At 44.1% G+C, this 72,089-nt stretch overlaps 1 protein-coding gene across 1 annotated transcript; it reads left to right on the top strand.

Annotated features, from left to right (window-relative positions):
* The first annotated feature begins 20,394 nt into the window (after positions 1 to 20,394).
* SDC1 (syndecan 1) lies at positions 20,395 to 55,247 on the top strand. The gene is made up of 5 exons (XM_077291479.1): positions 20,395 to 20,521; positions 49,172 to 49,250; positions 49,955 to 51,051; positions 51,926 to 52,058; positions 52,270 to 55,247. Exons 1-5 carry the CDS (start codon positions 20,468 to 20,470, stop codon positions 52,434 to 52,436), a joined length of 1,530 nt encoding a protein of 509 aa, XP_077147594.1. The 5' UTR covers positions 20,395 to 20,467; the 3' UTR covers positions 52,437 to 55,247.
* The last annotated feature ends 16,842 nt before the right edge of the window (positions 55,248 to 72,089 follow it).

Genomic DNA, 72,089 nt, shown 5'->3' with positions numbered 1-72,089 from the left:
CATGAGTTATGAAGAAGATCCACTAGTATATATTGATGCCATTGGAGTGCCAAGGGGGGTGCCTGACCAGTTTAAAGCCCAGAACCAGATTTATGCCGGCTTTGCTTCTATAGTACCACAGATGCAAATTAATAAAAATGTTGAATGGATCAATAATATATATATTACGGTGAACAAAGGTTCGTCAATCATAGCTGTGATGCCTTTCAGGATATAGTTGAGGACTTGGGCCCTAACGCTTGTATGACCCGTGCTGCAACCCGACCTAAGAGAATTACACTGAATCCTGTCCAGACAAGATCACATGTAGTGACATAAGAAGCTGACACAGGATTGTGGTTGGTGGATAGTGGGGACATTAACTTTTAGGAGTAGGCTGACAGTAATCCTTTTGGGAAGGAGCTGTAGACCAGCATGTCATGTCACTCCCCACCACCAGAGAACCAACCACATCAGGTAGGGTAAGACAGATACAGGAGTATTATCCCTGGAGTCCCTCAGACTAGCTAGCTATGCAAAAACAATTGGCTGACCCTGAGAACCAAACTTTCCCATTTTTCAGATAAAGACAATATGATGGACGTATAAGTGCACCTAGGCAGGCCTAGGTAGTTAGTGAGCACAAAAGCAGGTGACGTGCTAGGACGCAAATTAAGATTTTCTACAAATGTGACAAAGGAGAGAGTGTAGAGCTATACTTTGGACGGTTACAGCTGAAATGGGAAGACATGGAGTACAGTCCCATAAACCCACTTGATGTTAGAGTATTGGTGAATACATTCATTGACGGTATGACCAAAGACTTACGAGACGAAATATAGACAGCCAGACCTGAATGGCGAAATGTAGATCCAAAAGACCTGAAGGTTGCTAAAAGAAGTTGAACAAATTAGGACAATAAGACGACATGTCATGTATGCTGGAGTGGACACATCTTTCTTCTCCAGTTGGTTAGGTGGGATCAAGGGATTCCTTCAATAAGTTTGTTTGATACTAATTGCCCTCCTTATAATTGAATCGATAATTCTCTGTTGTGTTATTCCCTTGTATAAAAGGTTATTGCCAAAGCAACTCCGACTGGCACCTTCCTCAATCAAGAAATAGATCCACCAGAGTACGATGGTACTGATCCAGGGGAGATCCCGAAGTATATTCCTCTCAAGAGAGTAGACAAAACCCCCCATTCTCAGATGATGCTAAGAGATTTAGTTTAGGGACAGTGGGAGAACTCCATGTGAGGTTAGTGAAGGGTTCAGCTGCCTGGAGGCCTCTCGCTAGGGGAGAGTTTCTGAGGTGTCTGGATGAAGAAATCCACCTCCCCTTTTCCCATCACATGGACAGTCTCGAAGGATCTTTCTTTAAGGGAAAAACTTAGTGTTTAGGGGGGATTGTCAAGGTGAAAATATATTTTCTTATATACCTTTTGTACTTTTATATATCTTATACTGTGAAACAATAAGTTTTTCCTATCTACTAGCTAATGCAAATGTAATTGTATTAAAGATGGCTGCCAGTGTTTATTTTTCACTTCGGTTTAGAATCTGAAAGATTGAGTTTCATTTCTTCTGAAATCGAAACTTGGAAATAGAAAGAAGAGGAGGAATCCACCGGGAGACGTCCGAACGAATCAGAAGGACTGAGCACTAGACGTATACTGCTTAAACCCCGCCTATTGCATTCCTTTTTTAGTACCGTGTATTTGGAAAATAAAGTTCAGTTGCTTTGACCGTGGCTGACACATATAGTCACATGAGCATGCACTGAGATTGAACCAGCTACCTGTCTGACTCATTCTTACCCGGTACCACATGCTTATAGTTTAATTTGGAATGACTGGTGAATGAGGGTATATTGTCGTTACGACCCCGACAGGACAATGCCAGACCTCATGTGGCTGGAGTGTGTCAGCAGTTCCTGCAAGATGAAGTCATTGAAGCAATGGACTGACTGGCTCGCCCATTCCCCAGACCTGAATCTGATTGAACACATCTGGGACATCATGTCTCGCACCATCCACCAACGTCACGTTGCACCACAGACTGTCCAGGAGTTGGCGGATGCTTTAGTCCAGGTCTGGGAGGAGATCCCTCAGGAGACCATCCGCCGCCTCATCAGGAGCATGCCCAGGCATTGTAGGGAGATCATACAGGTATTGAGCATCATCTCCTTGTCTTGAGGCATTTCCACTGAAGTTGGATCAGCCTGTAACTTCATTTTCCACTTTGATTTTGAGCATCATTCCGACTCCAGAACTCCGTGAGATATTAGTTGTGATTTATGTTGATCATTTTTAGGTTGTAATGTTCTCAACACATTCCGCTATGTAATGACTAAAGATTTACAACTGGAATATTTCATTCAGTGATATCTAGGGTGTGAGATTTCAGTGTTCCCTTTATTTTTTTGAGCAATATATATATATATATATATATATATATATATATATTCATTTTTAACGTAAAAACAAAAGTTACCAAAGTACATACATTAGAGATCACGTCATTTGGAATGACCTGATCTGCAACCCTGTAAAAAACACTGCACGAATGGAAAAAAGCGATCGTGATCAAAGTCACATGTAAATAATTAAATTGATTAAAACAGTTCCTCCCAAAAAAATCATGGATTGCTATATTTTTTTGTTCATCCAGCCTCACAAAAGTCTGAATATAAAGTGATCAACAAAATAAAATATACCTCAAAATGGTAGCAGTAAGGCTAAGTTCACATTAATGTTCGGGGGCTTTGCGGAGGGCTGCGTACGTCCTTCGCTAAGCCCCGCTTTCTTCCGCATACTTCTGCATGCGTCCTACATACCTATCTTTAACATTGGGGACGCAGGACAAGTGGATGCGTTGTTTTGACGTACCCGCCGACCGCACAGGAGCGCAACAAGTTGCGTTTTGTGCGGACGGCGAGCGCGTCAAAACAATGCATCCGCATACATCTGCATGTCCTGCGTACCCAATGTTAAAGATAGGTACTCAGGAGGTATGCGGGGCTTAGAAGAGGACGTACGCACCCCTCCGCAAAGCCCCCGAACGCTAATGTGAACCCGGCCTAAATGCTTCAACTCATCCCACACATAAAAAAATGTATAACTCTTAAACCATGGAGAAGCAAAAAAAAAGAAGAATATTTTAGTGCAAAGTAGCAGAGCTATAAAAATATATAAATGTGGTATCACTGTAATGATACTGGGCAGAAGAATAACTGTAAGAATATAAGAATTAGTTAGAGGGTCTGAGTTTGGACAGCCATCCTCTGCTGACAGATCCCTCAGGCTAGATCTCAGGAGACTGATGCTTTCAGTGCCCTTTTGCCCAGACTCACATCAGCCAACGCGAAGGATGAACTCTGCAAAATTTCCAAAACGTATGTGCAGAGAACCAAGTTGCAGCCTTGTAGACCTGCAACACAGAAGCCCGATGGAGAACGGTCCAGAACCACAAATCTTGGCCTGGAGGAGCGAGTCTTGACCCCTCCTGACCCGAGGCATTCTGTCCTCAGCCGGAAACACAGAAAGGCAGAGTATATCAAGCAAAGATGCAAGCTATAAAGATAGAGAGACCTGGAGACCTCGACAAGATCCTTCCGGAAGGAGAAACAGCGTTGAGAACGTGTTCACACACTTGTCACGGATCCCAGGGAGGATAACTTTATCATCCCCACCACTCACACCAATATGTCATGAACCGGGGTTGTTTGGTTGCCAAGCTCTTTTCTGAAGGAGATTTATCTATATCCCACTTCCCAGTTCCGGTTTGGAACTTGCAGCTCTCTGGCACCCCCCTTTCCCTCAGGTCAGACAGGATACTGCACCTAGGATAATTAGTTGCCAGAAAGGCTGCCTTACATTGTACTGTCTAATGGGCACGCTGCAGCGAGGGTGATATAACTAATCCCACTTAGGCGGGAACAATAATTATCAACGCCATCGTTGCTACAAAGCTTCCCAAACACAGGACAAATCCGCTGCCTCCAGCTACGATTTCTTAAATAAAATCGGGTCCGGAGCCAACCCAAATTAGTAGTGTAATTCACTTCAGGGGCCGTGACAGTACGTTATAGAGCAAGGAGAAACAAAGCTAGTAATTTTATATATTTTACTCCAAAAAGGTAGGCAGTGTTTACAGAAGTATAAAAAGATATTATAAAAGTAGACAAGTATCGTATGTACAGTACAATTACAAATAAACAGGGATTAACAGAAGAAAACTCAACTTATGGTTCGTTCATATCATGGCTGACCATGTGCTGTGGGGGATGGGCACACATCTAGATGCATCGCAGATCCGTCTTGCAGCTAGACCCAGGACAAAAGACTAGTGAAGACTGATGTCTCCCTCACTTATCTCCTTGCCCAAAACCAAGGCACTTCACCTGTGGTGACCTCACTCAGAGGCTAAATTCTCCCCTTTCTTAGAGTTATGACAAGCCATTTCTATACATAACTCGCTGTATGAACCTCGTAGAAGAACGACACAATGATCAGGATGTTCACCACATCAGGGGGGTTCTTGTAAGTACAAACACGGCATACATATATGACCCGCTTACGGAGATATCCGTTCCTTGCATTTTGTTGGGCTTGGATCCTAGCGATTTCAGTGAGTTATAGATTTCTCAGTGGACATCCAGAATATATAACTTTTATTGCTCTATCCCTGATGGTTGCCATTATCCATAACTTTCCAAGAACAAAAGAGTCCCATGCAGTTGGAAAGTTGCCATACCAGTTATAGCTGGTATCAGGCGGGAGGTGGGATGAGGGGTTTAGGGAGAAGACTGGCTTTCGCAGCTCAGAGCCATAAAAATTCCTCTTGCTAGTGCACTGGTCTCACATTACCGCTATATAGCAGGAGTGAGGGAGGAAGAGTGGCTTAGAATTCCAGCCTTGTGCTGGCAGGCAGAGGAAACTGCAGCTGAGAGCCCTGTATGTGTAATTGGAAGTAATCGGAACTTCTTCCTATTTCCTTACAACACTCAAAAGGGTAACTATTGAAGGAAAGAATTTACAAAGAGATATGCCGTACCTGCACCCAACTGGTCCCTGTACAGACTAGGAAAGTTCCTAAATAGTGATGAGCCAATGTGCTCAGATGAGGTGTTATCCGAGCATGCTCGGGTGCTAACCAAATGTCTTCGGCGTGCTCAAAAAATATGTTCGAGCACCCACAGCTGCACGTCTTGCGGCTGTTGAATAACTGCATCACATGCAGGGATTTCCTAACAAACAGGCAACATATTTTTCAAGCACGCCAAAGTCACTCAGTACTGTCAGATAACAACATCTTATCCGAGTATGTTCGCTCATCACTATTACTAACCACACAACTTAAAAAAAAAACCTTCTCGGACCTGGCTTGCAAAAAGGCCGTGAAGGGGCTTCTCCTACCTACAGTGGAACTTTTGGGTGGAGGCTGCAACACAGATCCTACAAAGTGAAAGGAAAGCATGCAGGGAGACCCGAGAACCCAGGGTAAGAAACTAAACATGTTCACACAGGATAGACAGGTATAGATACAGAGAACCAAAAAATAAACGGTCTAAGTGAAAAACCTCCCAGACCCTCAAATATAAAAGAAAGTGAAAGCTGCTGGGAAGGAGGACTCACAGTTAGAACAAAGGAAAAACAACTGTGGTTTATCAAGCAAGATAATCCCTATTTGAGGAGCTGTAACTCCTAATACCATTTACATCATATATAGCCAGCAAAGAAAGACAGTGAGAGGTGATTATATAAAGCCCATCCCAAAATGTGATGGGACAGAAGCAAAAGAGAAAATGGAAAACACTTGAAGTGAAGCAAACCAAGAAAAGGAAAGCAAGGACAAAAGAGCCATCAGCATTTGGACAAAGACGAACCGGGAAACCGACCACACGTCAAAACTTCACCGGATCAAGTCCCAAAACCAAGCCATGATATAGAGTCTGGATATCTGAGGTTGTCACCAACAGGAAGTGATGCACTGTTCTGACCACATCTAACTTGTGTACGAGTTGGATGTGGGCCGAGGATACAATTTTCCATACAACCTTGTTTGTTAGCTGCCTTGCTGACTTCAATATAGTTCGAGAAGCATCTTATGGAAAGACACCATCTCCTCAGGAGAGAGACCTTTTATGGAAGTGGATGTTACAAATCAGCCTAAGCTGTCACACAGTGTCTACACAAACCATCAGAAGACATCAGCACAACTTGGGCTACAAGCCATATGTCCAGTTATAGGTGCTCAATTGATCTCACGCCAACCTTCTCGAAAGCTACAGTATCATGGTGCAGAGCAAGGCTGGAATGAATGAGTTTGGCTTTTGTCAGATGCAATGTTAGCAATAGATTAGTCTGGAGATCAAGTGAGTAGTGCCATGAAGAGGCCTTGAGGGAATGTCACACTAGTCCTACTCCTGGGATTATGGTATGGGGTGGCATAATATACAGAAACTGGACTCCTCTAGTCTTCATTCCAGGTACACTAACAGCACAGCGTTACATAGTTTTGGCTGTAGGACAAATGATGCGACCAAAGTGTCTGAGGAGCCATTTTTAATTAATAACCTCATTGATAGCAGCCGAGGCTGTAAGTTCTGGGATTTCTGTACGTGGCGCTCATACTGCATGCTGAATAAATCAACATGCTTTGAAAATTTTGTTCCCATTTTTATCATTTGCAAATCATCATGAATTATGTCTATCCATCCTGTGATTTCCATGATTCCTTCTTTGTGTTGCAATTTCAATTTTGAGGACTTGTATATATGGCTCCTGGTTATCTCTTTCTGTATCTGTAGTATGGGACATGACATGATTTTTATGTACACTGTTTTCCGGGCATTTCTTTCTGCCTTTGGAAGGATCCTGTTTCACATGCTGGTCAGCAGATAACACAGAGTCTGTAAATAATTACAGCATGTCATTACAAATTGTAATAGAGGGGGTCAGAACATAGAATTTATGGGGGTCAGATCACACTACAGCTATATTCTTAAGTGGAGAGAAACACTTACATACATGGCCTCCTCCCAAATGTTGAGAGTTCCGGAAGTGGAACCACCACCTATCAAACATTTAAGATATATGTTATACTTTTAATTTGACATAAATGTCTCAAAAGGTAATACCCCTTTCATTTTTGTAGTATCCCTTAGAAATTTAATATCACAATGTAGCCTTCAAACCCCCAAAAAGCAACCGCCTCATCATTCATAACAGAGTCCTTCACATTAGAGGTGTGTAACGTGAAGCTCCTGGGCCTTGGCCCTGACTATCTGTAATACTAGTGTCTTTTGTGGCAGAACAGACCTTGGGCCTCTCAAGCTGCAGTTTATTTAGTTTTGCTTAGTTTAGTAGAGTCAGTAAGGAAGACATATCATGATCGCCGATGCGATACACTCCCGAATTCAGCGTGAATTATTGTGACTTATAACCCGGGGCTCAGAGCGGAGTCTCATAGACAAATGATATAGGTGGTGACCCAAACTGATGAACTGCACACATCAGCTCCGATTGCTTCGGACTTGTCTCATCTTGTAATCTGTCACATTGCATGGTATAGAATGAGATGGGCGTCTTGTGAAAGTAGACATTTTTTTCCCTCCATGATTTGCATAACTTTTCTTCTGGGTTTTAAAGTTTCTAAATGTCTCATGTCTCCTTGTTCATTTCACCCTTGGGCGCTGAGTGTATCGGGATGATCAACGTACGTATTTTGCTTTTGGCGACATCGCGCAAGTTTCATATGAAGAGAAGTACACTCATCATATCATGTGTTAGAAAAAAAAAGTCCTTGGGAGACAGGGGGTCAACTGGAACAGGCACTAGTTGACTAACAGAATTTAGGATGAAATTCCACAAAGGTCTAAGCAACTCTACTCGTAGAGGCCAATAGCTGTACATTTCTTTGAAATGCACCCATTGGCTAATCTAGGTATGGGTGGTTTGGCATTGTGTACTCAACTACACTCTCTGCTACCACCCTTAAGCCCCCCACACACATTATATGGCTGTTGGACAAACAATACTTTAGGTTAATCATTCAGACAACAGACATCTTGGCCGGCTGTCCCATACACAGCACCTCTTGTTCAGCCAACTCCTTTGTTCTCTATGAGAAAGCCACTGACTGACATCTCTACCTGGTCAGTGGTCCAAAATAGATATATTCCTGACGATCTGTTGGCTGGTACCCCCATTCACAATAGAGTGTCAGGCTGAACCTGTCGATATCGGCATGTGTGGCCACAATTAGTCTAATATGTATGGAGGGCTTTACATCAAACCACCAAGTGTTATGCTGGCCATGCTCATTAGATAGCTGATGGTCAAGCGATGCTTCGGACGACAGTCACCTCATCTGTTTTTCCCATACGCAGGAGCACTAGTTTGGCCGACAAGTCACTGACACGCCGGCCGGTGGCTTATCTCCGGGAGAACAATGTGATCGGCAGTCGGAAATCAGACATGTCCCATCAACATCTCTACTCTCATATCAGTATTTTGCCCCTGTGCTGACCCCGCCTTTATCATGGGGGTCTACTGCATCCTGTAGTGCATTGTTATTGTGACCTGGTGTTGGTAATTACCTGGTGTAATTTTGTTTTTCATTTTATATACTTTTTCGGTGAGTTGACCTGTGTAACTAGCTCCAAAGGAAAGGGGGATATGTATGGATACCACACCCGGGGCACACTCAATATAGTCGCAGTTGACCAGATAACGAAAAAGAAGAGTTAAAAATCCATCATTGACAAGTGTCTCTATAAGTACATCATGTTTTAGGCTCACAGGCCCCTTTGTCAAGTAGCAGTGACACCTAAATGCACTAGTGATTTAGGATGTTTGTGAAAGAATCGTTTACGCAGATTTAGATTTGGGCAAATTTGTTAGAGTGGAATTAAATTCTTCTTGAACTTTACAACAAAAGTAGGATTTTTTAAATAATTTGCACCACATCAATTCAGCTAGCCTCCATTTTGCTCAACCATAGAGGGTCAGTAAAAGGTTAAAAAAAAAACAACTAATACTGACCTCACCGTTCACCTCTTCAGCCTCCACGATACACGTTCTCCCTCGTACAGTCCTCGGCTCCTCTTCTTACCGCTGCCATGCGCTGAAACCCTGGGCATCTTCATACTAGGCCAGGACTTCCGGCTGTGACTAGGTCTGGGATGTCCAGGCCTAGTTGTGGCTGAAGGACCTGGTCTAGTGTGCACTTTGTACAGTCTCGGTGCATATCTTGTAAAGATGCCCAAGGTTTCAGTGGGCAGTGGCAGTAAAAAGACGTGCCGAGGATCGTATGGGGGACAGTGAACAGCAGAGGGGAAGTATTATTTGTTGTTTTTTCTTCTTTTATACATGTTATTTGTAATATGTTCTGTAGACCCCAGATTCTTGGAGAATAAATTCATTGCAAATTGAATTTTATGGTAAAATCCAAGCGAGATGTCATTCTCCCCAAATTTAAAGTCCCTTATTTATTCTCCGGGGACACTCCCTTATACTCATCTTTTCACTCACCACTGTCACCTGTCTGGTCCTCTTCAGATCTTTCCAAGAGGGTTCTGCGCATGTGTAAGAAAATGGACAGACTGCCCATATTCAGCCTTGAAGACACGTATTGTTGCAGTGTATTTTAATATGGGTAATGTGAATTGTGATATGCGTTATTATTAGTGTTGGTGTCATATGTTACCCAACAGTAAGGAGAGTTAGGGCTAAGGTTTGGGACTAGTCCAGAGTGGGAGGTGATAAAGTGCAAGGACAGAGACAATTTCCTATCAGAAAGCTAGAAGGGCCTAGCTTTCAACTAGAGCCGACTTTTGGTCTGAATATTCAGCAGAGCCGCATGAGTTAGGTGTCTCCATTGTGAGTGGAGACCGATGCAGTGGATAGCATGATCCCGAGTAGAAAGAGGAAGAGAGAAGTGACCGAAGGACAAGAGTGATTTACAGAAAATGGGTCTAGGGACAGGACGCCTAGCAACAGAGCCGGCTTTATGGGCAGGCAGACCAGGCAGCTGCCTAGGGCCCCCACTCCTCCAGGGGCCCTCAGCCAATGGCGTGTCACTAATAGCGTCACACCATTCAGCCACTATTTGGCCAGCGAGCAAGAGGGGCCCGCTAGTATGCTGCAGTATTTTCCGTAAGGGGGGCTGCATTATACTCTATCAAGGACCATGGGAAGTGCATTATACTCTATGTACTTAATGGGACCTGCATTATACTGTATCGAGGACTATCTGTCTTTATCATTCTTCCTCAGCTGGTGTAAAGAAACTCGGGAACAAGCGTCGAACGACTTCAATATTGTCGATCACGCTTGTTTAACGGCTTGAACTCACAGCTTGGAAATACAACAAAAATGTTTCTGTGTGATGGTACAATATGTTAGCATTTGGGGCCCCACTTTAAACTTTTGCCCATGGCCCCACTTTGTCTAAAACCAGCCCAGCCTAGTAGTATGGCCATGAGTTTTAACTCTGTGAGGTAAGGGGCCATGATGTAACAGAGAACGTGAGATGAAAAAGTGCCCTAGGTGGGAGTTCCAAGGCATCAGCAAGCTGAGAGCCTAAGTACTGGTCATATTGGCACACTAGTTCCCTTAAGAGAGACGAGAACTCTCATTAACTGAACTGTAGTAGTCTGCTGGGTTGCGGTGAAGGCAGGTCAACCAGTGGTGATTGAGACCAAGCGAGTTAAGAGAAAGGAACTGAGACTCTGTGTGAAAAGTGCTCCGTATTGTGAAGGAAACATTCATCAATCTGTGTATCCACTATCTTTTGTACATAAACCCCACCAACTTGTCGCTCAGTAAAAAGTTTATTTTTGACTGGTGGTCTCTCTTATTGAACTCCTCCCCATCTAGTCTTGGCCAATCAAAGTCAACGGCATCATGTGGCCTGCAATGGCGCATCGTCACCATAGATGAAGGCCACACACCCAGTCAGGACTCCCTCTTTTATGTAACGTTCCTCGGTATAAGAGACAAGTATCTCACTACGGCTACCTCCCCGCACGTTACACTTACGCACCCAAGGTCACGATACACACTATAACATCATTATTATTATTATTATTTATTGTTATAGCGCCATTTATTCCATGGCGCTTTACATGTGAGGAGGGGTATACATAATAAAAACAAGTACAATAATCTTAAACAATACAAGTCACAACTGGTACAGGAGGAGAGAGGACCCTGCCCGCGAAGGCTCATAATCTACAAGGGATGGGTGAGAATACAGTAGGTGAGGATAGAGCTGGTCATGCAGCGGTTTGGTTGATCGGTGGTTACTGCAGGTTGTAGGCTTGTCGGAAGAGGTAGGTCTTCAGGTTCTTTTTGAAGATTTCGATGGTAGGCGAGAGTCTGATGTGTTGTGGTAGAGAGTTCCAGAGTAGGGGTGATACGCGAGAGAAATCTTGTATGCGATTGTGGGAAGAGGAGATAAGAGGGGAGTAGAGAAGGAGATCTTGTGAGGATTGGAGGTTGTGTGTAGGTAAAGGTACCTTCACACGAAACGACATCGCTAGCGATCCGTGACGTTGCAGCATCCTCGCTAGCGATATCGTTTCGTTTGACACGCAGCAGCGATCAGGATCCTGCTGTGATGTCGCTGGTCGCTGAATAAAGTCCAGAACTTTATTTGGTCGTCCGATCGCTGTGTATCGTTGTGTTTGAAAGCAAAAGCAACGATACCAGCGATGTTTTACACTGGTAACCAGGGTAAACATCGGGTTACCAAGCGCAGGGCCACGCTTAGTAACCCGATGTTTACCCTGGTTACCAGCGTAAAAGTAAAAAAAACAAACAGCACATACTTACATGCGTCCCCCAGCGTCTGCTTCCTGGCACTGACTGAGCGCCGGCCCTAAAAGTGAAAGTGAAAGCACAGCGGTGACGTCACCGCTGTGCTGTTAGGGCCGGAGCTCAGTCAGTGTCAGGAAGCAGACGCTGGGGGACGCATGTAAGTATGTACTGTTTGTTTTTTTTACTTTTACGCTGGTAACCAGGATAAACATCGGGTTACTAAGCGCGGCCCTGCGCTTAGCAACCCGATGTTTACCCTGGTTACCCGGGGACCTCAGCATCGTTGGTCGCTGGAGAGCTGACTGTGTGACAGCTCTCCAGCGATCAAACAGCGACGCTGCAGCGATCGGCATCGTTGTCGCTATCGCTGCAGCGTCGCTTTGTGTGAAGGTACCTTTAGTACCGGGAGACGAGGTCACAGATGTATGGAGGAGACAGGTTGTGGATGGCTTTGTATGTCATGGTTAGGGTTTTGTACTGGAGTCTCTGGGCAATGGGGAGCCAGTGAAGGGATTGACAGAGGGGAGAGGCCGGGGAATAGCGGGGGGGGACAGGTGGATTAGTCGGGCAGCAGAGTTTAGAATAGATTGGAGGGGTGCGAGAGTGTTCGAGGGGAGGCCACAGAGCAGGAGGTTGCAGTAGTCAAGGCGAGAGATGATGAGGGCATGGACTAGGGTTTTTGCAGATTCTTGGTTGAGGAATGAACGGATTCGTGAAATATTTTTGAGTTGAAGTCGGCAGGAAGTGGAAAGGGCTTGGATATGTGGTTTGAAGGAGAGATCAGTGTCAAGGATTACTGTGAGGCAGCGAGCTTGTGGGACTGGGGAGAGTGGGCAGCCATTTACTGTAATGGTTAGGTTCGTTGGGGGGGTCGCGTGAGATGGGGGAAAGATGATGAATTCTGTTTTGTCCATGTTAAGTTTCAGAAATCTAGCGGAGAAGAAGGATGAAATAGTGGACAGACATTGAGGGATTCTGGTTAGTAGGGAGGTGATATCTGGTCCAGAGATGTAGATCTGTGTATCATCAGCATAAAGGTGATACTGAAAGCCATGAGATTCTATGAGCTGTCCCAGGCCAAAGGTGTAAATGGAGAAGAGCAGGGGCCCAAGGACTGAACCTTGCGGGACTCCGACAGATAGGGGGCGAGGTGAGGAGGTGGTGTGTGAGTGGGAGACGCTGAATGTCCGGTCTGTTAGGTATGATGAGATCCAGGATAGGGCCAAGTCTGTGATGCCAAGGGATGAGAGGGTCTGTAATAATAGGGAATTGTCCACTGTGTCAAAGGCAGCCGACAGGTCGAGGAGGAGGAGAACAGAGTAGTGTCGCTTGCTCTTGGCGGTTAAGAGGTCGTTGGTGACCTTAGTTAGGGCAGTTTCAGTGGAGTGGTGTGACCGGAAGCCAGATTGTAAGCGGTCAAAGAGGGAGCAAGAAGAGAGATGGGAGGACAGTTCAAGGTAGATGTGTTGTTCCAGTAGTTTGGAGGCATAAGGGAGTAGTGATATAGGGCGATAGCTAGATACAGAGGATGGGTCAAGAGAGGGCTTTTTGAGGATAGGTGTGATGGAGGCATGTTTAAAGCTTGAGGGGAAAACACCAGTTGTTAGTGATAGGTTGAAGAGATGGGTTAGGGTTGGGATGAAGACTGTGGTGAGGTTTGGGATGAGGTGGGATGGGAGTGGGTCAAGTGCACAGGTGGTGAGATGCGATCTTGAGAGTAGAGTGGAGAGTTGATCTTCTGTAATGGTGGAGAAGTTGGTTTTGGAGGTGACATGACACTATAACCTTTTGGGTGCATGCGCAGAACTCTTTCAGGCCTCATGAAAACAGGGAATCGGCCTTATGTGATAGGCCCATGGATTTTAGCGCAATCGGCGGCAGTCTGAAGATGTGGCAGGGACTGGATGGGTGACGCAGTGGGAATAGAGAGGTGAATATAAGTGGGGGGTTTTTGTGTTTTGCTAAATTTGCATGACAAAATATTTGCATTTTAGAGAATGCAGATTTTTGAAAATTTAGAGTAGAATTCAATTCCAGTCAAATGTACACTCTTATCTCTGGTAACCATCCACTTTTTGAAAAAAAGATTTGTTCTTGATTACCCCTTATTGTAGAATAAGATTTGTTCTTGATTACCCCTTATTGTAGAATAATGTAGAATAATGTGAAGGTATTCTATTTGTCTTGTTGAAACGGTACATGAGAAAGCAAGACCCCGTCATTACTGTTCAAATGTTAAACAAAAGACACAGCATTGGAGTTGTCCCAGTTGAAGAACAAATTGTCAATAGATCTTTTGTAAAGGATAATTTCACTCAGCCAGCTGTTACTGTTGTAAATATTAATTTACAAAAATGACCTGTGCAGAGATTAGCATAGCTAGGGGTAAAACATGTCCCCATAGCGGTCCCTCAACTCTGTCTGCATATGAAACCCTCAAAAGAAAATTCATCATGAGTAAGTGTGAAATGGATGGCACTAAGTAGGAAGTCACCCTGATGGATGAGCTATGCATGTGTAGGCTGACCTTACCATGGTCAATCAGTGCACTCACAGTCTATGTGACAGAGCAAGCATAGCGTCACCTTAATGACGCATCACCCTCCAGTACTATACGTTGCAGCTCTGGCCCAGTCAATACGCATGCAGCATAGGAGATGTCATGGCTCATGTTTTTTTTCTTTTTTTAATATTAACGACAGGCATTGTGCATGTTTCTGGCCGCAGTCAGGACCCTACACATCCTCTTGTGTCTCCTCCTCATTCTGGTACGTCTGCTCATTGTTATCTCCTTCAGTGTTGCCTATAGCAACCAATCACAGCACAGCTGTCCTGTTATCAGAGATTTTTAAGAAATGAAAGCTGAGCTCTGATTGGTCATGATGGGCAACAATCACTTCCCCTCCAATTATGTATATATCCATCAATGAGTGGGTACAGGCGTATGGTGTCTATTCAGGAGGTGTGTTAAACAGCCAGCACCGGCCTCTAACAGCGGCAACCAGAGCTGGCCCAGATCACTGCTGTTTAACCCCATAAATGCCACTGTCAGTCTCCACCTGAGGCACTCAATAAGTGCAATTCTGTCCAGGTGGCAGTTTGGGACACCCCATGACGTGATGACGAGGTACTAATCAGTTACCATGGCAGCCTGGTTAAACGGATATTTCCATCTCCAAGAGACTATCAAAGTACAGTGGCATGTAAAAGTTTGGGCACCGCTGGTCAAGATTACTGTTATTGTGAACAGTTAAGCAAATTGAAGACTAAATTGAAGACTAAATGATCTCAAAAAGGCCTAAAGTTAAAGATAACACATTTCCTTTGCATTTTAGGTACATATATATGACTGATTAGACTGTTTGAATTTGTATTATAGTAGCAAGAAAAAAGCAGCTAAGTAAAGAAAACTTTGAAAGTGTCCCCAAGTGCAGTGGCAAAAACCATCAAGCGCTACAAAAAAACTGGCTCACATGAGGACCGCCCCAGGAAAGGAAGACCAAGAGTCACCTCTGCTTCTGAGGATAAGTTTATCAGCCTCAGAAATCGCAGGTTAACAGCAGCTCAGATTAGAGACCAGGTCAATGCCACACAGAGTTCTAGCAGCAGACACATCTCTACAACAACTGTTAAGAGGAGACTTTGTGCAGCAGGCCTTCATGGTAATATAGCTGCTAGGAAACCACTGCTAAGGACAGGCAACAAGCAGAAGAGACTTGTTTGGGCTAAAGAACACAAGGAATGGACATTAGACCAGTGGAAATCTGTGCTTTGGTCTGATGAGTCCAAATTTGAGATCTTTGGTTCCAACCACCGTGTCTTTGTGCGACGCAGGAAAGGTGAACGGATGGACTCTACATGCCTGGTTCCCACCGTGAAGCATGGAGGAGGAGGTGTGATGGTGTGGGGGGGCTTTGCTGGTGACACTGTTGGGGATTTATTCAAAATTGAAGGCATACTGAACCAGCATGGCTACCACAGCATCTTGCAGCGGCATGCTATTCCATCCGGTTTGCGTTTAGTTGGACCATCATTTATTTTTCAACAGGACAATGACCCCAAACACACCTCCAGGCTGTGTAAGGGCTATTTGACCAAGAAGGAGAGTGATGGGGTGCTACGCCAGATGGCCTGGCCTCCGCAGTCACCACACCTGAACCCAATCTAGATGGTTTGGGGTGAGCTGGACCGCAGAGTGAAGGCAAAAGGGCCAACAAGTGCTAAGTATCTCTGGGAACTGCTTCAAGATTGTTGGAAGACCATTCCCAGTGACTACCTCTTGAAGCTCATCAAGAGAATGCCAAGAGTGTGCAAAGCAGTCATCAAAGCAAAAGGTGGCTACTTTGAAGAATCTAGAATATAAGACATAATTTCAGTTGTTTCACACTTTTTTGTTAAGTATATAATTCCACATGTGTTAATTCATAGTTTTGATGCCTTCAGTGCGAATTCATAGTCATGAAAACACAGAAAAATCTTTAAATGAGAAGGTGTGTCCAATCTTTTGGTCTGTACTGTATATATGTATATATATATATATATATATATATATATATATATATATATATATATATATATATATACCACTGCAAAATGTTCAGTTTGTCTGATTTTTCTCTTTATAGGTATATTTTTGAGTAAAATGTAAATTGTTCTTTTATTCTATAAACTACTGACAACATGTCTCCGAATTTCCAAGCAATAAATTTTGTATTTATTTTCTGAAAATGAAAAATGGTCAAAATAACAAAGAAATGCATTGCTTGTGAGTCGCCCAACAGGGCAGTGGGGTACTCGGTACTTAAAGGGGATGTCACGGTGGCTGCGACCCGGTTCGTGGCCCTGGGCGCCCAAGTTAAAGGAAAGATCTTTTAAAGGGAGTGGTAATAAAGTTTGTATTTGTGACGCCACCTGTGGTATTTGGTCAGTGGGGACCGACGCTGCTTAAAGGGGTCCTCTGGGGTGATGTTATGGCAGCTAAGATGATGTAACTTCCCACAGGTGAAATAGGTCCCAGGGCTCCCGGTGTATAGATGAGGATGGCAGTGGTTCAGTAAAGAACGAGGACACAGGTTTGCAGTCTCTTTACCTGGTTTCCTGGAGACTTCAGGCAGCCGCAGTCCAGGGCACCAGATCACAGGTACAGGCAGGGTCCGGCTGGCTTGGAAGCGAATTCAGAGTCCCCTTTACCAGGTAGAGATGAAAGCCTTCCTACTAGCGCTTTGGTGTTTTGGTCCCTTACTGCTGTTTTCTGGCAAGGTCCTCACAGTTCTCTCCATAAAGGTGGAACACAAACCCGTATGACAGGTGGCTCGAGCCTTTTTATAGGGTCTCTATCACGACCCGGGCTCTATGTGCCACTGTGTCTCCTGGGTATTAGGGCAAATAGGTGATGTGTAATCCATCTGTCCTGCTGGTTTCTGCTGTGCCTCCTAGAGTCCGACACAACCTCAGTCTTCCAGTTACCGGTATCTGTGCTCTGCCAGGGAGGTAGCCCAGTCGCAGCTGTCCTCACCAAATGTCACTCTCCTGCGCTTCCCTCTCCTGCACGCTCACTCAACGCTGTCTTTTCCTTCTGTAAGTCCCTATCCAGGAGCTGCAGCACCTCAGGCTGCACGGCCCCTCACACTGCTCTCTGCCTCAGACTGCTCCAGTCTGCTGTCTGGCACTCACTAACTTTCCCCCCAGACCAGAATGTATATGTATAAGGGAGCCACCCACAAGCTGGATCAGAGCTCCCCCTTCTGGCCTGGAGTGTGAACATGTTGTATGCTTTGTGATTACCTGATAAGCTCTTCCTTCACTTCCAATGGTGTCATCACTCCACCCATGAGGAAAGCAATGCCATGGTGACAACCAGGACCATGGGGTGTCACACTTGCAGACATCAAATGATGCAAAAAAAAACAAAAAACAAGTTCATAATTATTTAGAAACAACAATACTGATGTTTTAACTCAGGAAGAGTTCAGAAATCGATATTTTGTGGAATAACCATGATGTTTAATCCCAGCTTTCATGCATCTTGGCATGCTTTCCACCAGTCTTTCACACTGCTTTTGGGAGACCTTATGCCACTCCTGGTACAAAAATGTTTGATGGCTTGTGACTATCCATCTTCCTCTTGATTAAAATTGTTTGGGATGCAAAGAAAAGCTTACAGACAAGAAAACACCCCATAAAATGGTATATTTATTAGTTAAATTGTAAAAAAGAACACTACATAAACCCCTCAAAAGGAATGCCCCACAGAAGAAATGTGGCCTACCCTAGGCTAACTGGGAGAACACTTCTCTTGACATAGCTATAATCATATATTATTAGCCAACATACCTCCATAGGAAGACAAAAAATGGATTCAAGACTAACAAAGGTAACCAAAAATGCAGGATTTCCCTAGCCAGTCCTAGCCTTTAGCTCAGTGTATATTGGGGTAGGCCCACCCTGATACAGAAATTGCTAGTGACACTGTCGTGCTGAAGCATACCCTCCAAAGATGTGCAGAAATGGGTGATATAACCCTAGACTTCTTCCTCGCTGATGCCTACCTAGATGCGGAGGTTGGCACCCTAAGAAAACACGAGAATGGCGCCCCCGCTCATGCGATGGCTCACCCTATACTCCTAGGTATTCCCTATACAGTGACAGTCAGAAATAGAGGACCAGGAGGCCTTTTGTTCCATCTTTAAACCATTCTATAAATCTATTCTAAGTGTCCGCGCATTACTTTAACAGGCGGCGCTTGCGCAATGCCACCTTTCAGCCCGGCTTCATGTCTGGCCCATTGGTCACGTCGGCGCATGCGCTATTTCTTCCAGCTTCTTTGCTTCGTCCTTGCCATTGCCGCTGATGTAATGACAGGGGGCGGCGCGCTAGTACGTCATCCTGTCATGTGATCGGTACATCCATTTCCGGTCACTCGCTAGAGCATGAGCGGCATGTTCTTTACATGATGGTCTTCACATTAATGGCGCTATCTTGCGCTACCATTATTCAGGGCGCTATACTACTGTATCCCGGGCAAGGTCTGCTAGACACTATGGGAGTACGGCCATGACACAGGAAGTAGTTACCTCATGTGCTTCACTGACTATATAGGGAGGGGCGGGTAAGGTTTGCACTGCAGCCTTATCCTTTGGACAACTCTTCACCGCCATGTTACTTTGATACCTCTCCTGATGAACCCGTGGTAGTAGGGGGAAACGCGTTGAGAGTTTGCTTTGTTACACGTGAGGAGTCATGGCATCCTGTGTACAGCACCATGTATCACACCTAACCAGATAAGTACAGTCTTCATCACTAAGTTGTTTGCATCATTGGGACAGACTCTGTACGCGCTGGCTTGTTGCCTTATGTGTTAGGTTAGTTGAACGTTGCTTCCATCTACTATTTAATGTGATTGTTGTTCTTCGCAGGACCAATCTTTTTTCCCCTTTTATGGGATTACTGATGTTCTAGGACACTGTTGCAGCACCTAGTGTTTTTTTTACAAGTTAACTAATAAATATACCATTTTATGGGGGGTTTTCTTGTCTGTAAGCTTTAGTTTTTCCCTTGCTGATTATTTCAGTTTGTAAATAGATGCAAAGAAAAACCTACAAATAACATCAGCTGAAATACTGGACTCTCTGAAAACTAGCGATGTGGCTGTTTCAAGAATGGAATGTTGCATAGTTCTTCTGATAAGCTGTGTCACTTACCCCATGTACAGGGCACGGCAGTAGCCTCGGTATCCGTACCACTGTCACTATACGAGTGGTCGTACCAAAGCGACAAAGCTAATCAGAAGAACTATGCTACATTTCTAATGGGAGGTATTATTATTACACTTACTACATATTGGGACAGGATCTTGGAGATGGGAATACCGCTTTATCTGCTGAACACCTCAGTTGTTGCCATCTTGGTACTCCTGAGAAGCCGAACCACAGGCTGAGGTCCACAGCAGACCCTGATTTTTACTATGTACCCCAAAAGACGGCAAAAGTTCCATTATTTGACCCGGTAAATGCCATAAAGCAAAAACAAACAAAAAACCCCACTAATTTTGTTTATTCGCCGCACGTCTCCCCCAAAAAAGGGACTCAAACATCGTCTGTTCCCCAAAAGGATAACTATAAGATGTCGGCTCGTCGCCCCATTTACGGCCCTCCTTGTTGTTTTTTTAACATTATATTTTTTCCCCACTTAAATAAAAAACAGACAGAAAGACCCCGAACATTTGGTCTCGCCGTAATCGCACTGTCCAGGAAAATCAGGGGTCTCGGCCAAAACAAAACCCCAAACATAACGGCAGAAATGTAGGATAAATGATTTATGGTAAAGTGAGCGGCGCTTCCTGCAGGAAAACAAGTAAAGAAAAGTTATGGCTGCTGGCAGAAGGAAAGGTAAGAAAAAAAGCGGAATAACGAAAATGAACCCTGGTCCGCGGCTGTTCACAGCAATGGGTCGCACTGCCGGGAGAAGTCGCACTGCCGGGAGAAGTCGCACTGCCGGGAGAAGTCGCACTGACAAGTTGCGCACATAATAAACGCTCGGCAGGGGGCGCTACAGCCACACAGTCAGTGCCGGGGGCGGGGCCTGCGGAGGCTCCTCCTCCCGACCAGTATAGGCAGTTCCCAGTGCCGTGAGGTGAACAGAGCGGACCGAGGACGGCTGAGGATGGACGCGTTACCTGCGCTCTGCCTGCTGCTGCTCTGCTCACTGACTGTGGCGGTAAGGAGCGGCGGACACCGGAGGGGGAGGGAGCGGAGAATGGCGCCTGCAGGTGTGCGGCGTGTATGAGAGGGACTGCTGCCCCCGGCGTACCTGTCCTTACCCCCCCAGGAGGGACTGCTGCCCCCGGCGTCCCTGTACTTACCCCCCCAGGAGGGACTGCTGCCCCCGGCGTCCCTGTACTTACCCCCCCAGGAGGGACTACTGCCCCCGGCGTACCTGTACTTACCCCCCAGGAGGGACTACTGCCCCCGGCGTACCTGTACTTACCCCCCAGGAGGGACTACTGCCCCCGGCGTCCCTGTACTTACCCCCCCCCCCCAGGAGGGACCACTGCCCCCGGCGTCCCTGTCCTTACCCCCCCAGGAGGGACCACTGCCCCCGGCGTCCCTGTCCTTACCCCCCCAGGAGGGACCACTGCCCCCGGCGTCCCTGTCCTTACCCCACAGGAGGGACTGCTGCCCCCGGCGTCCCTGTCCTTACCCCACAGGAGGGACTGCTGCCCCCGGCGTCCCTGTACTTACCCCCCCCAGGAGGGACTGCTGCCCCCGGCGTCCCTGTCCTTACCCCCCCCCCCAGGAGGGACTGCTGCCCCCGGCGTCCCTGTCCTTACCCCCCCCCCCCCCAGGAGGGACTGCTGCCCCCGGCGTCCCTGTCCTTACCCCCCCCCCAGGAGGGACTGCCTTACTCCACAGGAGGGGCTACTGCCCCCGGCGTACCTGTCCTTACTCCACAGGAGGGGCTACTGCCCCCGGCGTACCTGTCCTTACTCCACAGGAGGGACTACTGCCCCCGGCGTACCTGTAAATGGGGATATGACTTCATTGTATGGGTGATGCTCTGTGTACCCTGTAGGTGTGAGTGCTGTAATAACCCACAGTATATAGTATTCACACCCGTACACTGGGTGCCAGGACTTTGTCACATTGTGCGGTTTCTCGCCCTGCCGTCTAATGTAATTCTGTGCTATAGGGGAGCACTGTACGGAGCAGATCTTCTCTCCGGTGGTCGTGTAGCGGAGCGTCTGCTGTAGTTTATTGCTCTGTACCATGGAGTATTTGTATGGTGCCCAGTATGGCAGGTGTGCACTATAGAGCGGCACAACAGTGATCAGCGCTGAGCCTGGCGTACACCAGATGAGGAGTGTCCTGTGCCAGTGATGTCGGGGCCTCTTCTTTTTTTACATATCCAGCAACTTTGGACGAAGATGCATCTTTACACGGTGGTGTGTGCGGTATTATACTGCACCCTGTGCCGTATGCACCGGCTCCTCTGTAAAGTGACACCTCTCATTGTAATTCATGTCCCCTCCAGCCCCCAAACGAAAAGTGTTTGCTATCTTGTGTTTGTCAACAATGGGGCGACTCCCACCCCCTATTCAGAGTGCGGGAGGGGCCCCAGGTATCCCACCATGGCATCTTCAGAGCTGGGGAGGGTTTTGACTCCCTCTAGTCTGATTTCCCTGCTCCCCTCCCCCCACCTATTACTAATATTTCGCTCCTCCAGAGATCCAGTAATCTGCTTGTGAAAATCCCACAAATTCCTTTCTTTGACTTTCTAACATGAAAGTCGCGGTGACAAGTGACACATTGTTACTTATGACTTTCCGACCATCGGGATTTGGCTTCACTAAGGCTTCTTTCACACTTCCGTCTTCTGGGGGCCGTCACAATCTGTCGTTATGGCAAAAAAACGGATCCTGCAAATGTGCCCACAGGATGTTTTTTTGCCATTGACTTGAACTAACGACGGATGGACACACGTCGCATCCGTCGTGTGATGGATGCGTCGTGTTTTTGAGGTCCGTCGAGATGAAAAACGTTAAAAGTAACGTTTTTTCGTCCTTCGAATCCGACAGTTCCGACCGCGCATGTGCGGCTAGAACTCCGCCGCCTCCTCCCTGGAACTCACAATGGGCAGCGGATGCGTCGTAAGACTGCATCCGCTGCCCACGTTGTGCACAATTGTGCACATCGTACGTCGGGCCGACGGTTTGTGACGGCCCTGTACCGACGGAAATGTGGAAGAAGCCTAACTCTTTGCAAAAGAAGGATTTGTTTTCTGACCCCCTAAAGTTCTTGCAGATGTTTTGTAGCGAGTTCTGTCCATGTTTGATCACTGTTGTCTCCCGACCGACCTTGTGGATAAATGGTGCAGCCGCGTATCTTGTTATCTGGTGAATACTCTGATGGCACCTGCTTGTGTGAAGACGTCTTATTTATGTGCGTTCTAGAGAGGGTGAATATGGAGACTGCAGTTTAGGAATATGTGTGCTGGGAGGATCTGCCTGGTTTGTTGCTGGGTTTGTGCGGCCAGTGAGCCTAGCTTTTGTCACAACATTAGGCTTGATTTCATCGGATGAGGATTGATTTTAAAGAGATGGTCGCTAATAATCGAATGTATTTCCCCTTTTCTAGCTTAGTGCTCCAATATATGTTCTGGTATATTCCATCTTGTCGCCGATCCGGCCTTGAGATGGCGTATGTGTGGTGGCCAAGGAGACGCAGACTTCTCTTGTGTATGGTTGCCAGAATGGCATGTCTCTGATTTGCTCTTCATGGTTGGGAGACATGATGGAAACTAAAGACGAAGTTCCAGTACCCAGTGTGCTGGCAGAACTCCAGGGAGTAACTGCTCACTTGAAATGAGTGGATCGCAAAAACAAGTGTATAATCTTCGGGGCAGCATTCAAATAACTTTGGTATGTGTAGTGAAACTCGTTTTGCCTTGATATTACGTGAGTACCACAGGCCGATGTTCATCTTTTCATGCTGATGGAACCTGTCTTCACGTTTTTTTTTTTTTTTTGTTTTTTTTTGTATATGGAAGTAGTGGTATCTACATAGTCTCTTGTTCTGCAAAAAAAGAAAATACTTTCTATTGAGACTTGATGTATTCATCATGAGAAATCTAGCAAATTGGTGTCGGTGTGCTTGGACCGCTGCACACAGTCGCTGCACTTCCAGTCTGATCTACATTGGATTTCTTGTGACGGGCAAGTCTAATCTCAAAGGAGGTAAATAAAAAATGCTTTTATTTTTGGGTCACCATGACCGTGCAGCCATACCGCCACCTCCATATATAAGACGTGCTGACCGGTTCCGTTTAAATTCATGAAAATTGAGATCAAATGTTAAACCCCTCTAACATATATGATCTTTGAAGTTCACAAGGTCACACCATGGCGTAAGATGTGCCACAAGGGAGAGGCCTGGGCGGGCAGCGTTGAGGTGGGCATCGTCAGGTCACCACGTGTTGGGGGTGGTTTTGGTTTCCTGGTTGGCAGTGACCGGTGACTTCTCCTCTGGTTCTCTAGATGACCTCCTCCCTTTTGTTCACGGCAGACTTAATGGACGTGTAGAGACTCTCGCTGAATGTTAATGACTTCTAGAGATCGCAGTCTGTCCTTCCATGAATGAAGCTGTGACGACCCTCTGACTATAACGTCTCTTCACCCCGTGTCCTGACAGCACGAAGCTTTATAGTATCCGGAAATGTTGGAAGACCTCCAGATATAGGGCCGCAAATCGGGGGTGTGTATACTAACGCTTAGGCTGGGTGCCCACGATCCGGAACTAGCAGCGCTTGTTCTGAGTCCAAAGCGCTGCAGTGTATTGAATGCATGTGATCACTGATTTACAGTGTTCAATACATTTTATTGGTGACATTTCTCTTGCGGAGACCAATGAGAAACTGACATGCTGCAGTCTTGAAACATGCGCCGTGTGTTGGTCTCCGTGGGTGAGGCACAGGTGTCTGTGGACGCAGGTTTTCTTGAAATCCCATCCACGATGCTGTAACATCAGGACGCTGCGGTATTTGACGCTGCATAAATACACAGCGTCCATCCCGCAGCAGTTCCTGATAGTGGGCACATACCCTTATAGAATCTGTCTCCGACAAGTACACACAGACACCACCGCTGGCCGTGACAGCTGCACCGTGAACGTTCATCCGCTAAGTCAATAGCGACAGGTGAGGAGATATCGTGTGAGCACAATAATGGACATTGAGGAGGTGTTTGCTGATGATATCGCTGCAGACGTTTACGACCGATCTGTGATGGCGGTTTATATCTTTACTGGACTTATGTGTAGATTGCACTTGGAGCAATGACTTCAACTGTTCCGAGACCGCTCCGCGTTGTATTCAGACTTCGTGACTATATACATTCTATAACCTATAGCCTGTTAATTGGGGTAGTCTGCTTTTTACTTTAAAGGGATTATTTCAGTAGGATCAACTTGCCTAAACCGTCTATATGGGCTTGTAGGTCATAGAAAGCTGAATAAATTGGTACATTGATATCTGCGGTCTGATGTCTTATTCCAGAGAAATCCACATTTTTTCTTAAGCTCTATGGGTGGGACATAGATCTTAACAGCTCATTTACATATTAAGAAAAACTTGGATTTCTCTAGAATAAAACATTGGGTCGCAGATATCAAGGTATCATCTTGATCAACTTTCTGTGACTTGCAGGCCCATATAAATGGCTTAGGAGGGTTGATCCTAGTGACAAATTCCCTTTCAAGGAGGCTGGTATTGTCTTGTGCCATATCGCAGGAGTCTACCACTTTGACGTTATTACTCAGCATTTCAACTAGCCTTTTTAGCCTGCAAAAAAAGTCAATGCAGCAGCCAGGAGTGTACAGCTGCCGCATGGTCTCAAGACCTGAACTAGCAGCCTCGTGTATGAGTAAATATGTAAATACAGGGGTTGGACAAAATAATGGCAACACCTAACGTTTTGGTATCATAATCTTCGAACATGTGATAAACATGCAAACCGTGACATATGGTAATGTTTTGTAGTTGATTATTTGTGTTATGTGATATGCGTATGTAAATTAACTGTTTGTTTTGCATAATTGTAAGAACATTGATGAGAACCTGATACCAATGGCAGACCTCTCGGATTTTCAAAGAGGCCAAATTTTAGGTGCAAGTATGGCAGGCGCTAGTGTAACAGAAAGTGCCCGAATGCTTGGCGTGTCAAGAGGTACTGTCTCCAAAGTAATGACTGCGTTTGAAAGAGAAGGAAAAACATCCGCAGCAAAGCACAGGTCCGGCCGAAAGTCAGTTGACTGAGAGAGACTGTCGGACCCTAAAGCGAATTGTGAGAGAGGATCGCAAGACCACAGCTCCGAAAATCACTGCTGAGCTCAATGAACACATACAGAACCCAGTTACCACGAAAACTGTTCGGCAGGAGCTGCACAAATCTGGATTCCACGGAAGAGCTGCAATTAGAAAACCGCTGCTCTCAATGACAAATGTTTCCAAGCGTTTAGAGTGGTGTAGAAACCTCCAGAATTGGTCCCTCGAGCAGTGGAAACGTGATATTCTCAGACGAATCATCGTTTTCCCTATTTCCGACCTCTGGCCGAGTGTACGTTTGGAGACAGCCGAAAGAAGCATTCATCCAGACTGCCTTCTCCCAACCGTAAAACATGGTGGAGGTTCTGTGATGATCTGGGGTGCTATTTCATGGAGATCCGCCGGGCCAAATATATCCCTTCATGGAAGAATTAACAGCCGAGATTATTTAGGCATTTTGGGCGACCAAGTGCATCCAATGGTTCAAGCACTGTTCCCGGAGGGGAACGCCATCTTTCAGGATGATAATGCACCAATTCATACAGCTAGAATCGTTAAAGCATGGCGCGAGGAACATTCTAATGTAGTTGAGCCTCTCATCTGGCCCCACAATCCCCAGACCTCCACATTATTGAGCATTTATGGTCGATTTTAGAGATTCAAGTTAGACGTAGATTTCCGCCGCCATCGTCGCTCAAAGAACTGGAGGGTGTTTTAACTGCAGAATGGGCTAAAATTCCTTTGGAAACAATTCACATCTTGTATGAATCCATACCTCGGAGAATTGAGGCTGTAATCGCCGCAAAAGGTGGACCTATACCATATTAAACTAACTTATGTTGGTGTTTCAACCATTTAGTCCAACCCCTGTATAAATATATATATATATATAATTTATTTTGTCTTAGGGTCACTTCCGTCTTTCTGTCTGTCATGGAATCCAAGTCGCTGATTGGTCGTGGGCGTTTCGCCACGACCAATCAGCGACGCGCACAGTCTGGAAGAAAATGGCCGCTCCTTACTCCCCTCACTCACTGCCCGGCGCCCGCATACACCCCTCCAGTCACCGCTCACACAGGGTTAATGCTGGCGGTAACGGACTGCATTATGCCGCGGGTAACACACTCCGTTACCGCCGCTATTAACCCTGTGTGACCAAGTTTTTTTTTTACTATTGACACAGCCTATGCAGCGTCAATAGTAAAACATCTAATGTTAAAAATAATTTAAAAAAATGATTATACTCGCCTACGCCGCCTTTCCCGATCCTCGCGATGCAGGCGGCACGTTCCGGTGGCAAGGATGGTCTGGCAGAAGGGCCTGCCATGACGTCACGGTCACGTGACCGCGACGTCATCACACCCTGGGACCAGAAGCTGCCGCCTGCACCCCACACAGGCGACAGAACTACAACACGCCTGCGGATGGTGAGTATATGTTTATTTTTTATTTTTTTAACCTGTGTCATACGTGGCTGGGCAATATACTACATGGGCTGTGCAATATACTACGTAACTGGGCAATATACTACGTGGATCTATGCTGTATACTACGTCACTGGGCAATATACTACGTAACTGGCCAATATACTATGTGGCTCTGCTGTATACTACGTAACTGGGCAATATGCTATGTGGCTGGGCAATATACTATGTGGACATACATATTCTAGAATACCCGATGCGTTAGAATCGGGCCACCATCTAGTGTGTGTATATGTATATGTGTATGTGTATATGTATATGTGTATGTGTATATGTATATGTGTGTATATATATATATATATATATATATATATATATATATATATATATATATATATATATATATATATATATATATATATATATATATATATATATATATATATATATATATATATTTTTTTTTTTTTTTTCTCTTTCTCACTTTCCTCCTGAGTTTGCAGCTGCCGCACCCAGTCGTGGTGTTGACTATGTCGTGCTATAAATTGTTAGGGGAAATGATCCCGTAGATAGGCCTGATCTCTCCCTCCTATTCATTGCCCTCACCTGATGCGCTCTGTAAACACGTCCAGGGTCGGATCACTTACAGCATTGTCTGCACAGGGGATAAGGTTTCTACCGTGACTTTTATTCCAGCCTCTGGTATTGAAAAAGACAGCACCTGTGGGGGTGATCGCTGTTGCTACGTCCATTTTACATCATACCTGTCTTTATTTTTTTTATTTTTTTTTAGGTGACTTTTTAGAGTAAGCAGGGTAGGTGATATCTTTTTGACCGTGGGGTCTCTGACTGCTGAGTCCTGCGTTGATCCACAGAATGGGGAATTTTTATGCAGTACGCGTGCAAAAAAAAAATCCTATTCTGCCAATTGGTGGTCATGTCTGTGCTCAAATTTCCCCACTGGTCCACAACGTCACCTGTCTTGGTGACAGCCAGGACACCCCCTTTAAGTATACTGGTATTTATGGCCATTATATGTCTTGTCTTGCATTTTTTTTTTTCTTAACTAGTAGTGTGCAGGCTCTCTAATTTTTATTGTTTTGCTCTAATGTGAGAACCTGTCTGTTCTGTATAATACATAAATAAAGACTAAAGCAGGAACCCCCAATGTAGAACAGTGACATTGTTTAGCAATACTGAGCTGTGTAGCTGTGAATCCAGCTGTGGGATGAGTTAATCAACTTGGAGTAGTAGCGCAATGCATCTTCCTTCCCCTTTCATGTGTTTCAATAGACAGCTGTAGTCTGATCCTTGAGTTTTCGCCAAGATGGATTTTAAGCTTTCAAGTCAAATAATTATTCCATTGCGCTTTTACATGTGAAATGGGGTACACATAACAAAAATCAAGTATGATAATTGTGGAGATCTAAGGTTGTGGGTTATAATAATCGCCTAGGCAGGTTAATGATGCTACTTTTTTTTTTTTTTTTTCTTTAATTCCATACATCTATGGTTGTACAACAAATCCAGGTAGATTGCCAAAATACAATGTCCTCAGTACAGATCCCTTTCCCTGGGCCAGTAGTCCCACTGCCCCCGTACAAGGCGATACTCGCTGTCTCCCAACTTTTGGTTGGCCCACAGATTTCGTATCTCCCACCAGTAGTCTGTAGTCACGGTCCAGTTTCCTCCTAATGACACCAAAGCCCGTGTATCCAACAGCAACAGTTCTTGAAATCCAGACGACAACCCCCAACAGTAGAACGTGCCCAGCCGGCACCTGATCTTCATAGTCCATCCATACATGTCCTTGGGACATCATCCTCGATCCTCTCCGTCACTCCAACAACTCCCTGGCTAAACATGTGGCATCTTTTCCTCCCTCCCCCTTAAACATTTGCCTTTAGCTCCCAGATGATGCAAACTCCGTAATCTCATCACCTGGGATTCCATGTGAGACCCCCGGCAGTGACAGCTCCCCTGGGTCTACAATCCCCATCCACACAATGGGCCTAGGGCTGGGAGTACAATGGTGTGAGACCTTGAGATACAGATGAGATTGCCAAAAGTAAAGCAATCTTCTGTCTGGCCTTGGGTATACATAAGGGTACCGTCACACAGTACCATTTTGATCGCTACGACGGCACGATCCGTGACGTCGCAGCGATCGTATGAATATCGCTCCAGCGTCGTAGACTGCGGTCACACGTTGCAATCACGGCGCTGGAGCGATGCCGAAGTCCCCGGTAACCAGGGTAAACATCGGGTAACTAAGCGCAGGGCCGCGCTTAGTAATCCGATGTTTACCCTGGTTTACCAGCGTAAACGTAAAAAAACAAACATACTCACCCGTCGGTGTCCTTCAGGTCCCTTGCCGTCTGCTTCCTGCTCTGAGTGCAGCCGTACAGTGAGAGCAGATCGCAGCACCGCTGTGATCTGCTCTCACTTTCCGGCCGGCACTCAGAGCAGGAAGCAGACGGCAAGGGACCTGAAGGACACCGACGGGTGAGTATGCACGGTTTGTTTTTTTACGTTTACGCTTGTAACCAGGGTAAACATCGGGTTACTAAGCGCGGCCCTGCGCTTAGTTACCCGATGTTTACCCTGGTTACAAGCGAAGACATCGCTGGATCGCTGTCACACACAACGATCCAGCGATGTCAGCGGGTGATCAAGCGACGAAAGAAAGTTCCAAACGATCTGCTACGACGTACGATTCTCAGCAGGGTGTCTGATCGCAGTAGCGTGTCAGACACTGCGATATCGTAACGATATCGCTAGAACGTCACGAATCGTACCGTCGTAGCGATGGAAATTTCAATGTGTGACGGTACCCTAAGATCCAGCCTGCACGCCTTCCTCTACTTGCTGTCACTGAATGGAAAATGGAAACATTGATTCCTGGGGATTAACTGGCAAACAAGCAAATTACTAATAAATCACAGCAAGCAAATATCTAATAATACAACAATATCGATGCAATTGGTGTTTCGTGCTGGAAAAGTCTACATCCTGTAGAGCAGTGGACTCCACTCTACGGGCACTGGTCCAATAGTCTTTAGTCCATGGCCAGTTCCTCACAATCTTGAACAAAATGAGTCACTGACTTGTAGGAGAGGACCCTGCCTGCGAGGGCTCAGTCTACAAGGGATGGGTGAGGGTTACTGTAGGTTGTAGGCTTGTTGGAAGAGGTAGGTCTTCAGGTTCCTTTTTGAAGGTTCCCATAGTAGGCCAGAGTCTAATATCTTGGGGTAGAGAGATCCAGAGTAGGCGGATGCGTGGGAGAAATTTTTTATGTGATTGTGGGAAAGGGGTGAAGAGAAGGAGATCTTGTGAGGATCGGAGGTTGCGTGCAGGTAAGTAGCGGGAGTCGAGGTCACAGATGTATGGAGGAGACAGGTTGTAGATGGCTTTGTATGTTAGGGTTTTGTACTGGAGTCTCTGGGCAATGGGGAGCCAGTGCAGGGATTGACAGAGGAGAGAGCCCAGGGAATAGCGGGGGGACAGGTGGATTAGTCGGGCAGCAGAGTTTAGGATAGATTGGAGAGGTACTAGAGGGGAGGCTACAGAGCAGGAGGTTGCAGTAGTCAAGGCAGGAGATGATGAGGGCATGCACTAGGGGTTTTTGCAGATTTTTGGTTGAGGAATGTACGGAACCAGGGGATATTTTTGAGTTGGAGTCAGCAGGAAGTGGAAAGGGCTTGGATGTGCTGTTTGAAGGAGAGATCAGAATCAAGGGTTACCATGAAGCAGCTGGGAAGGTTAACTTCAGGGGGAAAGGTGGTTCATAAGTAGAGAAAGAAGCATATCTCATTTAAAAAAGTTTATATAATTTAAGTTTGTCATCCTCTCCTGTAATGATTTATGCAGAGATTGTTGAAATTATTTTTTATTATTTTGATGGAGGCACTGCTGGATGCTGCATGCATGTCTGATCAGTGGGGGACATGGACCTCCATGGGGTGGTATCTAGCATTGATATTGGTTTTATAGTGTATGTTTGGGCTGATGAAGCCTCTTGCGTCCCACGCTGGTTGAAGATCACTGGACAGAGGCCTCTCCAGCATCTGATTTATCCTGTTTTTTTATTTAGATTATCTAGATCTTCTCATACATTGACCCAACCTGACATTTTTCTATTGAGATCACCATCAAATCCTTGATTTTGATGTTTCAGGGTGGAAAGAGGCCGACTTGAGTGTGTCCTTCAAAGGGATTACTAGTCAGGACGTGTGCCTCTAAAGTTTCACTACTGCCCTCTGGTGCATTTTTTTTTTTTAATTAATGTATACAGGTTGTCTTGTAGTACAAGTAAATTAATCCTTATTTTGAGGGGTTGTCTGCTACTGGACAGTCTCCTTTGAATGCCCCCAGTGTGCTGAATAAAATGAGGAAGGACGCATACTTGCCTCCCCGGCCAGCGCTCACGTGGAATAAATGGTGTCACAAGATCTGAGACTGGGTGGGGAGGGTGAAGCTAGAGCAGAGGAGCGAGGTAGGTATGCACTATCTGGTTGCATTTAATTTAAAAAAATAAATAAATAAACTCAATAGTGGACAACTTTTGAAATAAGACCTGTCACTTGCTAAAACCAAAATACCTTGTAAAAATCCCCAAGCCTCGCTGATCCTGCCGCTCTTCTCCATTTTCCTCAGGTTTTCTCCACTACAGAGATATACATTTATTCTGTAGCACAATGTGTAATCTCTGCTTTGCAGTTGAACTCTTCCATCATTCTTCTCTGGGTGCGTGTGTTTTCATCCCTCCCAGACACTGCCAATTGCAGCTCGACAGTTGACAGATTCATCTTTCTCGGAAGTTGTGATTGGGATGGGTGAAGGTGCACGCCCCCCAGAGAAGAATGTGAAGGAACGCAGAGGTGGACTGCAAAACAGAGATTTCACATACTTAGTCACTTTGTTTCATGTGGAGTGGAAGTGCCCCCCCCACACACACACACACTTGATTATTACAGGTCACATGGTGTTGGCTTGTATGCGGATATGTCTGTCGTCTCTGCTTTTCTTCTCTGCTGAAGTCTATATTTTCCAGTTTGCATAGTGCACAGACCTATAGACAGTGCAAAAATAAAACCCACCAGTCCCATTCTGATTCCTGCACTCACAATTACCCGGTTGCCTCCAAACAGAACACGTTCTGCTGTATTTGCTGCGCTTTCAGCACCTTTTGTCTGTAGCCGAAGCTTCCCCCTCAGAGGAAATGTATTGAGAGCAATTACTCCAAAGACCTCAGTGTTTGATGAGCTGCTGTCTACCTGGATCTCAGGAGGTCATCTGCTGTTATCTACCTAGGGGTAAAATGGCTTTAGGTATGTGTGAGACTTACCAGGCTCAACAAAGTCCAGGTCTGGTCAGAAGCCTACAGATGTGTTGGCCCATAAACCATAGGGACCGGCACATCTCCGTAATGTGCCCTAATAACTACTAAGCTGGTCTGTTCTACCTTGGAAGTATCACTGGTTTTGATTTATTGAATTATTTGATCATGGAAAGTCACCTGGGAACTGAAAATGGCAAATTCCAGGAGCCGGATGGCCAAAACACCGAAAAACTCCTTATTGGACACCAACTTTATTTTTCTGCTTGGTTTCATGGTCATACAGATTGCAAAAGTATTAAAGGCAAATTAGCCACAAAATATACTGTCTATAGAACTTGTCTCCTAATACGACATTGATTTATGTTCACACTTTGATTAATGGTTCTATGAAGGAATTCCCACAAGTTCAGCACTTTTCTTGGATTTCTCGTCACCTGACCTAATTACACTGACGAGCGCTAACATGTAGGCTACACGTCATCGAGGAAGTGACTGATGAGGATAATCGCTGTCTCTGGAGGTCAAGAAAGTTTTGATAAAACCCGAAGTGACAACTTCTTACTTTTTTTTTTTTTTTTTACCTCCCTTTAAAAAAAAAAAAAAAAAAAAAAACAAACAAAAAAACTGTAGGGTGTGTATACTTATGCGTTTTGATCATCCTGGTCCAGTATTATCTTGCTATCATTTCCATGGAGATATATGTTAAAAAATAAATATTTTTTTTGAAACTTGTGACTTCTGTTAGTCTCGTCTGGGTTATAACAGCAGCGGCTTCTGTGTGTTTTATATGTTGTAATATATGCCAGGAATTTGGGTTTCGCCGATGTGCACTAATCATTTACAGTGACTCCATTACATACTGGAGCAGGAATTTTTATCCAGTAACTTTTCTCTATAAGCATGGAGACGGGTCAGATCAGTACTAGGGGAATATGGAGCCAACTGGTCGCGGTATTTACAGCGTCTTGACTGGCCAAATACCAATGGTCTTCACAAAATGTTAGTCTTTTTTATTTTTTAATCGTTTTCTAATGTTTTTGCAAAACTGTGAATTCTGGTAATCTATGCAAAAAAGTTTGCCAGAGATTAGGTAAAAACGTTGCGGTGATGGTGGTCAGACCAGAGCCATGTGTTTGGTAGGAAGAAGCTTGTAGCTCCCATGTCTTTCAATAGGCAAATTACGGCTGACTCTTAAATAGCGTGAGCATGTCCTTACCCAGTCCGATCAGTAGGAATAGTAGTTAACTTTATTTTCATCTTGGACATCATCTGGTACATGTTGGCCTTCAAATATCTCGAACACTGGAGACCACTGACTTCTTTGGGAGTTCTGAAAAAGTAAGCGTTTTTGTATATGCCATGGAAATACCCCACGGCGTAACTTGAAGCTCGAGCACCGCAATGCCAGATCTCCCAACAAGTCCCCCAACTATCACAGCTCTCTAATAATATTGGTCTTACCAAAGGGGCCTTTTGGTCCCTCCTAGGCTTCGGAGCCTGGGTGCGACTGCAGTCCCTACATCGGCTAAGAATGCCCATCTGAGCATTTGTTGGATAACCTGCCAGATGTGTCAAACTCATCGCTGAGCACCAGGGTGGCCCACATCCTCAAAGGTCATGGGGGATCACTGGACCGCCGTTCTCCCATTATTTGCCCTACCTCCTGGCACTGAAATGGATGTAATATATTAAACTCTTCTGTTTTAACTTTTTTTTTTTTCCCCCTCTTTTTACACAAAGCCATAAAAAAAGATGAATCTGGATGAAATATTGTGGAATTTTCCTAATGAGCTGTAGCCTTAAAACCCGCCTTATGGTCTGCATTACTAATAAACCTCCGGGAACTGCTTTCTAACTCTTAACCTATGGACTTCATATGGTGAGAGTTTTTTTTTTTTTTTTTTTTTTCTTCCAGACTGAATTTTACTTTATTATTTTATAGTTGTAACTTTTGCCCAGAAAGGTGTCTGACCAGCTCGTACTTCTGTGCAGTTGACTTTATGGTGTCTTATATAATAATGCTATAAAATTGCTCAAGACGTACAACACCTTATTAAAGGGTGTGCGGTGAAAGTGTGAGAAAGGCAGTTTGTAGCTGCGTCCACCAGCTGCTTAGTCTTCTGTAGAGGTCAGGTCCAGTTCTTCATGGTTTGTGTATTTCTCCCACCCCAATTGACACACCACCGTCCAGCAGTGTTCAGCCCCCTGAATACCAAACACCTTTTTGGGGGGCCGCACCAGTTATATGAAGTGCATACGTCATCACGTGGCATACGACGTTTTGCCGAGCAAGTGATGGATCTGTAGTCACTCGATGACTACCCCGAGGGCAAGTCTTGGATCTTGAGTGATTCCATCATGGAAGCTAGCCTCTTTGGTGTTTTCTTTGGCTTATTATTGGGCATCATGTAGGATCTGTAGATGTCCCAGTTCATGGGTACAAGTGTTCCTTTTGGGGTGTACCAGTGACTTTTGCTACAAATATGATCAGGACTTTCTTGGCGTAGTTAAGAAACTGTGCAGGACATCCCAACAATCTGGTAACCTTTTGCACCCAGATCTATGGGGACGGTGATGTGATCAGCGGCTATCCGCTCTCCTAATTGGGCACTTATCTATAATTCATCCTACAATTGGAATGACTGGTTAGATAAGACTACACTTTGCTCCCACGTGTCTTGGTGGTTGCACTAACTGGTACAAGAAAGTAAAAGTGGAGCCTGACATGTTCCTGGTGTGATGCAATCCCATGAATGGCGCGCTGCGCTGGTTTATCTGGAGTCGACTTTCATTTTTCACTTAGTCACCTGTGGTATTATTTTTTTTTTTTCCTTCTCAGAAGTGCTGCCAAGCCCAGCATCCTGCCCAGTGCCGATCTGCTCACACCTGACATGTTAGAACACTAACCTGGGTGTGTTCCTGAACCCATATCCAGTCATTTGTCTGAAGCGCTTGTGTTTTGCAAGGAGAGAAAGCTGCGCTTTCACTTACTCCAGTCGTAACTACATTCTCCTTTTTGCATGTGTTCACCTGTACCAAAGTTATGGATTTTGGAAAATGCATTTTTTTTTTTTCTGGTTTTCATGGGCAAGCAATAGCAAAATCTGCACCAAACCTCTCATGATTTACTTGCAGAATTTCTGCAGTAGTTTTGCAACAAGTACCTATGGGTCTGAGATTTATATAGAGCTCCAAGGGGCTAATTCACCTGTCTGTCCTCTAAGAAAAAAAAAAGTTGTCAGGATTAGGAAGGCTATGTGCACACGTCAGGATTTTGTCAGGATTTTTCCTCAGGATTTGTAGCCAAAACCAGGAGTGGAACAATTAGAGGAAAAGTATAATAGAAACATATGCACCACTTCTGCATTTATCACCCACTCCTGGTTTTGGCTACAAAACCTGATGAAAAATCCTGACAAAATCCTGACGTGTGCACATAGCCTAAGTCTTATGACCAGTATGTCCACAGGCTGGATACGAGCCCCACCATAGATGAACATGCAGACCACTTCATACCTGCAAGGAGCCATCGCCAGGCTTCATGTTGTAATATAATCTGGTAAAGCAATGCAGAAAATGGCAGAGGTAATATTACAGGAGGAGAAAGCTTACAGGTGATACAAACGACTTGTTTACCGACAGACTGGTTTCCAGGAAAAGCCACAGCAACTCCGGCTGTAGATACAGTACACTTCTATAGACCAACGTTGTCTGTTACTGGGGTATCTATGGGACATCTAGGAGAACAAAGTATGGATTTAATGGCTGAAGTATTCTCTCTCCTAACCCGTAGACTAACTCTGCAAAGATGGCCGTACTTATAAGATCAGGACCTATAGGTGAAGTCAGTTCCGGTAACCTCCTTCATAGGGTCTGCTGTCCACCACGTGATCACAATGACTTCTGTCAACTTAGCGCTCACAATATCGTCCGGACTGGACTCCTATCAGGCTTTATGGCCATGCAATTTTAGTTCTGAGTATTGAGTCCATCACTTGGGTCAGAACGGAGAAAAATAACTTTTCCCAAACAAAACCTCTCCGAGAAGCTCTCCTGGCGTTGCTGGGATCCATCTTGGTAGTTGCATCAGCAGCTTGGAGAAACCTGAACAAACATGTCAGACTATAATTATTTCTTTTTAATTTTTTGCACATGGTACCATAAAACAACTCCGTAATACGGAAGCTGTCTGTATAGTTGGTGTCCCAAGAAAGGCAAACTGTGTAAGGACAGACCCTGCTCTGGTGGCTTGTGTGGTGGTGGGCTGGTTGTGCAGGTTACTGAAGGCCTGATCAAGAGATGTAACGGAGTATTATAGGACCACACATAATCTTTGGGCAATGTTCATCTGTGTGCAAACTCTGTATAGTGAGGGTGGCATGGAGGCTTCAGGCCTGATCCAGACTGATAACTCTACTTAACTCCTTGGTATCCTTGTGGCATATTGTATGCGGTTATGGCACATCTGCCATAAGCAGTTTTGTTTTTCACTCTTGCCCATACTCCTTTTAGGGCCAACAAGACCATGGCCCCTCTTGCACCCTCTGTTCCTTGTGTCACTTGCTATAATTTGCACTTTCCTGTGTCGTCTGTAAATATAAAAATGGGTTCCTCGTCGGGTTCAGCCATCTTCATTATGAATTAATGCTCTCTGTGATAGCCGTATCCCTTTTATTGTCTTCCTCACCTTGTAGACATGGGTTTTGACTTGTCATGATGTGTGATTTGGCTCTCCCTTGTGTACTATTCACACTGAGTCACCGCAGGTTTTGCCCAGACGAAGTACATTGGAACCAGTGACCTTGTCCACCACCTCCACTACTACGTGGTTGTCTTCTGCTCAATCAAGGTCAGCGGACTTGTGACTAGTGTCATCTAAAGTTTAGCGTCTGCATTCAGCAAAGAAACAACCTTTGTCTTTGCTGCCAAATTCTTAGTAAAACAAACAAACATGTGTTTTGTGTTCTAGAGTCATCCATTTATGAAAAGATTTACCCTTCTATTAAAGAACCTTCACTAGAAATAACTTTCCAGTACAACAATTCTAAAGTAACAGGTTCATGGAATTTGCTTTTTCCCTTGCTTCCTAGTAGTCTTGGTTTGTTGAATGCTCCTCTTGGGAGGATCGTGCATCTAAGATACTTTGCAGCTCATCCCGAAAAGGGTTGTCTCCCCATAAGCCTAGCTTATCGGTATGAGCACTAATGGCTCGTGAATCTTTGGCAAGTCCTTTTACTAAGTTGATCATCTCTTCTCCCATCAGTACTAGTTTAGCAAGTCTTGCTTTTGGCATGTGCTCCTCACTGGAGAGAGCTAGGAACACTCCTACAGATTTTTAGGTGGTCGGCCTCTTTGACGTCAGCATGGTTGTCTAGACACTTGGTGTGTTGGTGTGGACCCCAATATAGGACCGGTAGGATATCAGATTTTCATTAGAGTGCCTAGTGATGCTAAGAAAAAAAAATGTTGTGATCGTACTCTGAAAGTCCCTTTAATTCTGGATGATCCACTAATCCTCTCCAGAGAAGATATGGCTCCTTGTGTTTATCCTTCATGTAGTAAAAGCTGTAGAACCATACAGTTCTTCACGTGTCTGGAAATGGACTATACCTAATTTGAGTGCTGAGCTCAGGGTTCACAGAGATAATTGTAAGATAACTCAGCCATAACTTTTTTTTTTTTTGTATAAAGCTGTATTAATAAGTAAGCCATTGCTGATGATGAGCTCTGGATCTAGTAACTGGTCTGTGCCCAGGAGTAGGACATCTGCTGGTAATCGTCTGGTGTGTAGAGGAAAGTCCGACATTGGTTCTCTGGGTTACTTCCAAATATAGATGCCATAGTCGGGGCTACACTGATCCCACGTAGGGCTTCATCTCAATGGTAGAGTACCAGATGACTCGCATTAGTATACAGAGCACAGAGGGACACCTGCTTAAAGGGGAACTCCATCCCCCCCAAGTCAGGCCACATTTCTGTAATCTTCTATCAGCCTGGACCTCATGGCTTTGGAGAGCACGGAGGTCTTAAGAATACGGGATCTACACGTCTTAGTGTAGTGATGTGGTCTGGCATTGGAGGTGTAGATTAACATCCCACCCAGATTATATTAATGGTTTCCCTATTCTTTTCTTTTTTTTTTCTTTTTTTTTTTTAATTTTATTTCATTTTACCTTCCAAGGGGTAAAAAAAAAAAATATCTAAAATCAAAACAGACTACTTCTTTTAATGCATGTCAGGAGGGACCTGTCACTGAAGCTCCAGGAGCTTGGATCAGTGTCCATGATGAGTGGGTCACTGAGCAGTTGTCTGCACTTTCATCATGTCTCCTCTTGTTCTGGACCTTAGGACATTGCCAGCTTCCAGTCCTCCCAAGGAGGTCACGTTTTTATTTTGTGTTTCTAGGTGGGCTGCTTTTGATCAGGTTTTCCCCCCTCCCCACCCTGCGGTTTTGGCTGAGCTGAGTGATGTCAGTGTTGAAGGGCAAAAACGCACAGAGAATTGACATGCTGCAGGTTAATTTCTGCAGCAAATCAAAGATATGCAACGTGTGCATGATACTTCAGGTTTCTCATTCACTTTGCTGGCATCATTTAGGTCTCATTTCCACTTGCGAGAAAAACGGACGAGTGCAATCCGATAATCGGATTGCACTCGGACCAATGTTTTTCAATAGGTGACATCTCATTTGTTTTTGTTTTTTTCTCAGCTGAAATCGGACTGAGAAATCTCAGCATGCTGCGGTTTTCTGTGAGTCTCGGACGAGACTCGCCAATGCAAGTCAATGGGTGCGAGAAAAAAAGCACACGGAATACGGACCATCCGTATTCCGTCCGTTTTTTACGGATACCTTACCATTCTGTGGCATAGAACACTGTAAATGGTCCTGTAAATGACTGTATAAAACTAGTTGCAGAGAAAAAAAACGGATTGCATACGGATGTAAAACGGATGGTGCGAATAAAAAATCGCATTGAACTCGCATGACAAACGCACACTTTTCATCCCTTTTTTTTCGGTCCAGATTACGGACTTTTTTTTTTTTTTTCTCGCAAGTGGAAATGAGCCCTTATTTAGATAATCTGCAAGGAAAAAAAACACCTTGCACACAGCCTAACACGTTAAATCCGCCTTTGGTACACATGCCAGTGTAATATGTCCTGGAACACTTCTGATTCTCCTAATCTGCTTTCTGCCAGTACTAAAGATGCTGGAACCCCTCTCGCCTGCCTGGAAGTCCTAGCTCACCCCAGACTTTGCTGGTGTGGTGTCTCATGCAAATCTTTAGTCTGCGGCAGTCGCTCCCCTCTGTGTCTGCAAGCAGGTTTGGTTTTTTTTTTGTTTTTTTTTTCCTTCACTGCCTGCATTTATCGGCTTGGTGGAAGGTCCTTGTATCAGCAGCAGTGAGCTTGCTTGTATTTTAGTGGCTCACATTTCTAATGTTAGCCAATTTAATTTATCTCCTGATTCAGGCAATAGCCGTGATGCAAATTGATCTGAATATAAAAGCCACATTGTGATGTTGCTACATGTGAAAAAGGAGGTGCAGACTTTATTTCCTCCTTTTGTTGAATGGGAATTAATTTCCTCCTGATGTCGACCTGAAATCCTAAAAATCAGCTTGTGCAAATGCCGTCTAACCGGGCAGAATGGGGATAGGGGCATCCAGCGCTAGTTCTGACCCAATAATAACCAAGTACCTTTCCGTTATTTACATGTGTACGGGTCGTTAATGGCAGAGTGCTGTGGAGAACTAACAGCCTGACTAATTCCTTTGTTTGTTTTTTTGTTTTTTCATTATTGAGACAAGAACTTTGTGGTGCAAAAGTGTTTGACTGCAGCAAAAGTGTTTGACTGCAGCATTTAAAGGAACTGTCCATTGACAATAATGTATCGCCCATCCGTACAGAGGCCGTGTGCGTTCTTGATTGCTGCCCCATTTGCAGGTTTGCACCACTCTACCAATGGTGGAACCGGCTACAGTGGGGAAAGCTTACCAATAATTGGAAGAAGCTATGCCTGATACCCTCTGCCCCCTTTTTTGCAATATCCCCCCCCCCCCCCATATCGCCCGGCGTTGGCTAGAGGTTGGAGCTCTGTTGCATCCCGGGGTGATGGCTGCTTGTTCACTGCTGTGGATAGACCTGGATACTTCGGCATTGACAGAATAGGTCTCAAAACGGCCAAATCTGGATTTGAGGCCGCGTTCTCTATTTTTGTAGGATGTAATACTTGAAGCGCCTTATTGTTTTGGTGGAGCAGAGCTGCTTTATCGGAGGACGGCGATAATCAAGGAGTTTTGTCATAAATTCTGAAAATGCATGACGAATCCCGAGCTGTGTGCGGGAGGGGATTCCTGGCTCTAAATGTAGCTGCAATTATTTAGTCTGTAAAAAAAAAAAAAAAAAAAAAGGGAAGGTTGTGGTAAATAAGGACATGTGATCGTGGTCACAGTCTGGTCTTATGACTGATGGCTCAGGACACCACGGGTAATGGACTATTTAAAGGCGTAGGCACGCTCGTAGTCTCCAGCCATGCGGTGCTAGTGAGCAGACCTCCGGTATATGCACACATTTTACTTTGTAGAGGTCATTGAGGACTATTTTGTCACTTGGCTGAAAGACGATTGTGGGGAGAGATGAATTGGGAATTACAACTCCCAAGCCTATTTGATCCAACTGGACATCAACTTCTCATAGAGGAGGCATCTGGCAGCAGCCTTCTGCCTGAAAATAATTGACTGCTTGGCCAAGATTGCAGTCAGACGAAGGCCCGTTCCTTCTTGGGTATAATCTCCAAGATGGTTGGTAATCCTCTCTCCTCCTGTACCTGTTATGACTTGTATTGTTTAAGATTATTGTACTTGTTTTTTATTATGTATACCCCTCCTCACATGTAAAGCGCCATGGAATAAATGGCGCTATAACAATAAATAATAATAATAATCGCTCCGACTGACATGATAGAGAAGAGAATATAATGGGCACACTGTAAAGTTCAATGAAGGTGCTGGCTAAACATCCAATGTCAAGTACACAAAGTAGCCACACTCAAGTCTTGATTTCAAATGTGGAGAGTTTTCTTTGTTTTTATTCTTTTTAATTCAAGTGCACAGGCACCACCAAATAATTTTACAGAGAAAGCAAGTGATTGCGGACAATACGGTGACGTTTCGACCTGATACGGTCTTTTTCAAAATCTCACGTAAGAGGAGTGGTTTAAGAAGGGAGATGGGAAGAGTCCCCAAGGACAGCTCAAGGTAGACTTCAGGAGTAAGGTGTCACCAATGAGACGGACACCTTACTCCTGAAGTCTACCTTCAGCTGTCCTTGGGGACTCTCTTCCTATCTCCCTTCTTCTTAAACCACTCCTCTTACTTAAGTGAGATTTTGAAAAAGACCGTATCAGGTCGAAACGTCACCGTATTGTCCGCAATCACTTGCTTTCTCTGTAAAATTATTTGGTGGTGCCTGTGCACTTGAATTAAAAGAATAAAAACAAAGAAAACTCTCCACATTTGAAATCAAGACTTGAGTGCGGCTACTTTTTTGTGTACTTGACTGACATGATAGTCGGAAATATCTGTGCCATACATCGAAATGCTAAAATATGTCCGAGTGTCTCTTAACTTGGTCCTTAGCTGTGCAGTAAGATGAAGGCCACCATGACATAAGCATTTGCTCGGCACCCTGCCCCTTGTGCTGGTGTGGGACCTGTTAATTCTGCACTTTACGGTCAACGCAAAGTGGACAAGCCATTAGGTCTGGTCTCTGCCAGACAAATCTAAGGAGTCAAGAGTCAAAGCACCTTGAACTTTTATTCTAAAGGCCCCAATTCACATTAGATAAGTCGTCCAAACGGGCACATCACTTGATGTGTATGTGGGGGGCCGTGCCAGAAAGGAGAAGGATCAGGTGTTGCAATTCGAGCTTCCATGATCCCTTTTGCCTTCAGGAGAGGTGAACCACCACCGGAGAAGTCTGTTGCAGTCTTTGCATGAAATTTCTGAAATCTCAGCCTTTACCGGTACTGTAAAACACAGCTTCAAATTTTTTATAAAATAATGCAGCAAAACGCAATGTGTGAACATAGCCTTAGGCATTGAGCACCTCCTGTCTTTGCCCACCCAGGTGTACAAACTCCCCCCACCCCCCCATTTTTCTGTTTAAGGTCCTTTATATAAAACTATTCATCTCATGATTACTGACTCGTCATACGTTTCTACATAACTTTCCTTTGCTCAATCCTGCCTGCAGGGCTTCTCTTGTGCTGCACTTATTCATCGCAAGTGTTCCTTGAGCCATCAGACACTCTGTCTCCAGGCCTGCTGAACACTCCCTAGACTCATCCTGTAACAAGCCTATACTGTCAGATCTGGGTCATCTGTTAGCACTCTCTTCTCTCCCAGTCGTCCTACAAAATGCTTACAGGGCATACCCAGAACAAGTAAATCCACTGTGTTACCGCTATGATGTGTGTGCCTAGGCGTAATCTACATTATATTCTATTAAAGGTTTTATATTAAGCTGTATAAAATACATGGAATAATTATAGTATTTATCCTACAATGTGCTCCTTCTACCCCATGACGCCTTGGAGAGGACTGATTCTGTCATGGCGAACTTTGTGATCGGCGTGGGTGGTTTTGGCCTCCGTAGACGAGGCTGGAGACTCTCTAGATTCTGCTTTGACTTCTGCAAGGTGGTTCCTACCATGAAGATATGGTGATGTGTGGGTTTTCTCTTGGTGTATCGGTGATCACAAAGACCATGTTCACACGTCAGATTAAAATCTTGTGCATTTTTCGGCAGCAGAAATTTGAGGTTGACTCTTGGATCTTTGGGGTTTATCCTCTTGAGAATCCATGGTAGTCAGGTGGGCAAATCTGCCAACGATGCCCATGGCATCTGTGTGGGAAAAGGTATTCTGGTGGGGAAGCCTTGCTCACATCCATGGGATGTGGATGTTAACTGGATTTTTAGGCGGGTTAATGTAATCTTTATACCTTCCCTAAAGCTGGCCATACACATGAGGTCGCTGTTTGCCAACGTTCTCTCAGCAAGCAACTATCGCCTGTGGCTCACCCCTATACATTTTGAGCTCTCGGCCAATCCTTCCTATATTTGCTTCAGGGAGAAGAAAGCGGCTGTCGGACTCCTCTGGCAGCAGCTCATCTCGCCGCAAAACGTAACAAAAGGATCAATTGTTGAAATGGGAGCCAGACCCTGGGGTGGAGTTGGATGGTGTTTGTTAGGGGACTACTACTTTTTTTTTTTTTTTTTTTTGATCCAACACTTGCATCAGAATTGGACGTTTCCATGACTTTACATGGACCAATTGGTCCAGGGAGGGAAAAAAATCATACATGTGAACGGCTCCATAAGACTATCATAATGACGAATGCTATTGGTGAAAAACACTGTTGGCACTTGCACGAGAGAAGGCTGTCTGAGGGCTTAATTGTCCCCAAAAAGTCCATTAAAACTTGCAAAGTGAAAAACTTTCCTTTAAGCGGCTTCTACTTGAAAACCTTTTCGCCTACCTGAAGGGGGGGAAAAAAAAATAATGTTATGACCACACATTATTAGGAAGCCACCCTCTGTATTGGGCTCCTCTCAGGAAGTCTATTCATCCTGGGGTTCGGTTGCCCTCTGGCTTCTTGTACGAATTCCATAAAACTGATTTGTGTGCGATTAGGAGAGAGAGAAAAAATTCCGACTGAGTCAGTCCCAAGGTATCAGCCGATGACTGTACAGTAGCTCACTGCCGGCTGCTAAGTCATCTGGCTTTTCCTCATTCATCATCAGCACGGAGTAAAGCATTAATCCGTGTAACCACATGCCTGAAAATCTAGTAAATGTTTCACGATTTAAGTTCTGTTCATTACATTCTGCCCCGCAGCCCAAACCTTAAGAGCTCATTAACCGTTTTGGTGGATGAGTCCTATGTATGTAGATTCTCGTTGGAGACATTTATGGTCCCACTCCCACTTATGGGGAAAGCGGAAGCTGCCGCTCGGTCAGGAGCCTGTGCAAATCGGCACGGCACTCAATCCAGCATTTCTAGTTGTCGTCCCTGGGTAATAACAGGTTAAGTGATTAATCACTGTAATTAAATTATACTGCCAAAATAGTTTAACTTTCCCTTTTCGTTAATAGATGTTGGCCAGAGAAGCCACCCTAATTTAATTTAGGTTTTAGTAATTTTTTTTTTTTTTTTATAAAGCCGCGACACATACCCTCTGACTACTTGCGTACAGGACTATTAACCATGGTGGCTTTTTTTGACTTCTACTCTGACCACTGACGTATAAAGGACATTTAAATATGTCTGAAACAAACATGGGCTTGGTGATCAGGGAGGGTCTGACCTCAGGGATCTCCCATAGGTCCTTTCTCATCTATTGGAGTAGTAGTGCCCCATGTGTGATCACCTCCACCATAGACCGTGACTGGGGCAGCATTTACATGGGTCTCCATTCTCTGTATTCATGAGGGGGTCCCAGTGGTGAGACCACCCCCCCACAAGTGGGTATAGTGATGTATACCAACACTAAGCCAAGTGTTTGGGCTTCACCAGTCAGAGACCTAATGACCGTGGTTTCCAGGAGTTTCTTAGGGCAAAAGCTCTACGGGAACCTAGCCAAAGATGGCTGCTAAGGGGTCACCTCTCATCTCCACAGATATTTATGCATCTCGGTAACGTCCTGTGAGTCCCAGTTGCATGCAGAAGTCTTCATTTTATTTTATTTTTTTTGTTCTGCACCATGAAGAGTTAAAGGGCACACTTTTGTTTTTTTTTCCACGTGTCTAATGTCTTGCATCGAGAACACTGAGGTCGTTAATGCTGCCGAAGCCCGATACCTACAGTCTCGTGGAGCTCATTGAAAGGTTGTTTTAACCTTGACTTTCCCGTGGCTGCTTATTATGACTGCGATGATTAATGGGCGTTAATGGCCTCCACGTCCTCCTACATGTCCTTGGTGACATTGCATGGAAGAGTACAGAAGATGAAGCCTTCACCCTTCCTTTTCCCCTCTTTATGCCTGCAGCCGTCAGTGCATGCTGAGAGCTGTGGTTTTGCAACAGCGGGTGAATAAAGATTTGGAAGAAGTACTGTTCTTAGACTCGTCTGGAGTGTCGTCGCACTTTTTGGCAGACTCGTCGGATGGTGCGTCCAACTACGTGTTGAATTGTATGACCTTCTGGCAGATGATCGGCAGTGCAGGCAGACACTTGTCCTCCGAGGAGTGTAAACTTGGAAAAACCAGGTTCATGTTTTGTTTGAAAAGCCCTTATTGTTCCCATAAGAAGCGCTCACGTTACAGGGTAGGTAGCGGAAGTCTGGCACGGTCATGTGGACCAAACCGGGTGTTAAGGATTCCTTGTCACCCTCTTCTCCTTACAGCAGGTGCACGAGGTGTCTGCATATTTCTTGGCTCTGTGTATGATATAGCTGTTGCATATTTTTATTACAGTAATTTTTTTTTTCTATACATGCTTTACTAGAAATCTCCCCACAGAATTTGCTGCGATTTTTGCAAAATCACAGTACTTTTGTCATGAATTTGAAAATGGTGGCAAATTTATTTTTTATTTTTTTTTCCATGCAGAAAGATGGTGGAGCTTTACTGGGCATTAAGGGCTGCTTGTTCCCTCCTGGAGCTCTTCAACCACTTACTACTTTTTTTTTTTCCATTCTATGCACTTTAAGGGATACTTGTCACCTTGGGGGGGGGGGGATACTTTTCACCTGCAGATATAGGGTTAATCCACAGATAAATGGTTTTACAATACTGCCATTTCTACTGAAATGTTCTAGTAGAAAATAAACTTTTTTTCTTCCCTGAGAGCTGCCAACTTTCAGTCAAAGGGGCCGTACAGGGAGCGCTTACAGTCATCACTCACAACTCGCGGCACTGCTCGTATACTGTGAGCGGCGACTGTGAGCGCTCCATGGCGCCTTTACTACTGTCTCTGCACAGATGTGCTGAAAAGTCTGCTGTGAAAGTGCAGGGGCAGTTCTGAGACTGCTGCCTGTAATCGCTGCATGCACCGCCCCACGACTGAAAGCCGGCGGCTCCCAGAAGGAAATACTTTATTTTTCTCCTAGTAGTTGGCTGGGTAGAACTGTAATGCCATTTACCTGCAGATAAAATAATATAAAAAAAAACTGTGGAAAAAACACTGCATAAACGTTACATGGAAACATGGCCTAAAAAGAGGCAGTGGCTGGCGATAGTGAAGCTTATGGGTCAAACTAACGGGCACTAAAAGGGGGTTTTGCTGCACTTGTCAGCTCTATATATGGAGGCGGCTGGCTCCAGGGGCTGTTACAAACCTGCCAGACCGTGTGCACTCTGCTTACTGACCACGGGGCACCACGTACTCTGTATCCCTCACCTCTCAATGTGGATGTTATTAGTTTTATAAAGGGCCAGATCCACAGGTGCTCTCCAGCACCGCTAAGGGAAAAACTGCATCAAAACGGACTTCGGATTGTTGCGTGGCCTGCTACAGGGCCGTCTTGAGAATCGTAGACGTTCTATTTCTTTTCCGTTTGTCCAAATCTCGGAGCTCTGATTAACTTTGTCCTCAGCGTTGTCTTCCCATCCATACACAGAAGACCTGTATTATCCTAATTCACTAATCTCTTAAAAGGCCATTTATAAACCTTGGATTAAGCCCTGGAGCAATTTTCCATCCTGACGTGTAACATTACCCCTTTCTTGTTTTGTTTTTTTTCTCACTAATTTAATAAGATCCTTTCACTGTTATTTCAGTTTTGCAAAACTAGCGCTGTACATAAAGTGGTTTTCCCATGATCTGACTGCTCGACCACAGTTCACTTTTTATTTTTTTCCCTTATGGGAGCTTTTGTGGATTTGACACAGATTAATATCAGGAAAAGGAGTTTATTCCTGTTGCTCAGGATACGACATGCCTGTCGGTACTCTTATTCTATGGCTGTGGCTCCGGGTTACAAGAGCAAACACCGGTCATGTCCGGCATTCATACAATATCCCACCATGTGGGAATCTCTTCCAAGGTTAGAAAATACTATTTTCCACCACCACCCCAATCCCTAAAAAAAATCTCCAACTCCTTAGAGAAGAACACCCGTTCCCCACTGCCATCTACAGAAATATACTGACTTGGTTCTGTCGAAAAACTAAGCGCAAATCGTGAGTTTTGACGGTGATGCATGACCCGCTATCTTATGTGTGATGGGGAGAAGCTAAACGTTGACGACCCCACTGTTATTCTGTAATGATGGCTATGCATTGGATTTTATGGTTCACAGATGTCCTGTCCCTTGGTAAATCGGAGAAAATAAATGGCCACGTGTACAATCCTTGATTTTTGTTTTGCCCAAGGATGGTTTTTATCAGGGTTGTCTTCTAATCTAGCACTTGCCCTTTTTTAAGGTGAAGGGTTAGATATATCATGTGCAGATAAAAGAAGCCGGAGGACAGTTGACTTCTGATGTCGAGCTACATATCCTCATTTATCTGCAGACCCTTCTGCTCTTTATCCTGATACCCCCAGAGTGAAGGACATGGGTCAGAGGTGAGGAGAACAGTGGCCTCTGGGCAAGCTATCTGTGAAGGCCCTGTAGGGCAATCCTTCTGTTACTCATCTGTTTTGACATTTCTATTTGACTGGAATGGATTATTTTCCCTCGCTAATGTGAAATCCATGTACCAAGCTGATCTTCCAGGATCCTATGATCCTTGGGTCATAGATTGGTCATCATTGAAGTTAAGTCTTAGTAAAAATGTGACTTAATGGTTACATCGGCTGAGTCTCTGGTCATACCTTGAATTTTCTGGATTCCTTAGGAAGATTACTTTAGCAATAGAAACCAGTGGTAGTATCGGGGTCTTGTAGCGCACAATGTCGTGCAAATTCTTTACCTCCTACAATATACATCGATCAGCCGTAATAAAGGTTCAACTGGTAACCCAGGAAGTCTGCAAAGGGTAATGATAAAAAGATGGTCAGAACAGTTTTCGGTGTAAGGGGCTACATGGCTGCTCTTCAGTCCGAGTGCCTGAACTGACCCATTTTCTGCACTGAAGGGTTCCACAATCTGCTCATTAAAACTGGACCCTGGAGCAATGGAAGGTGGCCTAGTAATTGCGCTTTTATTTTTTTTCCCCACCATGCAGATTGACTGATCCTTCTCTTAACAAGCGAAGAGATTCCCCCAGAGTAACCCACGGCAGTGGGTGGCAGTATGATGCTGTGGGCAATGTCCTGCGGGGAAACCTTGGTCCTGGTACCACGTGGAGCTGACACGTACCATCTACCTACACATGTACAGACTAAGTACCCGGCAGTGGTAGTGTCTTTCAGCAGGATGATGTTCAGCCACACTGCAAAAAAAATTAACTCTTCAGGAATGGAGGAATATACAGGAAGCCTCGTCATGACTTCCAGAACATCCCATAGATAATCAGTTGGATGGGCAGTTTGGAGACAAGTCCGATTTTTGGAGGCCGCGCCTGTTTAAAAGACCCCTTTAAAGGATCTGCTGCCAATAACCTACAGGTGTCCAGCGATTATCTGGCATAAGTGGAGTCCATGCCTCAATCTGATCGGTCAGCGCTGTTTTGGCACAAGTGCGACCTACACCAGTATTAGGCTTTTAATGTTCTCCTCGATCAGTGGATATTTGGTATTTAATGTTGGTCTCTTGGATTAGAAAGTGATGTCTGTACTGAATATTAAAACGTTGATTAAAACATCATTCCCATTCTTTGCTATTTTTTTTTTTTCTTAGGTTGATGAAACTGTTCCTCTTCCTGAAGACCTTGACGGTTCTGGGGATGATGAGGATTTTTCTGGATCAGGATCCGATGGTGAGAGCAGATTTACTTTGCATCTTTGCTCTAGTCCTCTCTCCTATCTTATCAAAACCTGCTGACAGATTCCCTTTATTCTGACAGCAGCATGATGTAGGGACAGACCCCGATTCCAGTGATGTCACTTAGTTTACTGGGTGCAGCAGTTGTGATAGAATCAGTTTTCTCTGCTGCAGATCTCGGAATGCTGAGCTCTGTATAACCCCGCCCACACCACTAATTGGCAGATTTCAGGGTACAATCAGTGTGCGGTGTGGTTGGACCAGGATGATCTCCTGCTGATAAAACACTGATTTTATTGACACAACAAAACAGACCAGTAAGTGACACATCCCCGGGATCAGACGCTCTTCCTCTAGATCATGCTGTTCTTGGATTATATAGCAAAAGCCTGCTTTCAGATTCCCTTTAAGACAGTCGCTATCTACTAGCCAGTGACTTGCAAGTGGCAGGGACTAATGTTTCCATTCAGCGTGAGGGCCACCACTCTCTTCTCGCCATAGTTCTGCTTCTTGAACCCATATTGAGCTTTTTTTCTTCTCTACTTGGCATTAAATTTTAATCCAGTGTACTAAGCCTAGTTTTATTGTGATACGGCGGCTGCACATTGGTGTTTCACCCTACTGGACTAAATTCTTCTTCTTATCTTACCTCATCGGTTAAGAGTAAAACTTCATCCACATGGTTTATTTCTGTTATAGGTTTCTTTGTGGATTCGGAGTCTAAAGATGTAACGGTCTTTACTACGTCTATCTCCACTTTGGTGCCCACCGTGGAAGGGTCTACGGCAGCTCAGGAGCCGGAGATTGTGGAAAAGGAAGAAACTAAAACTGAAGACACCACAAAGTCTGCGGATACAACAGCATCCCCCAGTGACGACATTAAAGACCCAATAGCTGTAGATACTGATGATGCAGAAGCAACCACGAAAGAAGCCATCACATCTCCTCCATTCCATCAGGAAGAAACTGAAGATAAGAAACACCACCACCATCATCATCATCCACACCATCATACAACCACGTCTAGTACAACTCTTCCTTCTGAGTCAGGCGGAGATGTTGATGACACAACAGATATTCTTCTTGCAGTTGATCTGCCAGAACAAACTACAACAAACATACCTGATACAGAGCCTGGGTTACATCATGTTCCCCAGGAGCTGACCACTCCTGTCGAAGACTTGGCAAAGCATGGTGTCTTCCATGGAGAAACCACCTCTGGAGCCACCAGTACCTATGTGGATAACGAAGAAGCTGCCGTGGATGCATTAGACAATCTACCGGCCTTGGTTACAACGACTGTGGCTGAAGAGTCTCGCACACATGAAGATCATCATCCTCATCACCACCACCATCATCATCATCCTCCTCATCATCATACTACCACAACTCCATTTGTTGAGTTAGGTGTTAAGGAAGAAGAGACCACAAAGCAGTCTGACCCGGTTGAACCTGAAAGTAACGCCGAAGGAGGAGAAAACGTAACAACTGTTTCTGAGGATGAACACCCTCCTGAAGATCATCACCATGTAACTACTACCACCATGTCTGCTGAACCTGAAAAGCCTCCTGAAGTCCACACACCGGATACGAAGGGCAGGAGAATCCATGTCCCCGATGATGGAAGCACAACGGCTGTCCCAGTAATAAGTGAAGATGAACACCTCCCCGAGGACACAGAAAATGACGACTTCACCAGCACCACAGCCCAGTATAACGTCTCCAGGAGTCCATTCGATGAAAACGATGAGATTTCTGACTCTAAGGAAGAAGGACCATCCGGGGTAGCAGATGAGGCAAGTCTTGATGATGTACCATTTTTCATAAGTGGAGGCAGGCAACAATTCAGTTTTTTTCATAAGGCCTTTATTGGTGATTAGGGTAAAGGTTATCCAGCTGAATAAAAACTGCCCTAGTTATGTCTAAAATATTAATAGAACTTATGAAGAAGGGGCCTCTAATGTCCCAACCCTGCACTTCATGTATCCTCTGTGCTGTCTATAGTGATGTGCTTCCAGGGAGGCTGGCTGTAGGGATAATTTTCATAGGTAAACCAGCACCCTTCCTAATTACAGCTGGAAATGAGGCTTACAGCCGACCTCTGCAAGCACATCTGATAGCGGATGGAAATCTGTGGCCAAGCTTCAGATGGAGGTGATGAGACCCGGGACTGCAAATGTCACTGCAGTGAATTGATGAAATAAATACAACTAATACACTCTTGGCATCCAGGGCAATTTTTATTAGTCTACGCAATGCCTTAAGTCTGGTTTTGGCCAACTGATTGTGGATCCAGTTTTTTCGGACCTCCAGTGATCAACTGCTGTCAGATGATTGACTGTCCATGTAATTTATTGCTCACCCCTGGTCTGGGTTCTTGGGTTGTTGTACTTGATAAATATTTATGTAGTTCCCAGAAAGCTGAGGTTTGTGCTGCTTTTTGCAATCTGCTCGTTTTATGCCACTTTAGCTGTCCCACGGCAATACCAGGAGAGTTATATTCTCTAACAAAACCTCATGCAGGACATATTCTCATTCTTCAGTGGAGGTCTGTCTGGTTCCACCGAGGTGTACTTTGTAGGTTGGTCTTCTGGAAATGGCAACAATTGTCCAGCAACATATTATACGTCATCATTGGATATTTATTTTGTTTGTTTTGGGGTTTTTTAGGATATATTTTTTGAATCGACAAATTCAGTCCTCAATGAAGGCAGAATGAACCCGTCCTCTGAAGAGGGGAACTCTGACGACGGAAGCTCTGATGCCTCACATGGGATCATGGAAAGGAAGGAACTTCTTGCAGGTAAAACTTGTTTCTATAATGAAGTATCACAACGATGAGGCTGATCTTGGAGAGATCGTCCTGAAACGATCTATATTTTCTCGGAAACACAACATTTTTATGTAAAGTAATGCCTCAAGTAGCTGTTGTCCTCCATGTTTGAGCTGATATTTTCTTGGTTCTTGAGGCCTTTTCGATGTCTTGCTTGATCTCAAACCCTTTTTCCTTTCAGGAATCATCGCAGGTGGAGTGGCCGGTTTGGTGTTCGCAGCTGCCCTGGTTGTGTTTGTACTGTACAGGATGAAAAAGAAAGATGAAGGCAGCTACTCTCTGGAGGAACCAAAACAGTCCAACGGGGGATATCAGAAGCCAAGGGAACAGAGGGAGTTCTACGCGTAGTCCAGCAATTCTTCTCTTCCACTTGTGAGATCTGCCTCTACTTCTTCGTTCTCCAGCCACAGCTTTTGCTCTGTGGCTTTTTTGGTTTGTTTCAAAGGACGACTACTGGACGTTATTTATGGAGAAAGCCTTCAACGTGCCTTTTCACAGCACCGTGCCTTTTTTTTTTTTCTTTTTTTTATAACATAGAGGAGGACTTTGTTGTCCACATGCGAGTTAGACTACTTGCGGTACATTGTCATGGAGCACATCTCGACTGGCTACCTTCAGCGCAAATCGTTCCTCTGCTGACATCTCCTATGCCTCGCTTCGATTGTACATAGATATAAATATTTTTTTTTTTTTAACCCCCAAATCCTAAAATCCAGTTTAGCTCCACCATAGCACTTAAAATCCAAGTGTTACATTCCAAATTCCTTACATTCCCGTCAGAAAACAATTGAGGTTCATACTCCAAAAAAAGTGCATCTGATCCATCCCAGATGCTTTCCTTGTGTTTTTTTTTTTTTTTTTTTTTTAGTTTTTTTTTTTTAAGCTTTAAACTGCCACAACTATTTATTCACTGGTTTATAAGTCTGTTCTGTCGATAATCTGAGGAATATCAGCGGTCGAATGTGCACCTTCCACGATCCATATCTTCTTCTTCTTGCACTAGCCTGTCATCTGGTCCTTTTTTAGCGTTACTGAGCTGTTTGCTGTTGCGTGTTTGTTATATTCAGTGTTTTTTGTTATGTTCTCCCTTCGGAGTATGCAGTGCCAATGTTAATGTTTATGCCCACTTTTTTTTTTTTTTTTTTTTACATTTCAGACACCCTATATTTTGCAGAACTGTTACAATGGGGGGTATCTGAACCCCCTTCCCATGACATTTCTGTCTTGTACGACTTGTGCGACGCTGCTTCTAGGGTACTTTTAATTTTTCTCTTTTGGAATAGTTCTTAAACACTACTACAAATACGTTCTACACAAATTTTTGGGAGAATATGACCTGGATAAAATGTTTCTCCTCTATGGGTTCAGTCGTCTTAATTTTCGTTGGAATGAGATTAGTTCTGTTATGGTGTTTTCAAGAGATTTTTCGATCTACGCTGATTTTTGTTAAAATCTGATTACTAAACCTGAGAGACGGACTGGTTGAAGAAACCTCTACTGCCCTATTAATCAGATTCCTGTAAAGGTAAAATCTCACGAACCTTATGCACTCGTGGCCTTAATCCAGAATTTTATATCCCGGTCCTAATCTCCATTTTTCTCCCCATATCTCAAGGTTGTGCTGTGCATATATCTGTTCTCTCCCAATTCTTCTAGGACCACCTTCGTTTGGTTTTATGATACACTAATACTGTAATATAAAGTTGTCTTTTTGATGCAATATATTTTTACAACTTCAGTTAAAAAGCATTTCTGTGCCTGAAAAAAAAACAAACAAAAATTAATAAAAAAAAAATCCCAATACTTTATAAGTCTACAAGGAATCCTCTTCTCCCAGATTGCAAGCTCTGGATATTTGGGTGGCCATCTCTACAGGTCTCATGAAGGCCGTGGTCATGCTGCGGCTTTTAACCACCAATGTTACAGTTTCCTTTCAAAATGAGGGGATCGTGCAGGGCAACTATCGAAAAATCACAAGGCTACTGTGGTTAAAAGCCGCAGCATGACCAGTGTGTGAACACTGCCTAAAAATGACACCCAGTGTTACTGGTGGCCTGAATGGCGAATGTCACCTGCTTCCTAATGAATGTGCACCTAGATACATTATTCCTTTTGAATATTCTAGAAAGAATCCAGTAGAACAATCTAGGACTTATCTAGAGGACCTAGAACAAGAAGTAAGGAATAGCGACATTTATTGCTGTGGACCAGAGACTCGAACTTATAATTGATTGGTTTTTTTTGTTTGTTCTTTTTTGGCAGAAATGCATGTAACAATTTTAATGTTTATATGTGTAAATAGGTTTTAAAGAAAAAAAATTCCTAGTATTTTTCTAATTGTTGTGATTTATTTGCAACCTTCCCTGACCTCCTTCTCCCCCATTTGGCAATAAATGCCCATTTTGGGCCAGTGCTGCAGCTATAATGGTTGTTGGACTCCACTAGTCGCTATGGCAGTCCACTCTTCCATCGGGCGTGAAGAGATTAGGGTTAGGGGCTCAGTGCCTGAGGAGTCCTGCTCCTGTGTGGACCCAATTAGTAAGACTAGGAACCTGCCCAGCGCACCCCACCTGCATCTCTTGATCCCCAATGTAAGATTGGGTGGGAAACTAAGATTGTCACAAGTTAGCCATGCACATTAGAGAGGTGTCAGGTGAACATTTTAGCACGGGGAAGAAAAAAAAAAAATAAAAAAAAAAATGGATGGAGCATGTTAAAATCCAACATGCCCAATCCTCCTAACTCTGTCACCTGCCATTGAAAGGAGGCTCAATTTGGTCATTGGTTATTTCTTCATCTGACCTTTTATCTAATGTGTATGGCCGGCTGTACAAGTGTAACTATTGGAAAGATGTAGTTTGCCATAAACTCTCACAATAAAGCAGTAATGAGGGCTCACCACTCAGGGATAAATGAGCGACAGAGGAGCAATAAGCAGAGTTGTGTCTGACAACCTGCGTGACTTAGACCGTACCTATACAACCGTCACAATCCACAGGTTCCGATTTCCGTACCTCCAGGTCCTGGTTGGACGCTGCTGCACTCTCATACCATAGCAATGTTTTAAGGAACCTAAAACTTTTGTACCATGAGACTCTTTAAAAAAAAGTTTTCTGTAACATAAGGGTAAAATGCAATAAAATTTTACTTTGAAAAACCTTTTCTGGACACTGGATGTTTTTTAGCCAAAGGTAATTTCAAGAGGAATTTTGTCTGAATTTTGGAGTTAATCATTGATATGCATTACTTGAATTGATGAAAAAAATCTGACCTATGCAAAATCCATAGCCACAGCCCTGAGAGGCCCCTTTCACTGCCACCAGTGAAACAGGACTGCCACCGGTTTGTTAGATATAAGCTTAGTCCGTTACCTGGATTATATCGGGCCAGAACACGGCCCCGGTAGCATGGAAAGTTAAACCGAGAATCTGACTTGTGAATTTGTGAATCAAGATAATAGCAGCCCAAGAATAAATTATATTAAATATTTAAACGCCTTAAGGGCACACTATATATACACAATAGTTATACAATGGTCAGATATGCAAATACAGATAGTGATAGGACAAGATAGAAGCAGAATGTGTCAATTACTGGGTTGATGATCGACCATGTGTGTGCTGTGCCGCAGGAGGCATGGGCTGCCGGCTGGTCTCTTCACACGTTCCTCAATGCAGTCCCCACTTTCAAAGTGACTGAAAAGAGACCACATGGCCTTACGCTAACCTTTTTCGGGTCATTCCTCTGCCCTTTGGGCTGAACTTAAATCCCCTCCCCTTTCCTCTGCAGCTAAAAACTCAACCTAGGATGGGTCATAATTCTTGGTAGACGGTCATAGGGAGGTGGTTTTGGCGCCATCTCATCTGCTTGGGTCCCTGCTACACTTTAAGACAAAACACTGCTATGAAAGTCCTATGACCGCTCATAAAAAGAACAGAGGCAGAGTCTCTCAGAAGCAAAGCTGGTCAGTCACCCTGTAATCCACCAATGCAATCACTTGAATCCATATGTCAACACAATGCAGAATATTGCAATTTTCTCTGGGCCAGCGCAAATTTAAAATGGACTGTGGCAAAATGGAAACCTGTTCTATGATGAGAAATTTATTTATTTTTTTTTATGTAAACCACGGAGGCCATGCCCTGAACATTCAAGAGGAGAGGGACCATCCAGCTTGTTATCCAGTAGAGGGACCATCCAGCTTGTTATCGGTGTACAGTTCTGAATCGCTGATGGTTTGGGGGTCGCATTAATGCCGAAGGCATGGGTGGCTCAACATTTTGAAGGCACGATTACTGCTGAGCATTTTATAGAGGGTTTTAGAAAGATGTTTTCTCAATGAAGAATGTGTTGATTTCATGGAAAACCTTGTATGTTTCAGTTAAGGCACATACTGCGTTCATCACAACTGCAGAAGAATTCGAGTGATGAACCGGCCGCCTGCAGTCCATATCTTTCACCATAAAAAACAAAACACATTTTGGATGCTATTAAAAAAACAAAACATCCAGCAACGACCCCAACTGTGGATGGAGTGGCGAGAATCCGACATCAGACAAGAATACGACAATGTTCCTCTCCCAAAACCCTATCAGTTGTCTTTTTTATGTTCTTTACGTTTTCCAGTGTCACAACTTTTGGGGAATTGTTGTAAATGAACTTATCAAACAGCTTGGACCACTTTGATAAATTTGGAACATTTTCAGACTGTCTAAGAATTAGAGGGATGTGATGAATATCCCCATTGTGTCCGGCCTTCAGCACTGTAGCGGGGGAGGAGCGGTGGAGCCGCAGCACGATCTCTAGGGAGATATTTTTGTTTGCCAATCCAAAGGGTATTTAAAAACAAACATGCAATGAATATAAGATGTTTCCTTCCCTTTGAAGAGCTAATTTGCCTAATTTATTTTCTGCTTTTAAAGACTCAACATATCACCCACCATCTTTCTTAGGTGAGCAACAATCCCCCTTCCCAGGAGTGACAAAGACAATACAAAACTATGAAGACCGAAAGGCATGACCTGTTAGTAGTGGGTTGTTTTGTGGTTTTTTTTTTTTTTTTTTAACTTCACTGCTACTTTCCAATGCTTTTTGGGCAATGTGTACCTGCAGCATGTGATTCGCATCCTTCCTACAGACCTGACTGATTAATTTCTTTGCTGACAATCTTTTAGCCAAGGGCTTAAAGGGAATCTGTCAGTAGGACCAACCCTCCTAAGCCGTCTATATTGGTATGTAGGTCATAGGAAGCGGAATAAAATGGCACCTTGATATCTGCGATCCGATTTCTTATGCCAGAGAAATCCATGATTTTCTTAATATGCAAATGAGCTGTTAAGATCTATGGGCCGCACATAGATCTCCCTGTTAACAGGGCTTATTTTAAGTGAAAGGGGGTGAGACATGTAATAACTGACAGTCTGCTCTCCTGTGTGATTACTGATTTGGTTATAGATCCAGATTGTTAATTGTTGTAAACCCCTTCCCTAATGAGGTATTGCCCGTCCTTCATACACATAAGTCTTAGATTCTGACTTGCAGGCGCCATGTAAGACGTTGGTCACTTGCTTTTAAGTCAGAATATTCACTCAAGATCCATAAGATCACAGGACGCAGCTGATGCATTTTGGGGCTACAAATAAGAGTAGGTGTAAAAAAAAAAAAAAGAAAAAAAAAAAAAAAAACATAAAAATTCAGATTTTTTTTGTACTTTGAGCTTCTTTATCTACTCAAAAGGAAGAACGATGTAAAAGTGTCTCCAGTGCTGGCTCATCCTGGGTGATATATTTTATGTTCCCAGGCTGCAGGACACTTTTCCTCTGTAGATAAGGAGAATTGTTTGTTTATTTCTTCCACAGAACAGACCGGAAGGTCAATGAGCCCGGCTGGTCCTCAGATCCATTTATGACCCATTGACCTATGTCTATTTACCCTCAGGGTCTTATCCTACAGCTACAAGGGCTTCACCCCCTGCTCCTTAGATTAACCAGGCACCTGAAGATCACTTTTTGCCCACAGCTGTTGTAAAGCTAAAATATTAAAATAAAAATAATTACCGTAACTGAATGTCATTTTAAAATGTTATAAATACATATTAAATTTAATGAAACTAAATAAATGTAATTTTTAAATTAAATACATTTCAGTTGAAATACAATAATAAAATGTAATTTTTACATACAAAAAATACATTTTAAATTAAATAAAAAATGTACTTTAGTTTTAAATGCCTTTTAAATTACAGAAAATAAATGTACCGGTAATGTAATTTTTAAATTTATTTATTACATTTTAAATAAAATAATAAATACATTTTAAATAGCATACAAAAAATTAAATGTTTAAACAAAAATGTTAAATTTAATAAATTTTAAATAAAAAAAATAATTAAAATAAAAAATAAACACCTTTTTAAATGAAATAAATACATTTTAAATTAAATAGAAAAATATCAGAAGGGATAGTACGTCCGATGTTAGTACCCCCGCTTTGATGCAGAATACGGCGGTGAGCCCGCATCAAAGCCGGGACATGTCAGTTGTTTTGAAAAGCTGACATGTGCCCTCAATAGGCGTGGGTGAAATCGTGATCCGCCCGCGCCTATTAACTAGTTAAATGCCGCTGTCAAACTGACAGCGGCATTTAATGTGCGCTTCCAACCATCGGGCCACAAATACGTCCACCGCTGACCCCCATCACGTGATTGGGGGTCATCGGTGCGTCGGCATGACAACCAGAGATCTCCTTGAGACCGCTATGGTTGTTGATGCCGGATTGCTATGAGTGCTACCCTGTGGTCGGCGCTCATAGCAATGCTGTAATTCTCCTACATAGAGGCGATCTAAGCATCATCTGTATGTAGCAGAGCCGATCGAGCCATGGCAGCTTCTAGCCTCTCATGGAGACTATTAAAGCATGCCAAAAGTTACATTAAAATGTTTTTAAAAAAATAAAAAAAACATAAGTTCATATCACCCCCCTTTCGCCCCATTCAAAATAAAAAAAAAACAAACATACACATTTGGTATCGCCGAGTTCAGAATCGCCCGATCAATAAAAAAAGGATTAACCTGATCGCTAAATGGCGGAGCGATAAAAAAAAATGTAAAGGCCAGAATGACGTTTTAGGAATTACGCGACATCACATTCAGGCCGGCGTCACACTAGCGAGTTTTACGGACGTATGAGCGCATAAACTACGTCCGTAAAATACGCATTACACACGGCCCAATGATTCTCTATCGCCCAGCTCATATCTGCCGTATATTACGCATCCGTAATATACGGTCTTGTACGGCCGTAGAAAATTGCAGCATGCTGCGTTTGTCACCGTATTGCGCAAAAAAAAATCGCCAATGAAAGTCTATGGGGGCGAGAAAAATACGGATTCCACACGGACCAGCAGTGTGACTTGCGAGAAATACGCAGCGGTGTTAGTGAAAAGCCGGTAATTCAATTGTCGGCTTTTCATTTCTCCTTCACAAACCCGACATGATATGAGACATGGTTTACATACAGTAAACCATCTCATATCCCTTTTTTTTTTTTTTTGCATATTCCACACTACTAATGTTAGTAGTGTGTATGTGCAAAATTTGGGCGCTGTAGCTGCTAAAATAAAGGGTTAAATGGCGGAAAAAATTGGCGTGGGCTCCCGCGCAATTTTCTCTGCCAGAGTGGTAAAGCCAGTGACTGAGGGCAGATATTAATAGCCTAGAGAGGGTCCATGGTTATTGGCCCCCCCTGGCTACAAACATCTGCCCCCAGCCACCCCAGAAAAGGCACATCTGGAAGATGCGCCTATTCTGGCACTTGGCCACTCTCTTCCCACTCCCGTGTAGCATTGGGATATGGGGTAATGAAGGGTTAATGTCACCTTGCTATTGTAAGGTGACATTAAGCCAGATTAATAATGGAGAGGCGTCAATTATGACACCTATCCATTATTAATCCAATTGTATGAAAGGGTTAAAAAAACACACATTATTAAAAAGTATTTTAATGAAATAAACACACAGGTTGTTTTAATATTTTATTGCTCTCTCAATCCACCTGAAGACCCTCGCTCTGAAAAATAATAAACCAACAATATACATACCTTCAGATGATCTGTCACGTCCCACGAAGTAAATCTATCTGAAGGGGTTAAATCATTTTACAGCCAGGAGCTGTGCTAAAGCACTCGCTCGTACCTGTAAACCCCGGGTGCTGAAAGGAAAGCAGGGTGATCTGTACTTACCTTGAGTTGCGGTGATGCACCCTCTGCTGGATGTCCTCATGAACTGGAGCCTTGGAAAAGTTCCCACGCGGGAGCCCACGCCAATTTTTTCCGCCATTTAACCCTTTATTTTAGCAGCTACAGCGCCCAAATTTTGCACATACACACTACTAACATTAGTAGTGTGGAATATGCAAAAAAAAGGGATATGAGATGGTTTACTGTATGTAAACCATGTCTCATATCCTGTCGGGTTTGGGAAGGAGAAATGAGAAGCCAGCAATTGAATTACCGGCTTTTCACATAGATCGTGCTGAATTAAATATAAATACAGAATATATATATGTGTCTCAATGAGATATATATATATATATATAATATATATATTATATATATATATATATATATATATATATATATATATACTGTATATATGTTTTAACGAACATTTGAGCACATAAATCCATTAGATGTCGGTTTTGCAAGCCTGCGAGAAAATATCGCAGTACGGATGCCATACGGATTACATACAGATGATGCCATGCGCAAAATACGCTGACACACCCTGCCTACGGATGACATACGGATCACTATTTTGCGGACTTTTCTGCGTATTACGGCCGTAAAAAACGGACCGTATTTACATACTCTGAGTGTGAGGCCGGCCTAAAATGCAATAACGAGCGATCAAAAGAACGTATCTGCACCAAAATGGTACCAATAAAAACGTCCACGTGGTGCACAAAAAATAAGCCCTCACCCGACACGAGATCCAAAAAAATGGAGTCGCTACGGATATTGGAAAATTGCGCTTTTTTTTTTTAATAGCAAAGATTTTTTTTTACCACGTAGATGAAAAAGAACCTAGACATGTTTGATGTCTACGAACTCGTAATGACCTGGAGAATCATAGTGACAGGTCAGTATTAGCATTTAGTGAACTTAGCAAAAAAAGCCAAACAAAAAATAAGTTTGGCATTGCACTTTTTTTGCAATTTTCGAGTACGTGACATGCTAAAACCAATGATGTCGTTCAAAAGTGCAACTTGTCCCGTTAAAAAACAAGCCCTCAAATGGCCATATTGACAGAAAAATAAAAAAAGTTATGGCTCTGGGAAGGAGGGGAGCGCAAAACGAAAACACAAAACGAAAAAAAGCTAAATTTAAATAAAATAAATGTAGTTTTTTAAATAATTAAAAAAATAAATAAATGAAAAATATAAGTATTGAAAAATGTCATTCATTTCAGATTTTGCTTTTCTAGGACACTTTTATTTAGGTGATAACTTACTGATCAGTCAGGGTCTTTCTCCCAAAAACGTTCCCATTTTTCTTTTATTTTGTGACTTGCCATTACTCATAGAATTATAACAATTAGAAATTTCCTATTTGCTTAGATCTCGTTAAATCCATAATTATCATGTAGTTCTGTACTGGAAACAAATCCGCCTTTCTGGATAATCAGATCCTGAATTACAGGACTCTCACTACTTGTATTCGGAGCAGTGACCTCCTTGGCGCGCCGTCAGCCATGCGATAAGCCGAGTTTCAGCCCTCGGTCGTATTTCTCGATTATCTGCTAGTTTCTGTCCTTATCTCCCATACGGTTGAAGTCGGTGCCAAGACTTTTGCTCCCTTTATTCTGCCTCAGGTGAGACAATGCCGTAAATCATGTCGAGGGGCGTTATATGGTCGATAATCCTCATAAAGGAATATTTCTGTCCTGTCTTGGCTCAACAAACGTTTCTGAAAGTTCCCTAGAAACGTGCCCAACAAACACTGGGTTCTCCTGCCCCGGCTCCTGTAAGAAGCGGCCGAGGACTCGTACAGTAATGATTTAACAATGTCGTTAGTCATCCATTAACCACAGCTGTGCAAATACCGACCAGACCTGCTCCCAGGCTGCACTGCCTTCAAAGAACACTTTCTCACATGGGTTCTCCGCTTTGGTCTCTTAATTTTCATGTAGCGCCCCCACAGGGCAAATGAAGCATTGCACCATCGTCATTAAAAATCAAATGCTGGACAAGGCAGGTCCTCCGGAGCCATTGTCGCCTTTTCTAGCTGCTCTCTATGATCCTCTGGGTTTATGATATTGATGACTATGTTCACACGTAGCGGTTTTTTCCATGCTTTTTTTAATGCAAATTTTCACCTACGTTTTTCAGTACCAGCAAAGTATGAGATTTCAGAAATCTCATGCATACTTTGTTTTCTTTCCCTCTATTTTGCGCAAAACTTTTAATTTTGCAGACTGGAGCCTTTTTCACCCGTTGAAAGCAATGGGTGGGGAAAAAAATGCTAAACAATTGCAGGTATCAGTTTTTGCTGTGTTTTTTGTGCCAAAACCTGATGAAATAGAATCCGATTTTTTTTTTTTTGCACTAAACCTTATCAAAAAGCATGAAAGACAAATGTACCATGACAAAAAGCAGCAAAAAACGCAATAAAAACCTGTTTTTGAAGCAAATTTTGCCTGCGGAAAAAAAAGGCATCAAAAACGCAACGTGTGAACATAGCCTTACAGTAGAACCCATTATTCAGCCAGTGACTATCTCCCCCTGCCTCTCCAATACACATTGGCAATCTCTCAATCTCTACGAGAGAGCCACAGCCAGATGTCTCTGGCAGCAGCTTATCTCGCCAAGATATAAAGGATCGGCAGCCCGAAACCGGGACATTCGCTGTATAGAATGAAGAGGCGTAAGTCAAAGCGACTCCATAAAGAGGGACCTCTGTGCCTGTCCATAGTACGTAACCTTAGCTCCCAACTCTTCCTAAAAATTCTCAAAGCAACAAATGCACCTCGTATGCAATAAAGAATATGGATCTTTGAGTACTTTTTTTTTACACTTTAATTAATATACTCGGGTCTAAAAAATAATTTTTGCAATTGGGTTTCATGAAAAAAATTTCACCGTTTGGCTTTTAAATGTTCTTTATTTTTCTGCAGATTGTTGTCTGCCGAATGAGATCAACTAAGGATCTATCGGAGAGATTATTCTGACTGAGGGTGGGGAGGGGGGTTGTAACTCTCTTATCTGTCTTTTCCTGAGCTCCTCTCCCCTGACTTAAACCAGATCAAAGACATTGTGAACATAAATCAGCTGGAGCTCTGACAGACAAAGTAGATATAAGATCTGTCAGGATGAACTGACAGATTCTTACATAACTCATTCTGCAGACAAAAATAGATGCAACCTGAAGGCTATAAAGGTCAAATGGTGCAAAATTTGACAAAATCAAATTGCAAAAAATAATTTTTAGCCAAAGAAATACATGCAAATACAAAAGGGAGTCGACCACTCCAAATTTACACTTCAAGCTAACCACATGGTCTTATAGGAGACTGAGCAGCAATAAAAATCGTTGTTTTCATTTTTAAATCTGTTCATCAACTACCTTCAAAAACAACTTTTTTTGTAATATGCAAAGGTAAGCAGTGCACCCTTGGCGTGGCCAAAAGCTTCAGTGCACCGTTCCACCCACTTATTTAGATTACTGCAACTACTTTTCTGCTAAATGGCATTGAAGATTAACCTCTGTTATCTGCATATTTTCTTTGTGCAAGATGGCATCACTCTCTCCTCGCTTCTGAAATTGCTCCTCTCCTCTGCTCTCACTTCAGTGCAGGAAAGAGCACTCAACTCACTCTCTCTGCATCTCGCATTGCAATATGGCTCTACCTGAGCGATGTCATCAGCAAGGAGAGAGTGATTTTTGTGCTCTTCCCTGCACTGAAGTGAGAGCAGAGGAGAGGAGCAATGTCAGAAGCGAGGAGAGTGATTTGTGTGTGCTCTCCTGCACTGAAGTGATAGCAGAGGAGACAGTGTCAGAAATGAGGAAAGAGTGATTTGTGTGCGCTCTCCTGCACTGAAGTGATAGCAGAGGAGAGGCGCAATGTCAGAAACGAGGAGAGAGTGATTTGTGCAGTTTACATGCACTGAAGTGATTGCAGAGGAGCAATGTCAGAAGCGAGGAGTGATTTGTGTGTGCTCTCCTGCACTAAAGTGATAGCAGAGCACCAATGTCAGAAGCGGGGAAAGAGTGATTTGTGTGCTCTCTCCTGCACTGAAGTGATAGCAGAGGAGAGGAGCAATGTCAGAAGCGAAAAGAGAGTGATTTGTGCGGTTTTCCTGCACTGAGGTGATAGCAGAGGAGACAGTGTCTGAAACGAGGAGAGAGTGATTTGTGTGCTCTCTCCTGCACTGATGTGATAGCAGAGGAGACAGTGTCAGAAACGAGGAGAGAGTGATTTGTGTGCGCTCTCCTGCACTGATGTGATAGCAGAGGAGACAGTGTCAGAAGCGAGGAGAGAGTGATTTGTGCAGTTTACATGCGCTGAAGTGATAGCAGAGGAGAAGCAATGTCAGAAGAAAAGAGAGTGATTTGTGCGGGTTTTCCTGCACTGAAGTGATAGCAGAGGAGATGAACAATATCAAGTGAGGAGAGAATGGTTTGTGATCGCTCTCCTGCATCGAAGTTATAGCAGAGAAGGCAAACAGTGTCAGAAGCGAGGAGAGAGTGATTTGTGCGGTTTTCCTGCACTGAGGTGATAGCAGAGGAGAGGAGCAATGTCAGAAGCGAGGAGAGAGTGATTTGTGTGCGCTCTCCTGCACTGAAGTGATAGCAGAGGAGACTGTCAGAAGCGAGGAGAGAGTGATTTGTGTGCGCTCTCCTGCACTGATGTGATAGCAGAGGAGACAGTGTCAGAAACGAGGAGAGAGTGATTTGTGTGCGCTCTCCTGCACTGATGTGATAGCAGAGGAGACAGTGTCAGAAGCGAGGAGAGAGTGATTTGTGCAGTGTACATGCGCTGAAGTGATAGCAGAGGAGAAGCAATGTCAGAAGAAAAGAGAGAGTGATTTGTGCGGGTTTTCCTGCACTGAAGTGATAGCAGATGAGATGAACAATGTCAAGTGAGGAGAGAGTGGTTTGTGATCGCTCTCCTGCATCGAAGTTATAGCAGAGAAGGCAAACAGTGTCAGAAGCGAGGAGAGAGTGATTTGTGTGCTGTTTCCTGCTCAGGGACAGTGGTCACATAGTGGAGGTTAATCTTCAGACAGCTATCAATCAGCATTCAACATCTTGGCTACAAATTCTGCTAGTCCATTGTTTACCCGGCCTCCTGATGAACCTATATCCTATGGGGGAATGAGTTGAGGCCATGCCTAAAGGCCCCGTCTCACATAGCGATTTACCAACGATCACGACCAGCGATACGACCTGGCCGTGATCGTTGGTAAGTCGCTGTGTGGTCGCTGGGGAGCTGTCACACAGACAGCTCTCTCCAGCGATCAACGATCAGGGGAACGACTTCGGCATCGTTGAAACTGTCTTCAACGATGCCGAAGTCCCCCTGCAGCACCCGGTAACCAGGGTAAACATCGGGTTACTAAGCGCAGGGCCGCGCTTAGTAACCCGATATTTACCCTGGTTACCAAAAAAAACAAACAGTACATACTCGCCTTTCGGTGTCCAGGTCCCTTGCCGTCTGCTTCCTGCTCTGACTGAGCCGCCGTACACTGAGAGCGCAGCGGTGACGTCACTGCTGTGCTCTCACTTCTCACTGTACGGCCGGCAGTCAGTGAGAGCAGGAAGCAGACGGCAAGGGACCTGACGGACATCAGAAGGCGAGTATGTACTGTTTGTTTTTTTTTACATTTACGCTGGTAACCAGGGTAAACATCGGGTTACTAAGCGCGGCCCTGCGCTTAGTAACCCGATGTTTACCCTGGTTACCAGTGAAGACATCGCTGGATCGGTGTCACACACACCGATTCAGCGATGTCAGCGGGGCCTCAACGACCAAAAAAAGGCCCAGGCCATTCCGACACGACCAGCGATCTCGCAGCAGGGGCCTGATCGCTGGTACGTGTCACACATAGCGAGATCGCTATGGAGGTCGCTGTTGCGTCACAAAACTAGTGACTCAGCAGCGATCTCGCTAGCGATCTCGCTATGTGAGACGGGGGCTTTAGGACCGCTTCTTAAAAAGAAGTATATGTTTTCTCTTCCTTTTTTTGCAATGTATGCTTCTTACCAAATTATGTGAATTAGTGATGTTTACCATTTTAAGTTAATGCATTGCGTTGAGTATGTAAATTGTGACCGGTTACTAATTACGCATACTGTATATACACATATGGACATGGATTTGTATGCTGTGACTTGGGGTCTTCTGCTCTTTCACCACTGGTTTTTGTTATGTGACCCATTTTTTTGTGTCATCTCATCATTCTTTATTCTATGTTTGCTGTTGATTGATGAATTTTGTGTAGTGTTTTAGGGACAGCGAAGGAAAGTCTACGTTGAGCGAGAACCCAAAATTTGCATTGCGCTGATCAGATCAGCTGCCATGTGCTGGAAAAGATGCGGGAGCCCGGATGAAGCGCAAGGACACAACCTTGGACGTACCTATACGTCCAAGGTCATGAAGGGGTTAAGTAAAAAGAAAAATATCCCGAGAGGTGTACATATCCTTTAAGACACGCAAACTGTATATAGGGGTAAAATTGTCATAGTTTTTGCTTTTACTATATTGTTATATTGCTCCCATAATTAGATTCCCAAATCTTTAAAGTCTTGCAGCTAAGACTTGTAGTCAGTACACGCTAGGAGGGAATGTAAATCCCAGAGGTATTGGCGCCTCCAGGACATTTCGCAATTGTGTCCCTTCCTCTGACCAGGCCCAATTTTTTTTTCCATCTACCAAAAGTATGTATTCATTACACAGGTACCATAGGAAATCACTGACAAAACCATCAGAGCCTCATTTACACAGATGGGAGCAATTTTGTTTGCTTAGCCGACTGCTTCCACTACACATAGACCTCCGCCCCAAGGCTTGTGATAACATTTCCTGTGCTCTTGGTCGTCAATCACAGCCATATAGGGTGGGGATAAGGTAGGGACAGCTTGAAATAATTCTGAAGCATCCCCACCTCTTTGGCTGGATAAAACTGATGGTAGCTTGCGGAGCAAACGACCTGACCCATAAACACATTCCTCTGGCGATCTTGAAACGCTTGACATTTACATGATGGGAATCAACAATGGTGTGGAAATGATATACCCAACTCCATAAGAGATATCGTGAGGATTGTGATCCATTAGGTACTGCCCAAATATTCAGTCAACCTTGCCTATGAGGGTTTATTGAGGTAAGAGGAGTGTTCAAATCTTTGGTCAAAGTCACTTAAGACTTATTACTGCAGTATAATTCTCTCTTAGTAAATCATTATTTATCTAGTTTTTCTGAGTAATTATGGGATGGGCTGTAAAGACCGTATAGCCACAGTTATGTAGTAGATGGGTGTATGCATATATACTTATGGACACATTCACTCGTGACTTGGAAGTGCTACCTATGGATGGATGACCGACAACGCAGATGGGCTTCTCTAATGGGCATCATTGTGACATAGGGAGCTACTGTTCCCTTCGCGGTAATTTGGTTGGCTGTGATCATCACATACTTTGCCTCATTAGAGGATACGAGGTGAGTTCAAAACTTCTGCAGATTTATCCTCCTGACAGAGAAGAAGACAGAGTGCAATGCGAGATTACGGGCGGTTACGGACCGCTCGTTGGTGATGCCCAGTGGGCAAGTTCAAAATGGAGGAATGACTAAAATTATTGACCCCTGTGGAGGTCCAGCTTGAGATGTGGTGCTTTGAAGTGGCTTAGCTCTGCGTCTGACTGTTGTGGCTAATGTACATATGGAAATCTTGAAACAACAGGAATTTTTTTAAGGAAATTGACATGTAAAGCCCAATTGTTAAGCACCTGTCCTGAATCCGGGCTTAGCTTATCTCAACTCACTCAGCTGAACTCTGACGGCTCAACGGTGGGCTTTGCAGATGGCCTGGTGTAAATCTGTGTAATCATCTGCCTGGGACTATATACGGCCTACCAAGACACTCACCTGTGTATGTATTCACACTTTCTAGTTGCTCTGGAGTTCTGTCTGCTACTTGTTCCTAGTCTTCCAGGATCTCTGATACTTGTTCCCAGTCTTCCATAACCTTTGCTACTGTTCCCAGTCTACAAGGACCTCTGCTAACTGTTGCTGGACTTCTAGGATATTTGCTACCTGTCTGTGGTCTTCCAGGATCTTTTCTACCTGTTCCTGGTTTCCCAAGACCTCTGCAACGTGTTCGCCTGTGGCTTTCAGGACTCCTCCTGTCCACCTGCAGCTTCCAGGACTATTCCAGGACATCTGTTACCTGTTTCCGGTCTTCCAAGACCTCTGCTACCTGTTCCCAGTCTACCAAGGCCTCTGCTATGTGCCCGACTGTGGCTTCCAGGATGTCTCCTGTCAACCTGTAGCCTCCAGGACCTCTCCTACCTGTACCCAGTCTTCCAGGATCCCTGCTACTTCTTTCCTGAGTGCTTTAAATGACTGCTGCACCGACACACTTGGCCCATGTGCCCATCTGGAACTTGGGCTTTGAGGATCCACCTCACCTAGTGAGCTTGACCTACATTTCATGAAATCCACATGTAAAGCTCCAGCGGCCGGTGAGAAAATTGCAAGATTAATAATTTTGTGTGTTTTTTAAAATAAAGATTGTGATATGAAAAAAAAAATTGCCCCAAATTTCTAAAAAGTAGAAGTAACACTAAAACTGGATTTAAACAATAAGTAATTTTCTGATGATCGCTTCCGTTTAATGTCTATTTACACGGACCTTCATAAGAACGCTCATTACTGATCACTGACCCGTATAATCATCGGCCTGTGAAGAAGCAAAATACGATCTTTGCATTTATGATATACGGTAAACCAAAAAGTCTTTTTATTGTTTTCTTTTCCGATATAATTCAGATGATCATATGTTTCGGCCCGTAACATCACCGCCCATACAGGCTCGCATTACTTGCTATCTGTAACACTGGAGTAGTGTTAGGCAATCTTGGCCAGGTTTAGTAATTTGAGGCTTCGGGGCAGCAGAACTTGAGCTACAAAATATTTTTATTTTTTAATAAAAATCGTTATAACTCACAGGAAAGAGCTGAAAACAATAGTTGTAAAATCCCAGCCTCAAACTGCAGCGTGTCTCGCTAATTGACGTGAGTTGATCTTCTTAATCTTCCCTATTCTTTATGATTTCGTACACTTGAAATTTAAAAAAGAAAACGGTAACATTAGTTCTTCTTAAGAAAAAGCAATAAAAAAAAAATAGCGATTCAAATCTGCTTTCATGGCAGGTCTGTTGTATTAGAACTCAGCATTGTATCGCTCCTTTATTATTCCTGCTGTATGAAAAAGAAAACTGACAAGTGGGTGTTACCATTCATTTATCAGGCAGGCGTGTCCCAACAGAATCTGATGCTGACGGCACTGATTGGGCAGTTGTCAACTTACTCATAAATATCTTGGAGGAGTAACAGCAGATTGGCGCAATGGGACTATGCTCCAAAACAGTAGATGGGCCGGGTCCTCCTAAAATTAAAGGGTTTGTCCACTACTGGACAATCCATTATTAATTAGTCCTGGGAGATGAAAAAAAAAAAGAAAAAAGATACTCACCTTCTGGAGTGGGGTTGCACTGTTTTCCTCCCCCATAGTCACTTAGGAGGTGTCACATGACCACTGCAGCCCATCAGCAGGTGCTTACCAGCTGCAGTGTTCACTGTCATCAAAGGGTGAGAATCTTTTTTTCATTTTTTTCATCCCTATTGCACCACTAATAATGGGTTGCCCAGTCTAGTAGTGGACATCCCCTTTGAGGTTCTGTTAAAACTTGTACTGGAGGACTTCACTGAGGTTTCTGTCCATTGTTCCAGGATTGTTGATGACAAGATGCAGTACCGCATTCTTTTAGTCAAAAATGCAAAAATCTTGATGGATCCCATTAAACCCAATAGCGTTTGTCAACGGCCATTGGAAGCCCTTCCTTCTGTCCCTGAGGCAGATAGATGGAAGCTTGTTAGTGATGAGCGAATATACTCGTTACTCAAGTACTCTGAGTATTTTTTAGTACTCGGAGATTAAGTTTTTATTGCCGCAGCTGAATGATTTACATCTGTTAGCCAGCATAAGTACATGTGGGGATTCCCTAGCAACCAGGCAACCCCCACATGTACTTATGCTGGCTAACAGATGTAAATCATTCAGCTGCGGCAATAAAAACTAAATTTCCGAACACTAAAAAATACTCAGAGGACCTCCGAGCGTGCTCGAGATATCTCGAGTAACGAGTATATTGGCTCATCACTAAAGCTTGTACATCGTCAGGGTCAGACTACACAGACCTGTTTGTAGTCTGTAACCATGGAGATGCATAGTTGCAGACACACAAATTTAGGAGTTCTTAATTAGGTCTGTATGCAAATAGGCTTTGTTATAGTTCAGCTTTCAGTGCTTGGGAGAAATAATAATGTTTGAAAAAGAAATGGGTTACAAGGAGGTTTTCAAAATTGTAGCTTGCATTAAAAATCCTGTGTGGACGTGATTTTTTAAACTGTCCTAAAGGAGCACAACAGAGGGCTTTTTGGGTGTGCGTACTAGTTATAGTTTTGATTTTGAAGAATCATCTCATCAGTAGTTGCCCCCATTACATATACTGGTTAAAAAACCAACATGACAATATGTGACTGAATATTCAGGCATACAAGCCAACATTTCTAGTTTCCTGTTGCTTTGTCTAACGCGCATCGTGGCATTGTAAGGAGGTGGAGCACAAGAGGAGTCCAGGGGCGGTTACCTTCTCTGCTCCGTGCCTGGAACCATTGAGCTGTGCTATAGGTTCCCTGGGGGGCAGACTTAGAGACTGGGACAGGAAGGAAGCCCGGCAGAGAGCGGGAAAGGCGCGCACACAAGTGGCAGAGCAGCGTGTGCAGCGGTCAGGGCAGGAGAGAGGGCTCCTGGTCCGAGGACAAATGCAGAGAGATTGCCCAGAAAGACTGCATCTTGTGAGTACATGAAATCAGACTCTGCTGTGACTGGAGAGGGGCACCTTAGCACCCGTGCAGAGACAGTGGCCCGTGCAGAAACTGTGACCCTGGGTACCCACAATATCAGTGCAGAGCCCCTGATTCTTGTTAAGAGACCTAATAATAGACTGAGCATCGTTTTCCAGGAATAGGCTGTGCTGCAACAGCTAAAGACTCAGAGCCTGTGCATATCACATTAACTACCGAAACCCCAGGCAGCGGGTTCCTAGAGACTACTCAGCCCACGGACAACAGAGGGACGACAAGTGCCGCTGTTTCTCGGCGCCTACGTTGGAGAAGACGACCGTTCAAGCAAGTCCTCATCAGACTGATAAGTGTTCTTTTTCTCAAGAAATCCCGCCTAATTCTGTTACACTGTTTGACTCCCATATTTTGCACCATTATCTTTTCAGTTCATATTCTACTGTTTTCTCCCTGCGAGGAGAATATTGTCCCTGTTAATAAATTCCCCCCCAACAGTGGGTCTGTCTGTTCCGTGGTGACATACTCAACCCTGCACCCTATTACAGCATCAGGCACAGGAAACCTTCTGGAAAGACATCTTTTGACTGATTTATGGGAGGCTTAGGTGGCATTCGCAAGATTTGCCATCCTCTCTGGGATCAGGAAGTCTACCCATTTTCCAGTAGCATCCGTAATGTCCCAGGAAGTTGGAGACTAACAACGCCATTAGTAAGACAGTCCATCTTCTCCAGGACGTAATTAAGTAAAGCAGAACGTCTTGTAACTAAACAGATGCTTTAGCTCAGGTGTTTTATAATATTCACTGTGGCTGACAATCTAATAGATGGTTTCTACATCTGATGACATAATGGACCACT

The sequence above is a fragment of the Ranitomeya variabilis genome, chromosome 2 (genome assembly GCF_051348905.1).
Source record: "Ranitomeya variabilis isolate aRanVar5 chromosome 2, aRanVar5.hap1, whole genome shotgun sequence".
Lineage (NCBI taxonomy): Eukaryota > Metazoa > Chordata > Amphibia > Anura > Dendrobatidae > Ranitomeya > Ranitomeya variabilis.
The sequence above is the reverse complement of the archived record's forward strand: the minus strand, read 5'-3'. Positions and strand labels throughout refer to the sequence as shown.

Excerpts from the sequence above, each read along its gene's own strand:
- SDC1 (XM_077291479.1), top strand. The coding sequence starts at position 20,468 with ATGGACGCGTTACCTGCGCTCTGCCTGCTGCTGCTCTGCTCACTGACT. Across the intron at positions 49,251-49,954 it reads TTCTGGATCAGGATCCGATG|GTTTCTTTGTGGATTCGGAG; the intron begins GTGAGAGCAGAT and ends TTTCTGTTATAG. Across the intron at positions 52,059-52,269 it reads AAGGAAGGAACTTCTTGCAG|GAATCATCGCAGGTGGAGTG; the intron begins GTAAAACTTGTT and ends TTTTCCTTTCAG.